Source organism: Jaculus jaculus, chromosome 9 (genome assembly GCF_020740685.1).
Source record: "Jaculus jaculus isolate mJacJac1 chromosome 9, mJacJac1.mat.Y.cur, whole genome shotgun sequence".
Taxonomy (NCBI): domain Eukaryota; kingdom Metazoa; phylum Chordata; class Mammalia; order Rodentia; family Dipodidae; genus Jaculus; species Jaculus jaculus.
Genome location: NC_059110.1, coordinates 104,776,085 through 104,848,173, shown reverse-complemented (window position 1 = coordinate 104,848,173; position 72,089 = coordinate 104,776,085). Strand labels below are relative to the sequence as shown.

The following is a 72,089-nucleotide window of genomic DNA, read 5'->3' as shown; positions in this document are numbered from 1 at the left end:
AGTACAAAAGAAATTTTCACCAAGAAAGACTGCATATAAGGAGCCCGGGATCCTGCTGCTCTGGAGGGTGCACATGCAGAGGGAGTAGGCAAGAGCTCCTGGTTCCTTCCCTCCTCCCAATGCCCTGGTTCTGGTACCCCTGCTGCTGTCTTGGGGACGTTTGCTCTGCCTTCCAGATTGACCTACCTCTCTACCGCCATGAGCCAGAGGGTGCATGGGCCACTGTGGGAGTAGGCCTCTTGCTGCCGGCTCCCCAGGTTCCTGGATCCTGGCTCCCCAACCTCTGATGCTGAAGAATGTGCACAAGTGGAGTGAGTAGGCTAGTCCTCCCAGCTCCCCTCCTCTGAGTTCCCCTCCTCCCAGTTCCCCTCCTCTGAGTTCCCCTCCTCCCAGCTCCCCTTCTCTGAGTTCCCCTCCTCCCAGCTCCCCTCCTCTGAGTTCCCCTTCTCCCAGCTCCCCTCCTCCCAGTTCCACAGGCAACTTTGATTAACTTGCAACCTCCACAGTCTGTGCATCTGTGGTCATAACTCCATCCTACACCAATCCAGTTCACATTTAAAACAGAACACTCACTGAAGATCCTACAAGCACAAATACTTACTTCCTCCTCAATAAAAATAGGACTGTTCCCTGAGAAAGGTAGACTGCAATACCAAAAATAAAAAATAAAAAAAAATAATAATCCAAAACAATGAAAGTCAGAAAACTGAGAGATATCTTCACCGGGGGTGCCTACTCCCATAATTGATCTGAAAACCAACAATTGCATAAATTAAATTGAGCAGAATCATCTCTTAGAGTACTTAGATTTTTTCACTAGCCTTAATTTAATTGAAGAAAACCAGAGAAGGCTCAAAGGGGATACAAATAAAATGAAGGTGAGTCAACAAATTTAGGATCTCAATACCAATTGATTAAGCTTAATGAGGACATGATCAAATGCAAGAATGAATCCCAGGAATCATCAAAAATATCAGACCTCAAACTGAAATTATACCTCATAAAAGAGATGAATATGATACAAACTAATACAACAGAAAACAAAAATAAAATAGAGCTTTAAAAACCCTTTCTGGGGCTGGAGAGATGGCTTGGCGGTTAAACGCTTGCCTGTGAAGCCTAAGGACCCCGGTTTGAGGCTCGGTTCCCCAGGTCCCATGTTAGCCAGATGCACAAGGGGGCGCACGCGTCTGGAGTTTGTTTGCAGAGGCTGGAAGCTCTGGAGCGCCCATTCTCTCTCTCCCTCTATCTGTTCTTCTCTCTGTGTCTGTCACTCTCAAATAAAAAAAAAAAAAATTTTAAAAAAAAAAACCTTTCTGGAACCCCTCACTAACTCATGTGGAGGACAGAACCTCTGTTCTAAAGACAAGACTAAAAAATTTATCAGAAGTCCAAAAACTTTGCTAAGTTCAAAAAATAATGTGGGGCTGGAGAGATGGCTTAGCGGTTAAGCGCCTGCCTATGAAGCCTAAGGATGCCGGTTCAAGGCTCGATTCCCCAGGACCCATATTAGCCAGGTGCACAAGGGGGCACATGCATCTGGAGTTCGTTTGCAGTGGCTGGTGGCCCTGGTGTGCCCATTCTCTCTCTCTCTCTCTCTCTGCCTCTTTCTCTCTCTGTCACTTTCAAATAAATAAATAAAAATAAACAAAAAATTATAAAAAAATAATAATGTGAATAGAATCTGATGGAACTGTGGGATACCCTAAAAAGACCAAACATCTGGATCATGGGTATACTAGAAGGGGTGAAAAACCCAGGCCAGAGTCATACAGAACATATTCAACAAAATTACGGAAGAAAATTTTCCCAGACTCTCAAAATAGAGTCCCATCCAGATACAAGAAGCGCACAGAACACCAAACAGACAAAACCAATGAATAAACACTCCAAGGCACATCATAGTTTAAACTCTTAACAATGAAAACACTGATAGATAACTAAAATCAGTGAGAGAAGCAACTCACTACATAGAAAGGCAGTTCCATCAGAATTACCTCAGATTTCTCAATGGAAATCTTGAAAGCCAGAAGAGCCTGGAATGGAAAACTTCAGGGGGCAGAAAGATTTAAGTCTCAAAGGTCGGGATGTCATGCCCAGAAGCACTACCACGTCCAGTACCTGACTGCTGCTTCCACAGTGTATCATCCACAACCCAAAGAAGAATACCAGTATCCCCACTCAGTAGGGCCCCCTGCGGAATGGAGGCAGGGAGGAGGGAAAAGATGGCACCAATACATGATGTATCCATACAAAATATGTTCTTAATAATAAAAAACAATTATACATGAAATGTAATAGCTTTTATACAATAATCTAGTTACAAATATTGGAGTAAATGAAATATATTTGTCATTAATTTTTCATTCTCTATAACTCATTAACATGTAAGATGGGGAAAAGTAATATTGAGTATTAGGCATCGTCTCTTTGTTTTGCATCATTTATAAACTGTCTGAGGTTATTTAATTATAAATAAAGAGATGGTTTTCAAGTACTTTGTAAATTATGGTCTCGCTTTCAAATGAATGACAGAAAGTTACTGTTTAATATTGTATTAATATTGGTACTAATATTGATGTTCATGCCATTATGTTGTTTTGTTGGATCATTTGCTGAATTAATATTTGTTTCTTGTGGCTGATAATTTGAGATTTGTCTTCAGAATCAGAAAATTACAAAAGGTCTTATCAAACCTATACTTAAGCCAGGACAGATTATCATCAGATGAAATTGCATGTACATGCACAGCTGTTTCTGGATGTAAAAGAACAACTGCGACAAGTGAAATCGGACTACTTCAATCAGTCTATGAGAATGGCCACTCTACCTGGAACAACTGAATCACTAGGACTAATTAAAGAATGAGTGGGATATGTGAACATAAACATTAATGTCTGATATTTTTCACTTCGTCTAGAGCACTGCAGTATCTATTTTTAATTTATTTTATTTTTGAGGGAGCAAGAGAGAGGCAGAGAGAGAACTGGTGCACCAGGCCTGTAGCCACTGCAGTAGAACTCCAGATGTGTGCTCCATCCTGTGCGCATGTGCTACCTTGTGCGCATGTGTCACCCTTGCATCTGGCTTAGTTGGGTTCCGCAGAGCTAAAACCTGGGTCCTTAGGATTTGCAGGCAAGTGCTTTAACTGCTAAGCCATTTCTCTAGCCTTGCAGTGTCTAATTTTATACAAGGTTTGTTGATAGCTTGGACCCAAGATTTTGACCCAACTAGTGACTTCATAATCATTGTTCCAGTACAGACCCCTAATTGTAAATCTGTGGACTGACATTCATGGTTACAAATCCAATGTGGTGAAGGCATGGAGAAAAGGAGTTTAAACATATAAAAGATCCTGTAAATAACTCTGGAGATTTCAGTCTATAGATTTTGGGATTCAGACTTGGAGAAATTGTTGGGAGAAGCCTGGGAGGGCTGAAAAATCTCTGATAAGATGATGGCTGTCGAATAACATAGTGCTGTATAGAATACTTTCTTGAAAGCCCTACTCCAGAACTTATTAGCACAGCAGAAATGTATGACCATCTTTGGGGCCCTCGTGGGAGGGTCCATGTTGTCACTCCCCATGCACCCCATGAATTGCCTTTATGTCCCAAGGGATTTTACCACATAGCTTTGAGATTCTATCAGGATCTCTTTCCTAGTGTTACACAAAGCTCAACCATAATTAGTGCTAGATTCTTACTTGGTGGCTATCTATATCCTCAGAGGAAAAAATTGTGACAGTATTTTACCCAACCCCAACTCCTGGCAAATTTGGTATATGTGAAGGTCAGTTAATATTGATTGTCAACTTTACAGAATGTAGAATCACATTGGAGACAAACTTTCGGGCATGTCTGTGAGGGAGTTTCTAGATTCAGCTAATCGTTGTGGGGAGACCCACCCTATACACTGAATATATGGATTTCTACCTTTCTATGTATTTTGTTAAAATCTATGCTTATCAAGATCACATTGGTTATGTCTCTTTGGAGACCTCTAACACATGATCGCACTGCTGCTTTTCATTGTAATTTTGGTTTATGTGCACCCTAGTCTAGTCCTGGTACGTGTAACTCCTGTTTTGACTCTTACCAGCCAGGCACAAAGCCTAGTCCTTTCATCAATGTCTACAGCAGTCCATTCACCTGCATCACCTCGTGAGGTCAGCACATTTGCAGATGACTCTGGAGAACAAGGTAAAGGACACGTTCTCATGTAATACCAATGGAAATGGAATTATCCCCTTTCATGTCCTCTCCTTTTTCAAGACAACTCCTAGTCTTTCTCTTCACTATTGAACTTTCCCTAGCACATACCATCAAACTTACCCACTGAAACTTACCCAAGAAAACTCCTTTAGTCACTTGTTAGAGAACACAGGGATTTTGTTTGTTGTTTGTTTTGTTTCGTTTTAAGGTAGGGTTTCACTGTAGTTCAGGCTTACCTGGAATTCACTATGTAGTCTCAGGGTGGGTGGCCTTGAACTCACAGCAATCCTCCTACCTCTGCCTCCCAAATGCTGGGATTAAAGGCATGTGCCACCACGCCCGGCCAGAGAACACAGGTATTTTTGTTGATCCATTATCTTACAAAGTTTGTTGGAAGTTCTTTTCTTTATTTCAGAGTTTATATTTTTTGTATGTGCTGAAGATTGAATCTAGTTGCTTGTATAGACTATGCAAGAATTCTACTAATCTATATCTCCAGCATAGATTTAGATTTGTCTCTCTATCATCTATCTATCTATCTATCTATCTATCTATCTATCTATCTATCTATCTATCTATCTATCTATAATCCATCACCATCATCTATCTAATCTATCATGTATCTATATGCCTGTCCACATATCTATTTATCTACCTATCTATCAATATCTATCTATCTATTTATCTATCAATATCCATCTATCTATCAATATCTATCTATCTATCTATCTATCTATCTATCTATCTATCTATCTATCTATCTATCTGTCATCTATCATGTATCTATCATCATTTCTCTCTCCTTCCTTTCACTTCCTTTGTCTCTCTGGCTTCCTTTGCTTTCTCTCTTCTTTCTCCTTTTCTTCCATACTTCCATATACTCTGCAGAGTTGATTGGTGCAGCGTATCCTTGAATGATTTACCTGGATTCCTCTGGTGCCATTGAATACAGACAAGGGTTCCCCATCAAGTTAAGGTTGACTTAACACTTGCAACATTCATGCATGTGTTAGTACCACAAGAAGTTAAATTTGAGCTAAATTTAAGAGGAAGGAGAAATAGACAGGAACATAACCACTGTGCATCATGTCTAACAGGATGCTGACCCCCTGTTCTATTTTCAACCCTCATTTCTTGCACAGTCCTCAATTCAGTCTTTGTAAGGCTTTCCTCACATTTGGCTGAACCCAGAAATCCGGATCTGCACATTGTGAGTTGATGAGTCCAAACATTTAGTGGAAATTAGTTTACTCTTCACTCTAACTGGCTTTCTGTTTAGTTCACATGGCCAGGAAGGCCTGGAGCACTCCAGCCACAGAGGTAATTTGGAACAAGTTAGGGGAAAGCTAGCCTTGAGTTGAATCAGTTGTCATGGTGATATTGAAGGCCATTGAAATACCTGTGCTTGGGCATATTATAGGGAAAAATTATTTATAATGCTTAAAGCAAAACTTTCCATTTTTATACTATTATTACTACTATTATTATCTAAATTATAATTTTCAATGAACCATAAAAACAATACAGACTTGTGGAATCTAAACAACTATAGACTAAAACTAACTCTACCACTTAATAATCTGGAATATAGGCTATAGAAATTAATATATCTGTACCTCAACTGTGTGTGTCTATGTACATACATATATAAAACATGTACCCAGAAAGGAAGAGGAATGCATTTTCTTTTGTTTCTAAATATTTCAGCATATAAAACACTGTTTAGGTGGTTATCATAGCGTTAATTATTTATTTTATGCTTATTTTATAGTTTTCAATGTGACTTCATGTCTATTATCATCATTGTTCCTGCAATCCATTTTTCAAATTTTGTAGGGTAGAAGAAATAGAAGATCTGAAGAGTTTTTTCAAGTTCATCACTCAAGGAACACGTTGTTATCATTGAGTTGAGCTAGAGGTTAGCATCTTGCAAGGCTAATTTAATTTTCCTTGGGCTAAATAGAGACTTGGAAGAGTGGCATTGTCATAGTGGTCACCACTTCCATTGCCCCATACCTGGCACTGGATGAATTCCTTGAGGAGGTGGTGTTCCCTAGAGGCACTGTTCTTTCCTGCATGTGTCTAGTTAGTGGAAATCCCTTGCTTGATGTCTCATAGCCTCTCTGTAATGTCCACCCTGATAATTTCACCCAATAGATGATATTTGACTGAGAAACAAAAATATTTTCCTCAAAACATACTTCTGCTGAGATTACTCAAGTGACCAGAGTTTGGGCAATGAGGGACAAAGCTGTCCTCCCACACTGCCTTCTCTGCTGATCATTTTCTTTTGGTTGTTGATATTTGTTGTTTTTAGTTTGTCTATGCCCTTATTTATTTCTTTTGGAAGAAAATTCTTCTTGGGGAATGTCTGGGACTCGAGTTTTTCATTTGTTGTTGCTCATTAATTTTGGAAAAAATGACTATTTCTATTTTTTTCCTTCTTGAACTTCAGCTATACACATTAGACATTTGATTTTATTCCACCATCCTGCCTATTTTTAAAGTTCTTATTGGAACTCTGTGTTATATTATTACCAGATACACTGTGTTCTGTTCTTGATCTATATCTTTAAAAAATGTAACATTTCCATTTGACATTTCATTTTGATAGTTTCCAATCCTTTGATTATAATTCCTTCCTGTCCATGTATGTGGTCCATCTTTCCCACTATCATTGTCATTTATCATATTAATCATGATTAAAAGGAATGAATCCCAAATTAGCCTCTGGCCACAACATGCACCCAGACACACACTTATAAACACACATAAAATATAAGAGGAGGGCTGGAGAGATGGCTTAGTGGTTAAGTCACTTGTCTGCAAAGTCAAAAGAATGAGGTTCAATTTTCCAGGACCCATATAAGCCAGATGAATAAGGGGTGCATGTGTCTGGAGTTGGTTTGTGGTGGCTGGAGGCCCTGTTGCATTCTCTTTCTCTCTCTCTCTCTTACTCAAATAAATAAAATACATAAAATATTTTAAAAAGTGAAAAGAGACAAGCCATATTCATATGATAAACCAAATAACAGGAACAAACAGATATGATTTCAATGTTGGAAACCATTAGAGATTTTCACCACTGATAATGTCTGTTCCTAGCTTGGGCCTTGTCTTGGCCTGGCAGCCTCTGGGAAATTGAGGCTATGGGTTACAATTTTTTTTTTTTCTTCCAGGAATAGGCTGGACACCATGCTTTTTTGGTCTCTTCCCAACCTCAGGCACAGCATCCATTCAAAGCAGTGTGCAGTCTTCTTTAGATTCAGAATAAGGGGATCCCAGGAACACTTCAAGGTGGAAGGTGAGCCCCAGCATTGGTGCTGACCTTTATTTTGCTACTGTACTATTGTGAAGTCCTTTATAATTTAGAGAGTTATGCTCTGCTTTTCCTGGGTGTCTCTCCATCATGGTGAGTTGACTCTGAAGATGGGTTCTCCTTGGAGCATAGCACCTTCATTTTTAATGGAAAGTCCTCTTTTTCATGGAGAAGGAAGCTTTCTATATATTAAGAAATTCCTGGTGGTCACATAGCCAAGACACATTTCCTAAAGATGGAAATGGTCTTTCCCTTTTCCTGGGTTTGATATTGGCTCTGGGAGATGCTTTAGCTGTGTGATATATCACCCTCTTTTAAAAAACTGAAGAACTTGAGTCTTCCCCCTAAATTCAGCTCCCATTGATTCCTCCTGATAGACTTAAGTATTGAGTGACTGAGCATGGGAATGAGAGAATAAGTGATACTGAAGGGATGCACATCTGCTCCTCTATCTAAGATAGTATTAATTTACAGTTTTGGGTTGTTGCCTGTGTCAACAAGGGTGCCATCCAGTCCTGATGGGAGTAAGGCTTTCATGATCTCTTCAGGGGAACACACAGTATTTCAGGTGTGGTCTCTCCCAGCATGACTCCCAAGAAGTAGCAGCTGGCTTTGTTTGCTTTTACATGATAAGACTTTAAATACCAACTGACTGTGATAATGGAGCCATTGTTAATTCTTATGTGGCAGCCCCTCAGGCAAATCTTTTTAAAATAGTAATTTTTGAGGGAGTGCAAATCAGACATTAAATTGTGCCTTTCATAAAATTTCAATGGAACATCAAGCCAAAGGCAGGACAGATGTTGCCCTTATGAAATGATCAGTGGAACACTTGCTAAAAGTTCACTGATCGGGAATCACTGTAGGTCCCATTCTTGTCAGTATTCAGAATCTCTGGTTGATAAGCTGATGAAACAATTTCTGTGTCAAGAATGGGACCTTGCATGTTTCAGATGTGATCTACTGAGGACTTTGTTTACATTAATATCCAAGTTGCAGTCTACTTAACACACACACACACACACACACACACACACACACACACACACACACAGAATATTCGCAAAAATAAGTATGTTTAAGATTTTTTCCCCCAAAGCAGAGAAATAAAGGAGCCACCACAAGTTGAAACTTCTAAATAATCTGATCTTTTGACTTTTGTTTTCTTTCCAGTAAATTCTCTATGTCATAAAAGCTACTTACTTGTCTAAGGCACATACTGAGTTACAACTCTTGACTAAAAACTTTGACAATTTCTTGTTACCTATGGACCAATGTCAAACTACTGACTGTAACTTTTAGTTGAGGCCTTTTCTACCTTCTTACAGCCCCCACTGCCACATGTGCACATGTGTGCGTGTGCACACACACATACACACACACATACACACACACATACCTAATCTGTACCTATCTGGCTATTGCTCTTGCTAAGCCAGTCTTATGTTAGCATACTTGCTTGCCTTTCTTTGAATATTCTTCCTGGAAAGCTTGTCTCTAAAGCTTGATTCAGAGATAGTTACACTTTAGTATTAAGCAAGCCCCAAGTTATACACCTTCTCTGATACTATCTAGCCTTTTGAAGCAAATGAGAAAAATCTATTTACAGGTCAATTCATGCCATCTTTTTTAGGAGGAGAGAAGAGTATTACATGATACAAACTTGTCATTTTAGAAAATTATTAGAAGGCAATTATATTGAAAAACCTATTGCATGTAAAAGCCACATTGGAAGTTTGATTTTTTTTTAAGAGAGAGAAAAATGGAGTTCTACATTTATATAAATCATCTCACTACATTTTTAATATTGATAGAAGAAAAACTTACCCAAATCATTAGGTAACTTGTTAAAAATGCAGAGAAGCTGAAGTAGTTGCCCTCTAACCTGAGTGATTTCTTCTCTCTATCTGCTGCGATCTTTAACTTTTCTTTCTGCATGTGTAGTATGTGGGGGGGGGGTGTGTTTGTGTGTGTAGCATGCATGTGTATGTGCAGATACACTTACAAGCACCCAGAGACTAGACACCATAAGTTTTCATCTCCTATGATGATGCATCTAGGTATTTTCGTTGAGATGGACCCCCTCTCTAAATGGGAAGCTGCAGTTGTCATGAACCCCAGTAATTCTCCAGTGTCTAATCTCCACAGCACTGAGGTTACAGACATTCATGGCCATACACAGCTGTTTATATGGAGGAATCAAACTCAGACAGTCTTATACTCTCATAGTTCTGACAAGCATTTTTACTTGCTGAGCCATCTACCCAGTCCCATCTTTAACTTTTTATTGCATGTTGCATTACCATTCTATTGTACCATTCTATTTTTTTCTTTTACGTATTTTTTTTTTTTGTGTTTGTTTGTTTGTTTTGTTTTTTTTTGAGGTAGGGTCTCACTTTAGCCCAGGCTGACCTGGAATTCACTCTGTAGTCTCAGAGTGGCCTTGAACTCACAGTGATCCTCCTGCTTCTGCCTGCCCAGTGCTGGGATTAAAGGTGTGCACCACCATGCCTGGCTACCCTTCTATTTTTTACCTGGCCCTCTATTAATCCTGCTTACTATTCTTGCATCTTAAAGCCTATTGAAAACATGAGAACATTTCAGTATTAATCTTTCCTTTTTGAAAACTTATTTTTCTGACAATTTTCATAATGAAGATAATTTACCTTGATCATAATTCCCTACCAATATCTTCATTTGTCCTTTTCCTTACCTATCTCCCTTCACTGAACTCCTTTTATCTGGCATGACACTTTTATTTTGATGACATTGTTTTTCACCCTTTCCAATTATCCTTGTTAAAGTGTTGATAAGTTCATTTTTATGGAAATCACATGGAGGTAGTGATAGCCATTATGAGGTCATAATGTAATGGATACTTTGTGTCAGGAAGATAGTGACCCAAAATGCTCCTCCCCATTCTCTGGCTCTTATGTTCTTGCAGTCTACACTTCTGCAATATTCCAGGAGCCTTGAAGGGGATATTATACATGTTTCAGTTAGTGCTGAACATTTAGCATTTCAGTGAGTTTTGGATCACCATCATCTGAAAGATGCTTCTTTGACCAAAGTTACAATCAGCACTAGTCTGTATGAATAAACATAATATAAATATTTAGAAGGATATTTGATGGTACAACATGTCAATTTAGTCAGCCAATATTAATGGCTTCTCCACTAGATTCTGTGACCTTCAAACCCATATATACCCTTTTTCCTTTTGCCTGGCTGGCACAGTTCTGGAAAGTGCTATGCAGGCTGCTAGGTGAGATATATTATGATTAAATTAGTTTTTGCATAGTGAGCCATTTTGTATGGATTGGTGCTTTGATATTCAAGTGGACTTACACGTTTCCTAAGCTTTTCAAGATGTGATTGGTTACATGGCACTAGACCCTTGAGCATGGCTGCTAAGGAGAGTTCCAGAGGGCTCCAAAGCAATGTTCACATGGACTGGAAGATGGAACTGATTATCCCTCATATCAAACAACTATCATCCAAGAAGAGATCCTTACTTTAAAGTAGGATGTTAAGGAACTGGAGAGCTGGCTTAATGGCTTAATGGTTAAGGTAGTTCCTTAAAAGCCTGATGGCACAGGTCCAAATTACCTTTGTGCAGCCAGATGCACAAGTTGGCATGTACATCTTGAGTTTGTTTGCAATAGCAAGAGGCCCTCACTCTCATTTTCTCTCACCCTGCTTGGAAATAATAAATAAAACTTTTAAAGTAGGCTCTTAAAATATCTTAAGGACTATGCTTGGCATAAGTTATAGTATAATCCCTATCCTTCCCCAATATTTAATAGATATTCTCATCTCTAAACCAAAATGAGCTACAAAAATGCTTTTATTCAACCTAAGCTAAGAAAAAAGTTAACACCTAAAGTATGTAAGGTGGCAACTCAGTCTATCTCAGAATAATCAATTGGGAAATCTCTTGACACAGTGGTAGTACTAGCTCCCACTGGAGTCAAAATGTAAGATGAGAACAATTTCATGGTGTGTTTATATCTTAACTAGGAATATCTTATTAATGTTCTCAGCATGTTAATAGGAGGATATCATAATTGCAAGTGTGATAAAAGATTTCAATGAGTAATTATTTATTTAAAGAATTATTCTCTCTAGAGAAGCATTATTAGCTAAATATTAAATGATTATTTTAAAGAGAAAAATAATGACCAATAGTCAGCTATATAAAGTTTGGTCTCAGAAGTTTGGTCCACTCTCAGCTGGCTGTATTGCAGTGAAGTTAATGTAAGGCTGAGTATCATGATAGAGAGAGTATGGTAGATTAAATAAACTTATTTCATGGTGAACAGGAATTACAGAGAGAGATAAGAAGGGGCTAAAGACAAGGCATGCCTTTCCAAAGCAAGTTCCCTTTAAACTGCTTCCTTCACCCCTAATATTTTGAATTTATTAAGAGATTGACCCATTGATCAGATTAATGCCCACATAATTCATTCACCAAGAAAAGAAGTGGACCTGTCTGGAGAGCAGGATTTCAATATTTGGGTCTTTTTGGAGACATTTTATATGTAAACCATAATAGACTAAAAGGGGGGAATCATAAGTAACTTCTAGGCTTTCACTGGCCAGCTCTGGAGATGGAAAACTTGGGGATGGAACAAGTTGGGGTTACAAATGATTCTTTCACTTTTCACATAATCAATATACTATTGATTCCCAAATGACATATGAAAAAGAACTTGAGTCATTTTAACCTTAAAAGACAGCATATATCATGGTCTCACACAGGATATGCCTAAAATAAATTCATACAATTAGTTTTGCTTATAAATATGTGTATAACTACTATGTGTTAAGTTCAATCAGGTATTCTGATTAAGTTTGCAATTCTTAGGAAGTAGTCACTCCTTGAAAAATCTCATATTTCCATTTACTGCTAAGCATTATGAAGAAGGGTCCCATTAAGTAGATTTCTAAAACACAAATCATTTTATTTCCCATTAAAAGAAAAAAGAGCCTAATTCATGAGCTTCTCAATGGAAGAAATATAAATATTATTAAATTGTGTTTTTTGTTCACCTTTACAAAACATTTATAAGGCTTAAACATGTGGGCAGAAGGAATGACCATTTGTATATCTTGTATTTTCATTAGGTGGTAAGCTTTTGACAATAAGATCAAATATGCCCTATACTTCATTTTCTTTGTTAAATAGTTTTATTCTATTATTTGCTTTTAAAAATATTATTTACTGTTTTTGTAAAAAGGTAATACTGTTAGATTCCCTCTCCTCTTCCACAATTCTGATGAGGATTTTCCTTGGTGGAGTTATTGGCATTCATTGTGGAGGACAGAGAGAAAATGGACACTCCAGGGCCTCTTGCCTCTGCAAATGAACTCCAGACAAATGTGCCACTTTGTGCATCTGGTTTTATGTAAAAACTAGGAAATTGAATCTAGGCCATTAGGCTTTGTAAGCAAATACTGTAACCACTGAGCAATCTCTCCAACCCATCCTACACTTCTTGAAACCTACCAGTAAAAAAAAATTAAAAATAAAATAAATCTACCAATACCTGCCAACATTTGATATAGAAAGAACTAATATTTGGGAATTATATAGGAGACATGCTATTAAGGGTGCTCCCTTGCTTATCTTTTGTTTGATTTTAAGAAAATTAACTTCAATAAATTTACTTTTGCATCTGGTTATTCTAATATCTATATTCACACTGTTTTCATGAATATTAAATATGAAAAAGTTAGCAACATCCTAACAATTCTTAGCATATCTTGAAGTCCTTGGTAGATATTAGTTTCCCTTCCCTCAGCATGGCTCTATGGACAGAGTCAATAAATATTTATTTAATAAATGAGTTTCATTATTTTTAGAATATCAGTTACCATTAATTTCTAACAGGTTTTGCATTTGGGGTCAAAAGGACACTCTATCAACCATTAATAGCTAGGTAGTGTCTCATATCACAAAATCATACTTAATGTTTGTTGCTATTATCAATCAGTAATACAAAGCACAGGCCCATAGAATATAAATGAGTCAGATTAATTTTAATAACTAAAATGTGAACATTGGCATTCGTGGAAATAGGAATAAAATTGTCCCCATGATAAGTTAAACGACTGCTCTTTATAAATTTTAAAAGTGCTAACTCTAAATTTCTACCTGCACCCTTTAAAATGATCTTTCCATCTGCCCATTATTATTTTAATGGACATTTAGGCAGAATTTCACCTAAGCTTGTACTTGGAATAAAACCAGAAGGTTGTTGGGGAGAAAACTTTCTTCTTGAATTACTTATACTAATAATACATAAATCCTAAGTAAGAAATCAGAGAAGCTCAAAAATCTTATCATCTTCAAATATTGTATTTGACACTGCATTTTTAATAATTGTCTCTAAGGCATTGTTTTTCTACATAACCCAAGCTATCCTTGAACTTGCTATGTAGCCTAGGCTGGACACTAACTCCTACTTTAGCCATTCCAGTGTTGGGATTATAGGCATATAACATCACACTGTATTTATTTGTATGATTATTTAACTCTTGAAATAATAATTAATTAGAAACTCTTCTTACTAAATATTATATTACATGGTTGAGAGATGAATTAGCAGTTAAGGCATTTGCCTGCAAAAGTTAAGGACCCAGGTTCAATTGTATGTTTTTTCTAGCTTCCATAAAAGCCATTCTGTCAATTCTTTTTTGTTTGGCTAGGGACTGAACCAAGACCTCATCCTAGACAAGTGTTCTACCTCTAAGTTTCATCTTCTATTCAAAAGCATCACAATTTTCTAATAATATTCCTATCTGCATCTATCTGTGGATTCTTTGGGGAAGGGGATTAAGGAAACTAAAAGATCAGGCTAGACTGTTTACTGTGTAAAAGCACTTGCTGGTCAAGTGTGACTACCTGAGTTTGGAACGCCAGAACCCATGTAAAACCAGACTCAGCAAAGAGCATCTTTAATCCCAGCTATCATATAGCAAGATAGGATGTAGAGAATGGAGAATCTTGGCAGTTTGTGGGCTAGTCACTCTGGAGTTTGCAGCAGCAAAGAATAAGAGACTCAGACTCAAACAAGGTAAGCACTCACACATAAACACATACTGACAAACATACACCCACACATCACATATACAGACTCACAAAGATTATGAAAAAGAATGAGGATTAACTCCACAAATGACATGATTGTGACTGAATATTCCAAATACGTTGTTTTCCAGTTTATCTACAAATACAATACTAGGTATAATCTCAGTGATATTATTTTTGAATTGCTTCATATAGACTGTACAAAAACCTCTCAGATTGTTTAGCCAGAAAATGAGTGAAAGGCACAACACAGCAAAGCAAAATATAAAAAGGCATGAGTCATTAACATTGAAAAAGTTAAAAATATATACTATAAAATTACAACACTAATACCTCATGAAGGTTTTACCCAAACAGAGTAACATATCCCTGGAGGAAAACAAGGAGTTCAGAAACAACCTGAGGTACATTTGAGAGATTTAGACTTAATAAATAGTGAACTGTGAGATCTGTAGGGTAGTGAGGAATACAATAAAGGGAAAATTATTTGTAGGAGATGAAATTAAATTTTAAAACTTAAACCAAAATAAATTTCCAACAAAAAAATAAGCACTAGAAGAAAGCAGCAGTGCATGCTTTTTAAGAATGGAAGTAAAGAAGAATACCATGAAAACAGAATGTTTAAGGGATGAACTTGGTATTGAACCACTGACCTTTTCCTGAAATCAGTAGCCTTTGCATGGTAACTCATAGCTTCTGTTCTTTGTTCCCACTCCTCTTTTCCACAGTAAGTCTATTCAACTGAGTCATCTATTCTATTTTCAGTCTCTGGGCAAACACAAATTAGCCTTACCCAAAGATAGTAAATTAAGGTGGTAAGCCATTTCTATTTACTAAAGGATCACTATTAGGGTTATAGGGGACTATGGAGTTCATACAACTTAAGTGGATATGTATAGTGATGTAATTAAGAAAACAATAATAAATGTATCACTAGAAGTAAAGTCTTTTCCTTTAATTTTTAAATTTTTTCCTTTAGAATTTCATCTTAGGGTAGGCAAAATCTTGAAGGTATCAAAATAGTTACTCAGGATTGCTTATAATAACAAAATAAATCCAATCTTCAGTAAAGTCACTTATGCCCACATTGTTTTTGTATATGAACTATGTGGGCAAGCGATACACAGAATATACTCACAGCATAACTTTTGAAAGCTCTTTTTCCAGTTGAAAACAATAGAATGGATGAGTCATAATTACCTCCAGGACACTCTGTTGTGCTGAAGTAACTATTAACACCCCTTTCAATCTAAATAGACCTCATTTGTACAAAAATTAATAAAACATGACAGAGGTTTCTTAAACATTACAAGTTACAACTATACTTAAGTCTTAAAATGAATATATCTTATAATGATAATTGAAATCATGAAGCTATTCATTTTTTAAACTTTGTTTTCAAATAATTACTTACTTATTTGGAGAGAAAGAGGGAGAGAGGGAGGTAGGCAATGGACACACCAGGGCCTCCTGCAACCTCAAATTCCACATACATGAACCTTTTTGAATATCTGCCTTTATATGGGTATTGAAGAATCAAATTTGGACAGTTAGGTTTTGTAGGCAAATGCCTTTAACTGCTAAGCCATCTCTCCAGCCTGCTATAGTGTCAAATAGTATATATGCTCTTCAAAAATGGGGCATAGATGAAAGAAAAACCAAGTCTTTATGGTAAATAATCTAATTTTATTGGTTTTCTAGTAAATTTTTAGACATTTCCATGCAGAGGATGGTTTACAAGAGACAGGTGATTAATGATCATTTTTGTTGGATTTTAGCAGTTATACATTTGGATGAAGCAACTATAAATAAATTTCTAAACAGGAAACCCGTGTGTTGTTTCAAAGGAAATAGTTTTTCAGAGCAAGTAATAAAACAACCTGTTTCTTTCAATAGAAAATAAGAAGTTAGAATCTCTAAAGGTTAGATGATTAACATTAAGTAATGAATCCTCTGAGCATAGGACAAGACTTGGAAGAGTTTGAGACATAGAGGTTATATCCAACAGGGATTCTCTATTGGTCAGAAGACAATGTTGGGCTGGGGGGGGGGTGAGATTCACATAGTGTTGGTGGCAAGCAGTTGCTTTCTTTAAATACCCATACTTGTCATGACAGAGAATTTAGTAGTGTATTAGAGCCAAAATTGTCTTTTGGGTGGAAAAGTTGTGAGATAAGCAGTTCCAAGGAGGAAGAGAAGGGGGGAAGAGGAGTGTGGTGGCTTGATTCAGGTGTCCCATATAAGCTTAGGTGCTCTGGAAGCTAGGTTCCCCAGGTGATGGCACATGGAAATTAAAGCCTCCTGGAGGCAGTGTATTTTTGGGGGGGGGGCGGCTTACGGGTGTTAGAGCCACTTTACCATGCCAGTGTTAGGCACACTGTCCTGTTACTATGGTCCACATAATGTTGGCCAGGGGTTGATGTCTACCCTCTGCTCATGCCATCATATTCCCTTGTCATTATGGAACTTCCTTCAAGTCTATAAGCCAAAATAAACACCTTTTCCAAAATGCTGCTCTTGGTAAGATGATTTCTACCAGCAATGTGAACCTGACTGCAACAGTAATATTGGTACTGAGAAGGGTATTGCTGCTAGACACCTGATTGTGTGGCTTTAACCTTTTGGAGCTGATTTTCAAGAGGAATGTTGAAAGAATGAAACCTTGACCTAACAGATACCTTGCAGTGCTGTAAGTACAGCTTGATGGATTCTTCAGATCAGAGTTGCTAGACCTGAATGCAGTAAAAACTACAGACTGTGAGGTTTGGCTTATGAGAGTGATAAAGGAACTTTGCCTAGACTGGGCTAGAAGCAGTTTGTGTGAGAGGTTTGCTTTTATGGCCATATCCTGAGAAGTTGTACAACGTTGCATTGCATAGAAACAGACTGGTGTGAGCAGGAGGATATGGCACAGAAATGAAATCTTTGGCCTGAAAATTCTGCCCCTTTAGCTACAATTAGATGAGAGACAACCTTTGAGACTGAGCCAGCTGACCTGCACTGGGGCAACAGGAAGAATGTAGACTCTTTAAAAGAGGCCTGAATGCTCAAGGAGGGTTCTGTTCTTCAAAGTCCACTTTATTCCCCCCTGTATTAACAAATTATCACCCTACCTGCTATTGTGGAGTATAAGAAATACAGGAAAGAGAGGGTCATTGAGTTTGCAATGGGGTCTTGTGTTTTGAAAAAAGCCATGGGCAATGTGAAGCAGGTTTGCTGGTTGCCTTCATGGAGACCCAGTGGAGCTATGAGGTTTAACTATGGGTTGCAGTGGAGATGCCAGGACCATGAAATGGCTGCTATGGCAAGCTGACAGCCCGAATGAAGTTTTCCAGGACTGTGAGTAGCCTATCTGGTGGGGCAGAATTGGAACTCCAGAGACTTGTTGCTAGTTAGAATTATCGGACTTGGAGATATGTCACTGACTAGAGTTGTTGGACTTGAAGCTACAGAGTTTGATGTTTGCCCTGGTTGTTTTAAATCTTTTATTGACTGAATATTCCTTTGCTATGCCCAAGGCCATCTTTTGCAGTGTGAATATTTACTCCGTGCCATTATGGTTTTTGGGGGGGGGTTGTATTATGGCTAAGTGAAAAGACTTTCAACTATGGGGATGTATGAACATCATTGGAATTGATAAAAACTATGGGGACTTTTAAAGTTGGATGAATGCATTACATTTTACATCATTGATGGTTAACAGCTTATGGGGGTCAGGGGTAGAATGTGGTGGTTTGATTGAGTTGTCCCCTGTAAACTTAGGTGTTCTGGATGCTGGATTTCTCATCTAATGGAGATTTGGAAATTACAGACTCCTGGAAGCAGTGTATTGTTGGGAGCGAGCTTACAGGTGTTATAGCTAGTGTTTGGCACATTCTCTTGTTGCTGTTTTCCACCTTATGTTGGCCAGGGGTTGATGTCTACCCTCTGCTCATGCCATCATTTTCCCTTGCTATGATAGAGCTTCCCCTGAAGTCTGCCAGTCAAAATAAACCTTTTTCTTTCCTCAAAAGCTGCTATTGGTCAGATGATTTTTACCAACATTGCGAATCTGTCTGCAATGAGAAGGAAGAGGGAAGGAGGAGAGGAGGGCAGTTGGTGCAAAGCTGGAGTAATGATCTCTTGATGCAGTGTGGGGGATGGGCACAGGGGGAGACTGATGACTCAGCATATATCAGATTTCTGACCTTATGAAAAGACTCATACTGAAGTTCAACTGGTCCTTAGAAATACCAGAGAATACCAGTGTTATATTTAGCAGGAACTATTATTGTTGGATTTTAAAATTTCAAATGTACCAGCACATGTTAAAACCTCAAATGTCAGCTGATACTACATTATATCTAAGTTAGACCATCCATTCCCCATCCTTAATGATAAGTGCAAAGGCCGAGTCTCTCTGTATAATGTCTTCAAGGTCCCAAGGTGGACTTTTCTTTGTTAATTATACATTTAAATATTTTTTAGTATTAATGTCTATTAATTTCACAAGACAGTGGGTTCTGTTGCGACGTTTTTATGGCTGCATATATTGTGAGTTCACTTTTGATTTGAGATCCTGCTTAGGCTCACCATCCAGTGCTCCAGCTCTCCTCACACAGGTCACCTACACATAGCATTCATACCTTTCCTTTTTTTTTTTTTTTAAATTGTTGTTTATTTTATTTATTTATTTGAGAGTGACAGACATAGAGAGAAAGAGGCAGATAGAGAGAGAATGGGCATGCCAGGGCCTCCAGCCACTGCAAACGAACTCCAGACACATGCGCCCCTTGTGTACCTGGCTAACGTGGGTCCTGGGGAATCGAGCCTTGAACCGGGGTCCTTAGGTTTGCAGGCAAGCACTTAACCGCTAAGCCATCTCTCCAGACCAGACCTTTTCTTTTCAGCACATACCCATGTGCTACTCCTCCTACCATGCAGTGCACTTGTTAAAGCATTATGAGTGCCAGGGACTTTTACTGAAGATTGGGGAGAATGAAAACTTTACAACCACTCTAATATTTTCAAAGAATTGTTAGACACTTAGTATTTCCCCTGTCATTATTTTTACAAATTCTGAACTTGTGTCTTGCTATTAGTTTAATCTTTCTGTCTCTGTCTCTGCTCCTCTCTCTGTCTCTCTACCTTTTTTCTTGCCTCTACCTCATTTTTCTCAAGCATAAAAGCAAATGCTTTCTGTATTCTTACATACAGGATGTCTGCTTCTTCAAGTCCTTTCCCACAAGCTTAGTTCTGATTCTTTTGTGAATTTAAGCTTTAAAGTGCAGTCTAATTAAATTCTTATACAATGTGTCTTCTTTCTCCATTACCTTTTGGGTGAGGTGGATATTTTATTTTAGGTTTTCAATTGTATTTCTCAATGTTGCTTCCAATTCACAGATATTTTGCATTTCTTATAGCAGGCAGTTAAATAATTCATACTCTTTTATATTAAAAAGCTCATTATAATGAAGAGTTATTGAAGAGAGAAGAACATTTTCATTTAATCTTGAGCAGTTTTTCAAGTTTGGAGTAAGTCTAAGCATTCTGATTATATTTTAAACCTCAAAGCAATATTAGTCCTCCAGCTATATTAAGCACTATTCTAGGCATCAGGGAAAGTTTTGGTCAGTAACTAAAATGTTGAATTCCAGACAACTGACTAAGTTCCTTATATTCTCATGCTTGCCTTTTGACTTACATAGTAGTTTGACTTAGAAAAAGTAGAAAGAAGTTAACACTCAGATAAAAATACTTATTAACATGAAAGTAAATTATATGCAGAATCAACATCATAGTTAAAAATGAGTTTTTTATGTTATAGATTTTTTAACTTTCTGCCACATTTATTTATTCTAATCATACATAAACATATTTAGGGGTAATGAATATATACACATGTGCATAGAGAAGCAAGTAAAATTTAGGAACAATAATCAGTTGGGCCATATCATGTAATTGTGTGTTCTTTCAACCTCTGTTCTCTGACATGGATATTCTTGTATAGAAAGTCGACTGTCTCTTTGGCTATCCAGACATGGCACACTCCTTTAGTCTTGCAGCTCTGTCAAATTTTCCATGACTAGGTTTTGTGCTGTGTTGATAGCGATCTTTCACCTCTTCCAACAGTTTCTCCTCACAATGTTGCCTTATGACATTAGCTGACATTTCTCTAGACAGGAATTTATTTAAGAGTAAAACATCAGTAACAAATATAAACTTGCAAAATTCTCAGGATTTGGGGGAGCATCTGACATCAGGAGATGGAAGTGGCAAAGAAATGTTTCTGTGGTGTCCTCTTGCTATGAGCATGGTTACGTGACCTGCACCAGTATAGCTCTGTCACTCCAATGTGACCTCCAAAACTTTCGTATGTGTGCTTCTCTGATATCACTGTGCATATATTTTTGTTAGTTAGGAACTAATCTGCTTAAAATAAATAAATTTGTTGAATATGCAGTAATCACTCACCAGTTGGAAGGTAGGTGCCATTGGTTTCATTTTTATCCACTGATCTCTATCTTTACCCCAGATTGCATTGGTTTCCTTTAACAATTACTCTCCTGAGCCTTTTATCATGAACTCCTTACAGTTTCTTCATGCTTGTCACACATGAGAGTTGAAAAGAGTATTTGGTTAGGAAGGTGACGGCAGTGTCTGGCTGAACTACAGACATATTTCCATGTCACAGTGTGCTGGTGTGCCTTGCAATCTTCCTAGTTTGCTAAGTCACCACTTGTCGACCATTAATTTCCATCTGATGTGAACGGAGACCAGTCTGATTTTGACAGGTGGTGCATTTTTTCTTCTTCTCTCTGCTAGTCAGTTCTGTTAGCTCACTTGCTTGGGAAATGGTAGAGCATTGTGCTTCATTTAACAATAGGATATAAGGTCACTAGGTGTTCAAATTTGAGTTTCCCAGGCTCTAAGATGGAGATCAGCGAACAAGATGAGGACGAAGTATGCACCACAGAGTTCCCAGTGAGCAGAAGAGAGCAGATCAGGCAAAGGCAGCTGTGCTGATGTAGAGTGCAGGGCTCAGCTAGTATCTGGGAGTTCAAAGTTCAAAGTTTTCTTGAGTTGAAATAAGACGACCAGAACTTTTGATGCCTACATAGATCAGTCATCTGATATGGACTTTCCCTGGGAGCAGGATTGCCTTGGTCCAGTTTTCTTTACTGGAAGGAAGTCCTCCAAAATAGATAGAAGCTAACGGTTAACCTCTGATAGTATTCACTGCAGCTAGGAAAAAAAAAATCCCCCTTCCTGAAAATGCAGTTTGCGCATCACAGTATGTACTGCACACTTTTAAAATACCTCCGTGTAAAACCAGGCTTCTGCACATCAGTTGCTTACTTACTTAAAACAAACAAACAAACAAACAATAGTAACAACAAACCCCCAGGACTTTCTGTTCTAAACAATGTCGTATCCAAAATCTACAAAGGCATGATTCTCAAAATATGTCCACAGATTCAGATGCCCAGAACTTCCGGATCCGTGTTTGAAAGTCTCCTAGAAGATGGGCTGGGAAGACGTCCAAAGGACCCACGTGACCTGTGGACAGAAAGGGTGGGAGGGGGTCTGATGGGACAGGAGGAAGGGCAAGACAAGTCAGGGAGAATCAGTGAAAAAAATTTGTGTGAAAATGCAAGAAAAACCTAAAACTCTTCATGCTAGATGAAAAAGTAAATCAATAATAAATAAACACTGAGCTAACTCATCAGAATAAGTTGAAAAAGCAAAAAAGTCAAAATCATACGCATAGTCTCAATTCTATTTTAAATAGATGTGATGTTGCATATATATATATATACACATATGTAAAATATGATGGTTTTATTCAGGTGTCACCCCCAAATTTAGGTGTTCTAGATGCTAGGTTCCCAACTGATGGAGATTTGGGAATTAACGGCTCCTGGAGGCGTTATTGTTGGGGGCGGGCTTATGGGTGTTACAGCCAATTTCCCCTTGCCACTGTTTGGCACATTCTTCTGTTGCTGTTTTCTACCTGATGTTGGTCAAGAGGTGATGTCCACTCTCTTCTCATGCCATTTTTTTCCTTGCCATTATGGAGATTCCCCTCAAGTCTGTAAGCCAAAATATACTCTTTTTTTCTCCCCCAAAGCTGCTCTTGATCATGTGATTTCTGCCAGCAATGTGAACCTGACTGCAGCATAGATGTATGTGTGTATATATAAAAATATATACATATATAAATATACATACATATATATTAGTTTACACATACATATAAATATTCATACTAATATAAGATACATATTTTCAAAAGAATTTTCAACATGAATCCTACCTTAATATTTTCCATTGTCTAGCCAGTCTTCTTGCCAAATTGCAAAATAGTGTCATTGTCCAATATACACTCTTCATATTTATGAATATCAGAGTCCTACATTATATTACAATGGACAATTAATCTATCTCTGAATCTATATTCTCTATAACTTTGCAAATTTTGTTATCCTGAAGGAGAATTTCCTGTTCCTTATTCTTTTGAATTTAACAATTCTTGACTATATCTTCTTTTCCGCATGCAGTTTTAGACCATCTTGTCAGTCTATTAAAAGAAAACTCCCATGGGATTATGATAGGAATTCATTAAATTTGTACACTTAAAGGAATTGAAATCTTTACCAAATTGATAGCTTCCAATCCAAACCAAGTGTATCTTTTATCATTTATATAATTTCTTTTTAAGTTTTAAATTTATTTTCAAGCAGAAAGGGACAGATGGGGGGAGAGAGAGAAAAAAGAGATAGGTAGATAGATGGATAATGGGGGCACCAATGCATCTAGACACTACAAACAGATCCCAGAGGCATGGACAACTTTGTGGATCTGGATTTATGTGGGTCCTGGGGAAACAAACCTGGGTCCTTATGCTTTGCAGGCAAGCACCGTAAGTGGTGAGCCATCTCTCCAGCTATATTTAATATATTTTAATATCTTTCAGTAAAGACCGTATTCATTTTGTTCATGAGACCTTTGATTATTTTCAATAGGTTTACTTGTAGTTATTGATAATATGAACAGTTTTTTTAAAAAAAATTAGTATATTTTCTTAGAGGCTATTTCTACTGCATAAAATGTAATTAATTTTTGTATCTTTGTTGTAACAATCTTGCTTATATATTTGAGAATTTTCCTATAGATTGTAATCAACACAGAGGACAATCTTAGTATGTAGATGTTTCCTTTCTAGTTATTTTACTTTATTTTCTAGTAGTAGGGGGAATGTATACTGGTTACAGAAGTGCTTTACCACTCTGCTACATCATTAATTCTTCTTTTACTTCATACTGATTTTCTATTTTATTTTCATTTTGATTGTCAGTAATACTGTTTCTGATTTTAAAGTTATTGCTTCTACAATTTCACTTGAAGCATGATGATATCTGTACTCTACTGATACAAAACATTTTTGGTTAAAAATCCCATTTATATAAATTTGTTATGAATTTTATCTCCTGAGAATTAAATTTTATATAATATTTTTATATAATTTATATATTTTTATATAATATTTTTATATAACATATTGTATAATTTTTTATATAATTTATATAATTTTTATATAATATTTTTTAATCCATTGGGAATATTTCATAATTTTTATTTTTCATAATGATTGAGTTATATAATAGTAATGGATTTTTCTTGAGCTAGTCATTCTAATATTCACTGACCAAATCCTACTGTTCATGCTCTCTAGAAAGGAAAATAACTGCCCCACCACTAAGGCAAACCATTCTAGAAGAGGCTGTGGTTTAGAAGAAATTACCACAGAGATAGATTGAACTGTAGACATACCCGGTTACTGGAGCTTACTCAGTTTCTAATCTATCCATAACAATAAATATATGGAATTATGAGTGACATTTTTTTTCTATAAGAGTAAGTACCTATTTGAAGGTAGAAATATATTCTAACACATCAAAATTATAAATTTGAGCCAGGCATGGTGGTACATGCCTTTCATGCCAGCACTCAGGAGGCAGAGGTAGGAATGATTGCCGTAAGTTTGAGGCCACCCAGAGAGTACATAGTGAATTCTAAGTCAGCCTGGACTAGAATGAGACCCTACCTTGGAAAAGCAAAAAAAAAATAAAAATAAAAAATAATAATAATAATAATAATATAAATAAAGCTGAGAGGCATCACGGAAGCCACAAAATCCGAGGAGATGACTCAGTGGATAAATTCACTTGCCTGCAAGCCTGCTAGCCCAAGTTCAACTCCCCAGCAACCACGAGAGATATCAAGTGTCACAGGCAGTTGTAATCCCAGCATTCCTAAGGCAATGTGAGGGGGAACCAGGAGAAGCTGGAATTTTGTGGACTAACTAGTCGGGTGTACATGAAGTGAAGAAGTAAAAACACAATGACAAGGGAGACCACATCCCAAGCAGGTGGCAGGAGTGGACAAGCACTATGAGGCATCCTCTGACCTTCACGCATACACACTGAGGTTCTATCGTGCCTACATAGATACATCATGTGCCTCCATATGTACATGCAGAGAAACAGACACAGTAAAAAAGGAATACCACATGCTTGAGAGCATGATACAATGGTTTCATTCATTATCATGTGTCCACGATAATCTTTCATTCTTTTTGTCCCTTCTTCCACATATTCTCTGAGCCATGGCAGGCTTGTTGGCAGTCTGATTTTGGGTTGAGCTCTCTTTAGCCTCTGGATTTCTGCCTTAATGGGTTTTAACTGATCACCTTGTCTGTCACCATCACTGTGAAGCTGTCTGTCTCTCTAGCAGTAAAAGAAGTATTCATATCTCTGCTTCACCTGCAATTTCTTCTGTGCTCTGGCAAATGTTGTAGAGGTAGTATGTCTTGGGGTGGGCAATTGGCTACCTTTTTGTCCTATCACTGGATATTGGCTCTCCTCTGCAAAATAAAAGAGATTCTCCAACCAAGAGTGTGAGCAACCTGGGGATATGTAAAGATATTTGAGTGACTTTTTGGTGTGCAAACCCACTCTTCTCCAGAGAGCAGTGGGGGCTTCTCTATGAAGTCAGAGTTTCCTGACCATGGGCTTCTGGCTTGGTTTCCAGTACCAGACATGAATTCTTTCCCACTGAGCAGGCCTCATGACAATGAGAGAATAGCTGGTTGTGGGCAGAGGCTGTGAGCCACTAATGCACAAGTGTTACTTCCTTTTACACATTTATTTTAGTTTTGACAAGTTTATATATGTATATAATGTGTATTTTTTTTATTTCACCATTTGTACTCTGATAACCTCCTCCTATTCCTAGTTTCCCTTTATGTTCCAGCATGATATTCTTTTTTTTAAATTTTTTAATTTGTTTTATTTATTTATTTGAGAGCGACAGACAGAAAGAGGCAGATAGAGATAGAGAAAGAGAGAATGGGCTCGCCAGCCACTGCAAACAAACTCCCGACGCATGCGCCCCCTTGTGCATCTGGCTAATGTGGATCCTGGGGAATGGAGCCTAGAACTGGGGTCCTTAGGCTTCACAGACAAGTGCTTAACCACTAAGCCATCTCTCCAGCCCCCAGCATGATATTCTAATGTCCTGTGACTACAACCTGTGGTGTCTTCAGCAATAGGGTCATACCTTTTTAGCTCTAGCAGGTCATCAAATATTTTGGTTGTAGGTTTTTGGGTCTTTATCAGTCTGCTGTGAGGTCAACCCAATTCTGGGCCTGGAAGTTACCTGCCAGGTTCATGGTTTTAAGGTTAATCTTTTCTACCTTCTTTTTAGATGCACCCTCTCCACCTTTGTTGCTGGTTCTGCTGTGAGGTCAACCCAATTCTGGGCCTGGAAGTTACCTGCCAGGTTCATGGTTTTAAGGTTAATCTTTTCTACCTTCTTTTTAGATGCACCCTCTCCACCTTTGTTGCTGGTTATAGCATTCAACCATAAACTTTTACCTTCTTTTTATAACTTTTGGCCCAATGTACATATTTATTACTTGAATCTTCAGCATAACAATCTTGTTCATTACTTTTAGAATTTTCCTATACTTTACTCAATATGAAAAGAGTCTACTTGATATGTGTGGATTATGAACAGTTGTTTTTCTACCCTAATTCTTTCACTTTTTTGTGTGGCATTGGGAATTGACCTTGGACAAATAACTTACTCTTTATTTTGTTATGATCATGAAAAAGTAATTTTTAAAATGTTATGCCTGGTTATATTCATAAAGCATGCAAACTCCCACACACGTGCACTCCCTGCTTTCTATTTCTGTTGCTGTTCTGCTCCCTATTAACATCAGAATTATGATCAGCTTTATTTTATGCACTGTCCTTGAAGGTATGAGCTCTGATGTCTCCTATGGTCAGGCAAAGTCTGTTTTGAACGGGCATCACTAAGAAACAGATTTTTCCACTTACAATTGTATACATGTAATGTTTGGAAGGAATTTCTAGATAGTGCCTTCTGGCTTCATAAAATGAAACCATGCTTTTCTTGCAATCCTCATATGCTGCCAGTAGTGAGGTCTGAGGAATAACTTCAGATTGTGTGCCAGCTCTGCTCCTGTATATTCAAATCATGGCACAGTGTATCTTTACAGTGGGCATAGTAGTATTTCTGGAAGCTATTCCTATACTGACAATGACTGGGATGTACATATGCAAACAAATAATTCTAAACTATATCACCATATCTCACCACATGCAAAGTAAATATATCCCTAGGTAAATTTTCTGCTAAACAGATTCAAATTTTCTCATGACTATGTCACAATCAGCTGAGGTTTGGGAAAGTATGGCAGAGAGGAATTAATCTTAAGGTTTATAGCAAATCTATCTTGCTTAACACAATTTACAAAAGCATATTACCATGTCATTCCTGGGTCCCCTCACCCTAGGCCTTGGGAAGAATATGCACTAGGTAAAGTCCATGAAGCCCAAGTTATATTACATTAATGTTTAACCTGTATCTGGCTACTTTTAGGCATTTAACATAAAACAATTGAAAATATAATATATGGCATTGACAAGCTTGTGTGACTCATTTCACAATGTGTTCTTTTTGCATCCTTGTGAAGGGAAGACACACACTCAACTTTCCACAGAACATTTACCTCCAGATTGCTAATTAAAATAAAATGCCCATAAATCTTCTCTTTTGTAGAAAACTTGAACACTGAGGCAAAGGCAAAGAAAATTAACTTTAAGAAAATGTCTGATAATTAAACTTTCATTTTTGATCCTACTGTAAAAAGTTGCTTTCTTTCCCTATAGTAAGAAGTCACTCTTATCTTTTCCCTATGCTTTCATAGCTCCAACTAATATTTGGTATTAAAGAAATACACATGGCTAAATTTTCTTAGCTATAATGACTCTGCTTACAGAAAAAAAAAATAGACATTTGCTGAGTGCTTTGATCTCTGAGCCATTAATCAGTGTGTTTTTCTTACAGGATTCATTGTAAATAGTGAATAGTCTTGAATTTACCTTCTGCCAGAAAATGTTTCTGCACACTGTTAATCCAAAACATCAGCTTCATGTTATTGCCTCCCCAAGAGTATATTTAGATCTTTGAAATTTATCAGGAAACTCAAGAAATGGAGAAATTCTATGTAACTGTTGTATAAATAGTATTTATCTTCCTTTCCTCAAACATTTTTGCTTTTTCCCTCCTAGGCTAGCTCTATTAAAAAACCCAAAATATGTATATCCTTTGCAATATTTCTTAATGTGGTTCAGGGTTCTGCTAGATTTCTATACATCAAAGTATTGATTTCTGATAGATTCACCACTTTTGATTTGCTTTTCATTGGCTTTCCTACCAGGATCCCTGAAGCATCACCCACATACTTATCAAGATGCAAACAAAGAATGATTATTTGAGAAAAATTCTCAGAACAAGGAAATAAATGTTGGTTTTATGTAGCCTTGAAAGATTTAAAATGAAACAGTTCTAATTTATAAAACAAATGATAAACCATGAAAAGAGCTTTAACAGAGAGTAGGAAAAAGAACTTGAGAAATATATTGAGAGAACCATAGAGAGAACCATATTTTTTTCTTAAATCAGGGGAAATTTAAAGCTGCCATAGATGAATTGGCTTCAATTTAAAATTTTTCAGGATGGTTATGGCCAATAAACCTATTAAAAAACTTCAGAATTGGGAAATATGAGCAATTAAGTGGTGAAAGGAACCGTCATTTCTCATATTGAACCGAAAGATTGAATTCTAGTACATACAAAGAGCACTGTCCCCGTCGTCAGCCTGCGGTCCTACAAAACACTTGGTTCTTTTATTAAACACTTCCACACTTTGCCCTACTGGAATAAAAATCAGCGCACTTGCGCAACACATGGAGCTTGGTTGCTTGTTGTTGGCAGAACCTTCACATGTTCCTGGAAACCATTTTCACCTGTGCAGTGGGTTCAAGTTTGAACACCAAGTACAGAAGTACCTGGAAAATGGGGCTTATTTGTTGTATATATCAAAGGAAAAAGGGCCTGGATGTCATTAAGGTATTGCTATTCTTTTTTTTTTTTTTAAATCAAGTTGTGTTATTGGAAAGATCATTTTTCCACTGAAAACATAACCTGGCTAAGCCATCAGGATGGTCTCTGGATTTTTGGCTTGGGTTTACTCAACAAAGCCTACTCTAAAATCTTAACACCATCCTTCATGGAGACAGACTCACATGAGTGACTACATGGGGGTTAATAGTATGGGTATTGCCATCTTTAGAGTTCTTGATAATAGCTATTCTTACTGGGGTTAAGTGATGTCTCATTATGGCTTCCATCAGTTGATCAGGAATATGAACATATTTTCATATACCTATTGGCCATCATGTCTTCTTTTGGGAAATATCTATTGGATTATATTGTCCACAAAGAATCTTATTCTTTTCACTGCCATGCTCATTATAGCACTATTAAAAATAGTTAGGAGGGCTGGAGAGATGGCTTAGCAGTTAAGTGATTGCCTGTGAAGCCTGAGGACCCCAGTTTGAGGCTCAATTCCCCAGGAACCACATTAGCCAGATGCACATGCATCTGGAGTTTGTTTGCAGTGGCTGGAGGCCCTGCTGAGCCCATTCTCTCTCCCTCTCTCGATCTTCCTCTTTTTTTCTCTGTCTGTCACTCTCAAATAATAAATAAAAATAAACAAAAAATTTAAAAAATAGTAAGGAAATGGATATAAGAGATCATTACATGAAATGAAATAATCCCTGCAAGGAAAGAAAGTGTTTGGTGACTTCACTCATCCTTGGAAGGTAAAAGTGTTGATCTCATGAAGTTGATGGTGGTTACTGGAGGTTGGAAATACTTGAGAGATGAGAAGGTTGGAAAGAGGTGGATCTATGGGGCTAAGTTACAGTTGCCAAGAGTGAAAAGTTCTTGTGTGCAATACCAAAGTATCAAAAAATAACAATAATGTGCTCTATATTTCAGAAAGCTACAAAAAAGAATACTGACAGTTCCCACCATTAAGAAATTGAGTCTGTACTCTACTTCAAATAGAACTATTACAGGCCAGAGGCATAGAGAACATATTCAACAAAATTATTGAAGAAAAAAATCCCAATTTCTCAAAAGAGAGACCCATCCAGATATAAGGAACTCATAGAACATCAGGCAGGACCAAAGAAGAAACTCTCTGAGGCACAACATAGTTAAAACTCTTAAAAATACAAACAAAGAGATGATACTAAAAGCAGCAAAAGAGAAACAACTCACTACATACAAATGCAATTCCATCAGAATTACCTCAGATTTCTCAATAGAAACCCTGAAATACAGAAGTGCCTGGAATGGAACACTTTAAAGTCTAAAATCTGTGGCTTCCAACCCAAATTATGGTACCCAGTGAAAGTACCCCTTATTATATGTTGTGAAAGGAAAAATTTTCATTGAAAAAGGCAACTCTATGTCTACATGAACACAAATCCAAAACTAAAAGGTATACTTTAGGGAATACCCCACACAGAAAAATCAAACAACCAATCTCAAGAGCCAACAGAAAGATCACAATAACCAAAACTAGAGATTCAAAAAAGTACAAAATGTAAGAAAGTACCAAGCTCCATAAAGTACCCCATCATGGCAGTGATTAACTCAAACTTCACACATACAACCATAAGTGTTAATGGACGTAACTCACCCATCAAGCAATTTAACAGTACAGATCAGAAAAATGGACCATTCTATCTACTATCTTCAAGAAACCCAGCTCACCACTAAAGAAAAATACCTTCTCATGGTGAGTGGATGGAAAATGATGTTCCAAGCACATGGAAAGAAAAACAAGCAGAGGTTACTATATTAATATCTGACAAAACAGACTTCAAATAAACGTGATCAAAAAGGATAAAGAAGGACACTTTTGGCTCATCAAAGGAACAATCCAACATGAGGATGAGATTATAAATCTATATGTGCCAAACACAGGTGCACCACAGTCTATAAAAGAAAACCTACTTGACGACAAAACAAAAGTAAAAATCAGCACCATCATATTTGGGGACTTCAATACTCCACTATCATCAATAGACAGATCATCCAAATGGAAAATCAACAGAAAAGTAAGACCAGCAGAGAAACACTATAGATCAACTAGACTGAACAGACATCTACAGAGCATCGCACTTCAGTTCTGCAGAACACACATTTTTCTCAGAAGCCCATAGAACCTTCCACAACACATCACATATTAGGACATAAATCATGCCTCCATAAATTCAGGAAAATTGAAGTAACTACCTGCATCATATCAGATCATATTATTTTAAAAGTATGAATATAATAACAAGGGACACATCCAGAACTCTCCTAGCTCCTGTAGACTGAACAACACACTTTTAAACAATGAATACACCATGAAAGAAATAAAATAAGAAATCGTAAAATTCCTAGAATTGAATTATAGTGAAAATACAACCTACCAAAACTTATGAGACACAATGAAGGCAGTCTGAAGTAGAATATTCATAGCACTAAATGTCTTCATAACAAAGATGGAGAGATCCCAAGTTAGTAACCTCACTGTCTACCTAAAGGCGTTGGAAAACAAGAAGAATCCAACCAACCCTAAGAGCTCCATATGGAAAGAAAAAGTCAAGATCAGAGCAGAAATTAATGAATTGGAAACTAAGAGAACAATTTAAAAATTTGATGAAATGAAAAGAGGGTTCGTCGAAAAAATAAACAAGATCGATCTACCTCTGACAATTTGAAGAAGCCAAAAAAAACAAGAAAAAAAGAGAGAGGGCGGGGGAGAGAGAGAGAAGTCTCAAACTAACAAAATCAGAAATGACAAAGGAGATGTCACAATAGATATCAATGAAATTGGAAGGGTATCAGAACATACTTCCAAAACCTTTACTCCACAAAAGTGGAAAATCTGGAAGAAATGGATTAATTCCTACATAGATAGCACCTAGGAAAACTAATCTCAGAGCAAATTAATCTCCTAAACAAACCTATCATATCCACTGAGATTGAAAAGGTAATCAAAAACTTCCCTCAAAAGAAAAGCCCAGGAATTCCTCAAGCAAATTCACAGAAGAGGAGGCAGAAAGACTTTTAGGTCACAAGTTGGGACATTATGCACAGAGATATTGCCTCTTCCCCATAACTGATGGCTACCCCCACAATGCATGACCCACATTCCCCAATGAGGAGGGTGCCTTAGGAGGGGGGAGGTCAGGGAGGTAGCTAATGATGGAATCAACATGGCTGTATATGCACTGTGTACATAACTAATAAAAAAAGAAATTAAAAAAAAAAAAGTCCAGGACTCTATGGCTTCTCAGCTGCATTATTTCAAACCTTTATTGAAAAACTGAATCCAATTTTTCTCAAAGTATTCCACATAATCAGGGAGCAGAGAATCCTCCCCATCCCCTTTTATGAAGCTAGCATCACCCTAGTACTAAACCAGACTGAGATACAACAATAAAAGAAAATTATAGGCCTATATCCATAATGAATTTAGATGCAAAGATCCTGAACAAAATCCTCACAACCCAAATTCTGCAATATATCAAAAGCATTGTCCACCTTGATCAGACAGGCTTCATCCCAGGGATTCAGGACTGATTCAACATATCGAAATCGGTCAATGTAATACACCACATAAATAAACTTAATCACAAGAACCACATGATTATCACAATTGATGCAGACAAGGCCTTTGACAAAATACAACACCAATTCATGATTAAAACACTGGAGAGAATAGGCATGGAGGCTTTATATCTTAACACAATAAAGGTTATATATCAAGCACATAAAGCCCAAATATTATTTAATGGGGAATGACTCAAGTATTTTCTATTGTTATTGGGAACAAGATGATGTGCCCATTCTCACCATAGCTCTTCAACATAGTATTAGAAGCCCTTGGGCTGGACAGATGGCTTAGCGGTTATGAAGCCTAAGGACCCCGGCTCAAGGCTTGGTTCCCCAGGTCCCACGTTAGCCAGATGTACAAGGGGGCACACGCATCTGTAGTTCGTTTGCAGTGGCTGGAAGCCCTGGGGCACCCATCCTCTCTCTCTCCCTCTATCTGTCTTTCTCCCTGTGTCTGTTACTCTCAAATAAATAAATAAATAATGAACAAAAAAATATTAAAAAAAAGAAGTCCTAGCCCAAGTAATAATACAGGAGAAACTAAAAAAGGGATACAATTTGGAAAGGAAAAAGTCAAGTTAGTCCTATTTGCAGATGACATGATCCTATACATAAGTGACCTGCAAGTCTTCATCTCAAAACTTTTTAAGATGATTAATTCCTTCAGTAAGTGGCAAGATACAAAATCAATGCACAAATAGCAGAAGCCTTCATGTCTGCAAAGTACAAATATACAGAGAAAGAAATTAATGAGGCTGTTCGAGTTTCAATAGCCCCCAAAATAAGCAAATAAACGTCTTGGAATAACTCTAACAAGGATGTGAAAGACCTATGTAATGAAAACATTAAAAAAAAAAAAAGCCTTTCTGAGACTGGACTGTGGGTGAAGCAGAACTTCTTTCCACTCCTGTTCCTGACTCACCACTGTGCTGTTTGTTCTTGCCAAGGAACAACATGGTCAGGAAGCCATGGCCTTTAAGGATACCAGAAATACACCTGTGGAACTGGAGGTGGCTATCTACAGGATACGAATCACCCTCACCAGCCACAAAATGAAGTCCCTGGAGAAGCGGAGTGCTGACTTGATCAGAGGAACCAAGGACAAATACCTTAATGTGTAAGGACCAGTCCACATGCCCACCAAGACACTGAGAATAACTACAAGGAGAACATCTTGTGGTAAAGGTTCCAAGACATAGGATGGTTTCCAGATGAGAATCCACAGGCAACTCATTCATTTACAGTCCCTCTGAGATTATGAAGCAGGTTATTTCCTTCAGCACTGAGCCAGAAGCAGAGGTTTAAGTCACCATTGCAGATGCCTAAGTCACTCAGTAAAAATAAAACAAAACAAAACACTCAAGAAAGAAATCGATGAGGACTTGAGAAGATGCAAAGACCTTCCATGCTCTTGGATAGGTAGAATTAATGTTGTGAAAATGGCAATTATACAAAAGCAATGTACAGATTTAATGCAATGTCAATAAAAGGTCTGGCATCATTCTTCACAGAGACAGGAAAAATAATCTCAAAATTCATGTGGAATGGGAACAGACCTTGGATATTCCAAATATATCCTCAGCAAAAGAAACACTTGCAGAGGTATCACCATACGCAATTTAAAGCTATATTACAAATCCATAGTAAAAATACAGAAAACAAAAACAAACAAGCAATCAAAAACCCTGCATGGTACTGGCATAAAAATAGAAATTCAGACTAATGGAACAGAATTGATGACTTGGACCTGAGGTCAAGTAACTAAAGCTACTTTGTCGTTGACAAAGTTGCCAATAACATAGACTGGGGGAAAACACAGCATCTTCAACAAATGGTACTGGTACAAATTGGATAGCCAAATGTAGTTAAATGAAACTAGACCCACTTATCTCACCATAAACAAAAATCAAGTCCAAATGGATTTAAAACCCCAATACATCACATGAAAATGAATTAAAACTCTTCTCCTACTGCAAGAAAGAAAAAAAAAAATAGGAGGAAGTCTCTACAATATAGGGGTGGGGGAAGCCTTCCTAAACAAAATCCAAATTGCCCAAGAAATTAAACAACCACTCAAGCAATGGTATCTCATGAAGCCAAAAAGCTTGCCCACAGATAAATATACTATAAGCAGAGCCAAAAGATCACTCACTGAATAGGAGAAATTGTTCCCCAGCTATACAACTGACAGAAGTCTAATATCTAGAATCTACAAAGAACACAAAAAAAACTAAACAATAATAAAATGAAGCAACCCACTCCAAAAATGGGCAGAGAACTGAATAGGGAATTCTCAGAGGGAGAAATACAAATGGCTAACACACACATAAGAAAATGTTCAACATCTCTAACCATTACAAAACAACTATGAGATTCTCCCTTACACCAGGAAGGATGGCAATCATTAAAAAAAAAAAAAAATCTAACAGTGACAAATATTGTAAAGGATGTGGGGAAAGATGATCCTTCATCCACTGTTGGTGGGAATGTAAACTTGTACAACCACTGTGAAAATCAATATGGCAATTCTTGAAAAGGCTGAATATAGAACTACCAACAGACCCAGCTTTTCCTTTCCTAGGCATTTAGCCTAAATGCTCCATGCTTCACTACAGAGATACTTGCTCAAACCTGTTTATAAATTCTCAATTCATTATAGCTAAGAACTGGAATCAACACAGCTCCCCAACATTGGATGCATGGATCATTAACTTGTGGTAAGAAAAAAATGATACAATGAGGTCTGTAGAAAAATGGACAGGCTTGCAACAGATCACACTCAGCAAATTCACAAAATCACAGAAAGACAAATGCCACATAGTTTCACTTGTCTGTGGTTCTTAAACTGGACTAGCTTGAGTTGCTGACATACCTGATAAGTTACTCAAGGCCCAGACAGTCAGCACTGAGGGGTCCCAGGGGAGGGGAAGATGAGGGAGGGGAAAAACAAACAAAATCTAAGTCCAAATTGAACTGGTACCATAGAAACCTTTATTCTTGGAGATAGACTAAAAGATATAACCCTCAAAAGGAATAAGGGGGGAGCACTTGAAAAGAAGTGCCCTGGAGAAGGTGAGTGTAAGACTAAGCTTGAAAAAGTATATATGTCTCTGGCCTGTAACTCACAATACCAGAAATTGGTCGCTATTCACAATGAGATATTGATGGGAGAGACCCACAAGATACCCACACAAGACAGGTTTCTGTCAAAGCACCTGATTAACCGCCTGAGGCAAAAGGGAAGACTGTTGCTGAAGGCACCATATGCTGCTAACACAGAACACAGAGAGACTGGCTGGAATCCTGACACAGCCAGTCCCCAGGCCCTTAGCCTGTCTTTTGCTGGAAAGGGCTACATGAGCTACTGAGAGAACGTGACCAACAATGATCTGAGCAATCAGAGGTCTAAGCTACTCAGAAGCAAACATCTTGACAGGATGTACACACCAGTGCAATAGCGGCACACAGCCTTGGTGGATAACCAGTAGCTTTCTGATTGGCTAAGGGATCTGCTCAGTGTAAAGGAACTCATATCTGGAACTAGGAACCAGATCAGCATCCTATGGAGACAAATATTATGCTCTTCAGTGTCAAACTCCTGCTCGTCTTTGTGTAAAAGAGAGGTTACATACATCAAATTCTCCCTAAATTAATAGTGATTACCCCATTTAAACGATGCTGAATTCACTCTCCATTGGAGAATCATTTGTATTTCAGAAGGAGGAGAGCAAGGAGATAAACTGCAGCCACAGTTGAAACCACAGAAATTGGAGAGACAAGCAAGAGTGCTGCTTCCATGCTGAACCTGATAATCAGTGCCAGGGTGAAGGAGACAGACCCTGAGGATACTCACACTTACCAAAGCAGAGATCCAGAGGCTCCTAAGAGCTCACCACTGAAGTAGACTTAAAATTCACCCACCATGGCTAAGGGAATTTTATGGAAGAGGTGGGCAAAAAGATACTAAGAGCCACAGGTTGAGAGCTACTGCCCAGAGGCATTCCCTCCGTCCCTCCCCCAAATGCTGACTACTGCTCCCACAGCATGCAACCCACAACTCCATAGGGAATACCTGCAACCCCACTGAGGAGGGTCCCAGAAGAAGGGGGACAGGTATGAGGGATAAAAGGACATCAAAACATGTATTCATATAAAATATGTTATTTTTAATAATACAAATAATAAATAAGTCTAACAACAACCAAAAAGATTTCAACAAAAAAATGGCAAGTCTGTGAGGTAATGCATTTGTCAACAAGCTAGATGTAACCATTATACAGTGTACTGCAAGATATGCTATACATGTTAAATGCACATAATTATATCTGTCAACTAAAAAAATAAATTGGAGAAAATGTTCCTCAAAAAAGAAAAAAAAAAAAAAAAGACACGGCTTTGAGAAGTTCTACAAGCCTGCAGCCACCTTGGCTATTCATCAGCTCTCAACTTTGCAGAGATCTACTGCTTTGGTTCAGCAGTGTTGACGGAAGGGAATTTGCTCCTTGGGACTCTCTTCTGATTGCTATTTGGCACTTTGTTATAGCTATTGCCCTTGTAAGAAAACTTTGAACCACTTGGGCTGCCTTTCCTTCGTTTCTATGATAGGACCTGCGTTGTTCATTGAGATATAGCAAATCTCTAAGCGATGTCATCTATCCTAGTCTTGTTTGACTTCAGAAGAAAACCTGGTGACGGAAATCCCTGTCTTTCTATCCACAAAGTGTGACTATCAGTCTTTCCCCTCGCTGTTTCTGACAACATGACAGAGACAGATATTTTCCTTCTTGCTTTCAGTGAAGGCAACTGGCACCGGGACTATTAGATGAGTGGAGAGCACCACACTAAAAGAGCAAGCATAGAGCCTCAGCCAGTTCCAAGAGGAATATAGGTGCTGCCTATGACTTTGGTTTGGAGGGACCACTTTCTGTTTTAATACTATCCTTGAAAACTAGAAAAACTGAAACATTAATCACTCAAACATTCTTTCTTACAGCCCACTTTCCTTATTTGACATTAGAAAAAGCATTAAAAAAGACAGAAAATATGTACAGATGTTCAATATTTTGGCAGGAAAGAGCCACAGTTGAGTTCTGAAATGATCAGTCAATATTTTCTCAAAGTATATAGTGATGTGCTAGCTAATTTAACCTTCAAAGTCTTCATAATACATACTATTAGTAAAATCATGATGGCCAGTTCTATTTTATCTATCTTTTGAATGTATTGCAATTTTCTTCACTATGACCTATAATTTCAATGTCAGGAGCTAAGTTGTCAATATAATTAGAGACCCATAGTAATAAGAATTAGGATAGATATTCTGTATCAAGAAAACTTGGATCTGCTTTCATATAAGAGGATAGCAATGAGAAGGAGGCATGCCTAAAGTTTGTAAGGTAGAGTTTTATCATAATGTACCAGCATAATGTGACCTGAGATAGAAGTAAGTCTTTATACATTTGAATACATTGGAAGTTTCTAGAAAGTGAAGAATAGATACACACACACACATGCACACATGCACGCGCACGTATTAAAAAATGTGGGGAATCCTAGACTGATGAGTGAGGATTCCTAAGAAATGCTGCTCTTCCTTATTCTGTTCAGGTGAAATGCTGTGTGCATGCCTAGATACACTATAGGAATTCTGCATAGAGATCTCAAGTACTTGGTTGTTAGTGTGGGCCTGGGAGTGATATTCAGTGGCCATCAAGAAGTATCCAGATGAAACACAAGCCTAGAGATTAGATCTATTTTTTATTTTTTAATATTTTATTATATACCTTTGCAAACATACTCCAGATGCATGCCTTACATATTTGGATCTGGCTTTATGTGGGTACTGTGAAATAGAACCTGGGTCTTTTTTGGTTTTGCAGACAACTGCCTTAACTGCTATGTCATCTCTCCAGCCCTAGATCAGGTTTATTTAAAGTAGCACATTCCTGACTGACAGACCCTTGCAGATAACAAGGATATTGTAGAAGGGAATGACATACAGCCTCTGGTAAGGGTGGATGTGGAAAGTTTTACCCCACTTGTCTCTTGTCACTCTCTGATATACAAAATGAATTAAATTAATTTAATTAAATTAAAATGTGCACCTCTCTCCAATTCTAGGTTTCAAACCTTTCAGAATCAACGTAGAATTCATGGATGGTGACTCTACTGAGGCCTTAGCTCATATTGTTATTCAAAAGAACATTAGAAAATTGGTAGACTCTTGTTTTCATCAGATAAACCAAGAGGAGACATTTTCTATTTTATCTCATTCTTGTTTGCAGATTATATAATCCTCTATTTAAAAGACCTGAAGGACTCTACCAAAAGATTTAAATCTTTTGGCAATTTTAGCAAAGTAACAAAATACAAAATGAACATGTAAAAAAAAATTGAATAGTTTTTTATTTATTTTTTTTTTAAATTTTATTTATTTATATTAGAGCAACCAGTAGAGAGAGAAAAAGGCAGATAGATAGATAGAGAATGGGCACACCAGGGCCTCCAGCCACTGCAAAGGAACTCCAGATGCGTGTGCCCCTTGTGCATCTGGCTAACATGAGTCCTGGGGAATCGAGCCTCGAACCGGGGTCCTTAGGCCTGTCAGGCAAGCACTTAACTGCTACGCCATCTCTCCAGCCCTTGAGTAGTTACTTTTAACACCATTAGCAGACATAGTGCAATTAAAGTAAAAACAACAACAACAACAAAAAAAAAAAAAACAAAAAACAACCAGTTCCCATTCACAATAGCCAAAATGGAAAGAAAAAAGACATAAATGTAACAAAAATGTTATAGGCCTTTATAATGAGAAATATGAAGCACCTAAGAAACAAAGTTTTGAGGACACTAGAAATGGAAATGGGAAGTATGGCCATGTTATAAGATTGGTTGAATTAGTTGTCAGTTTGCTGCATTACCTAAACTGATCCATAAATTAAATGCTATTCCCATAAAAATTCCAATGATATTCTTCACAGAAATAGAAAAATGTTCTAAAAATCCATACAGAAATACAAAAGGCTCAATAACCAAAGCAACCTAGAGCAACAAGAACAAAGCTAGAGGTAATACCATACTTGACTCCAAACTATACAACAGAACCATGGTAACAAAAACAGTACCTCTAGGCACAAAAATAGACTCACAGAGTAATGGAATAGAATAGAATATACAGAAATAGGCACAAACAACTGTAGATATCTGATTCTTGGTATAGATGTCAAAAATATACATTGAGGGCTGGAGAGATTGCTTAGCCATTAAGACGCTTGCCTGTGAACCCCAGATTCAATTCCTCAGCACCCACATAAGCCAGATGCCCAAGGTGGTGTATGCATCTGGAGTTCATTTGCAGTGGCAAGAGGCCCTGGCATGCCCATTCTCTCTCTTTCCGCCTCTTTCCCTGTCTGTCTCTCATAAATAAATAAATCAATGAAATATTAAAAAGACACATTGCAAAAAGTAGCCTCTTTACTCATGGTGTAATACCACATGTAGAAGACAAACTAAGTCCCTATCTATTGCCCTGTGTTATAAATCAATGAAAGAAAGTGGATCAAAGACCTTAGTGGAAGACTTGAAGCGGCTAGAGTAACACAGAGGAGACACATTAAGGTTTAGGCATGGGCAATGACTTGGATCAAAGTTCTTAGTGCATGTCTTGGCATTTTCAAATTGCTTGCAAATGCAGAGGAAATGCAGTGACTTTCTGAATCAGATTAGAATAGCTCAGGACTGAAGAGTGAGAGCAAAGGGGGCTGTAAAGTCCTACACAAACTGAAGAACTGACAGAGTGGAGAGCCAGCCCACAGAATTGTTAGCTCATCTTTGCCAGCATCTCCTCAGGTAGTGGATCATATTCAGAATACGTAAAGAACTCAAAATACTAAATACCAGAAGATAGGACAGAGACTTTTCAGATGAAGAGGTACTACAAGTGATAAATCATGAAAAGTGTACAATGTCTTTAGCCATTGGTGAAATGTAAATCAAAATAGCCATGAGATCCATTGTCATGCCAGCAGAATGTCTATCATCAGGGAAACAAACAAGAAATATTGGCGACTGAGTGGAGGGGCTCTTGTTCATTGCTTGTGGGAATGCAAATTGCTCTAATCACTATGGAAATCTCAAGCTTGAAGTTTCCTAACATGAATAAATAAAAGTAAAATTCCACATGATTCAGCTATAGCACTCGTGGCAATATACCAAAAGTAACAATATCAGTTTACATAGAGATATATGCATACTTATCCACTACTGCTTTATTCAAACTAGCCATCTTATGCCTTGGTGCCATTAATAGAATAAATTTAATTTTAAAATATGGTATAGATATGCAAGGAATTTCATTCACTCATAAATAAATAATTCTGTTCTTTCAAAATAAATTTAATAAAACCTGAGAGTATTGTGTTAAGCAAAATAAGACAGTGTCACAAAAAAAGGAATCACATATCAAAAGTGTGCAATGACAGGAGGAAAAGATCTAAGGTAAAAGAAGGTCTTTAAGGGATATAGGAGGGGGAAAGGGAGAGAGAAGAATAATTATATTTGTGATTTGAAATATATTAAGTTATTTTACTTTGTATAGCTAATACCTTTTCAAATATTTTATCTATTTGAGAGAGAGTGAGGGAGAGAGATAAGGATGAAGAGAAAGAGAGAGAAAAAATGGGTGCCCTTCAGGGCCTTCAGCCACTACAAAGGAACTCCAGACACATAGATTCCACCTTGTGCATCTGACTTATGTGGGTATTGGGGAATCAAACCTGAGTCCCTAGGGCTTGCAGGTAAGAGCCCTAATTGCTAAGCCATCTCTCCATTCCTAATGCTTGTTATTAAAAGTAGCACAAAGGGCTGGAGAGATGGCTTAGCGGTTAAGCACTTGCCTGTGATGCCTAAGGACCCCAGTTCGAGGCTCCATTCCCCAGGACCCACGTTAGCCAGATGCACAAGGGGGCGCATGCGTCTGGAGTTCGTTTGCAGTGGCTGGAAGCCCTGGCGCGCCCATTCTCTCTCTCCCTCTCTGTCTCTCTCTGTCTCTCTCTCTGCCTCTATCTCTCTCTGTCACTTTCAAATAAATAAATAAAAATAAAAACCAAAATAAATAAATAAATAAATACATAAAAAAAGTAGCACAAAGATGCATAAGCAGGAAAAAATAAAAAGAAAGAAAGAGAGAGAGAAAAAAAAAGGATTCTGAATTCAATCAGTGTCTGGGACACAGTTTGGTGGCCACTAGAGGGCACTATTGTGTCATTGCCTTTGTAACCACTCCCTGCTTCAGAGAGCAGACACATATAGCTGGCTCACAGGGTTTCCCAAGCAAATGATCTATCCTGGACTCACCCACTGAAGTCCTTATTTGTTGTTTGTGGTAGAAGGGGCTGCATGGTGAGGGGCCATGCAAACCTCAATCATGCGTCACTTGTTCACATGGCTAGGCAGGTGTTCTAGGTGACAATAGCCAACACATTCGCCCAGGGTTATGATGTGCTGTGAGCTTGTTGACTGGAAAAAAAAAAATAAAATAAAAGAAAGACAAATCTCATAGTCAAGAATATCTTCAGTTATCAGTGGCGTCAGATGGGTCTTGGTGAGCCTTAGAGATGGGGCTGTGGGAGACACATCCCCAGTGATAGAAGGCAAGGAGACAAGTTGTTCTACTATGTCCTGGGTGTAAAGACCCAGGTTCTGCAGCTGGAGGACTTGGAACATAGGCCCCCCAGGGTCTGTGACCCAGGTCATCATGGCTGGGAAAGGCCTTATATGGTGGCAGAAGATGGGAAAGCTGAGCATCTTGTGTGACATGTACTCAAAAATTAATGTGCCAGTTGCACATCGTGGTACGTATGTCCAGAGTTTTGTTTGCAGTAGCTAATGGCCCTGGTATGGCCATTCTCTCTCTCTCTCTCTCTCTCTCTCTCTCTCTCTCTTTTATATCACTCTCTCAAATAGATAAAATATTAAAAAAATTAATGTTCCAAGTGGAAATAAGCAAAATAGAAAACAAAAGACAAATACATGCACAGCGTCACTAAAAAGTCAGAAATCCCCACTGGTAGACAGTCTGAAACTACTTTATGGTGATACTGATGGCCCATATGCAAAATTCAATACTTGGCCCCTTGTAATGGGTAACAGTATAAACAGACACACAAAAAAATGTTGTATAAAATTATTGTTAGGGTATTTATAGAAGATGCATATGTTTCATGTGAAACATAAATTTGGTTTTCCACTTGGGGCCCTACTATAGTACTTTACTATGTATGTGAAAATATTCCAAGATCTATTTAGAAAAGTCTAAGGTTTGAAACTTTTCTGGCCCCATGCATTTGGAACAAGGAATACTCTGCAGTAAATCAAAACTGTGACGTCCAGCAATGGAATTTCAGAAGGACCTGAAGACTACTCTGAGCCACAGCACTGGAAAGTGCGACTGAACAGTGAAACTCTCTTGACATCTAGAATGTTTCATATTGTATTAGGAGTTCTTTAGAAATTACCAAATTAACGGGGAACAATAATTCTATTTTTTTTCCTCCACTTTAATTTCTTCATAGTCTATTGGCATTAGAAGCATTCTGAAGAACAATGCCAACCTCTCCAAGAAGAAGCAAGTGGCCTGTATAACTGACGGGGCTCAGGAAGTTCAGCCACAGACACAGCCTCATCATTCCACGAACGCAATGTCTTCCCTGGAGAAAGCACTAAGGAGTGCTCTTTCCAGCTGTTTGGAGGTGAGGCCTGTGCTTTAGCGATGGTGACCTTGGTCTGCTGGAACAAGAGGCTTGTGACTTTCATATCAATCCTTTGCCCTCACCAATTGAGGACTAGCAGGTTTTCTTGGCGCTGTCACTATTGCTGTAACTCCTGGCCTTTTTGTTGGTGACTGGATTTATGTTGTCGGAGGTCGACACCATTAGTCATTCTGAGCGGTGTAGGAGCGTGTGGAGGGGAAGCGGGAAAGGCCGCACTCACTCCCTACAGTCACCAGGCTCCTCTTTGAGATTTCTTTGTCTCTTAATGCCTGTGACTTTGAGGTTGGGGAGATGGCATCTTTATCAAGTGAGTTAGTACGTGTTCCACTTCTGTTTCTGGGAGGATTTGTAGAATTGATCCTTTATTTCTTGTTGAGATTTATTTCAGAGCTGCTCACTTACTGTTTACATCACTATTGCTTCAGAGGAAATGTCTTTTCTAAAAGGCAAAAACTTTCAGAGAAAGACTGAGATGCTCTCACTTCCCCTCCATCACCCACCCAGGAAAAAAAAAAACTTAACTTTCATCTGCCTGAAGTTCAAGTGGTCTTTTCTTGTCTTCCTGCAGGACAGATGCTCATCAGATAGACCTGGATTCTTGTTCTATCCATACTACTTATGATTTTCTGTTTATATTTGTCTTAATTTATTTCACTATTAATGGAGAGAAAAAAATATAAATACTATGTAATATTTGGTTGCTAAAGCCATCTCTAATTCCTACAAAGTTCTATGTGTTCCTAGCTTGATCAAACCATACAGAAATAATAGTCATTATTTTTAATGTGACCATCTCACTAATAATCACAGAACATCAGATCACTATCATGTATCCGAACATCTTTGGTTCTGATATAAAAAATAATTTCAAGGGCTGGAGAGATGGCTGACCAGTTATGGTGCTTGCCTGTGAAGCCCGAGGAGTCATGTTCAACTCCCCAGATCCCACATAAGGCAGACGCACAAAATGACACATGTGCAATGTTGCACGTGAGCCCAAGGTAGCACATGCATCTGGGGTTCGGTTACGGTGGCTAGAGGCCCTGATATGCCAATCCTCTCGTGTTCTGACTCAAAAACAAAAAAAGAAAAAGGCCAGTGTCTTGGACTTGCCTCGAAAATTTATATATATAATTTGTACACACACAGTTTGACAAGTCTTGTAGGAAAGCCATTCACCCTTGCATAATGGCTTAATAGGGTGTCATCAAGTACTACCTTTCCAGACCACTTCTGTTTGGGGTCATGTGAACTAAAACACAGGCAAGGCTGGTCCTTCTGGAGCTGTGTTCATCAAGCAGCAGAGTTTGTGATGTAACATCAGCAGAGGATGAGCCTCTGCTAAACACCAAGTGATCTAAAGGCGAACAGTCATCAATGAAGAAAACCAGACAGAACGAGGGTACAAAAGAGATGGGTATACAGCAAGTTCATATATTAAAGTCCTCCATAAATTTTTTAAAAAGACAGTAGATACAATTATTTTAATGTTACAAGATGTTAACTTTTTTATATCTTGAGCTGAGTTCCTTGGCTTACACGTAAAGAATTACAAAATCAGACAAAAGACAAGCGGTTTTACTGAAGAAAGAGAAAGAACAAAGGCGTTCTCCATCAGCAGAGGGGGTCTGAACAAGCTGCTCATTGAAAAGTAAGAGAAGCAAAGATAACATGCACTCTGTAGCAGACAAGTTCTTTAAAATGGGAGTCTTATTTGGGGTTTTATAAGTTGGAAAACAAAGGAAATAGTTTGATTGGGCTATGGGAGATCTGTCTCATCTGTCTAGGGCCCTCAGTTGGGTCTGCGGAGTTGTTCTCCACTTTCTCCTTTCAGATGTCACACTGATCAGGAAGAAGTGGGTCAGCTTTATTGCCTGAAATAATCTCTGTTCCCAGATGTTTTCTACTATGGAAAGAAGGTATGGCTATGTTTATCCCACGGGATGGCCACAGACTGTACCATTAAACTTGAACAGTTTGGTTGTGTCCTATAACACGGGAGATGTCCGTGTAATTTCTACATATAGCTATAATGTCCATCCCCATCCTCTCTAGAACCATCTTTTCCTAGTACAAGCAGAGACTCTCACAGAAAAGCATGCTCAATGTCCCTTCATCTTTTCAAAGTGCCCATTCTTCCATTCTTCACTAAAAATAAGGCCTACATGGAATTTCTTAATATGACACTTTTCTATAGCCTCAGCAGCATCCTTTTACCTCAAAGTACATTTTATCTGTCATTAACCATGCTTTCAGCATATAGTCGTAAAAACTGCTTTCAAGTCCGTCAACGGATGTATGATAGTTCCCGTGACCTGCATCCATGTTCGCTTGGCTCAGTTGCTTCAGGGTGTGGTGAGGCAGGAACCTGTGGTGCAACAGAGCTGCCCACTTTATGACTGCTAGGAAGAGAGGGAGAGAGAGAGAGAGAGAGAGAAAGGGGAAGGGATGGGTACAATGTATGTGTTTCCAGGACACATGTCCATGACTTCCTTTCTTCAATTATGCCCCACCTCCCACATCTGACCTTTCAAAAAGATTTAATTTTCTTAAAAGTATTTGTAGGTTTATAGAAAAAAAAATGGACAGAAGAAAATTCAGATATCCCATATATTTCTTTCCTATCCCCAACACAGTGTTGCATATATTTAATACTTTTTGGGATGAGTGTGGTCCGCTTGATAAAACTGACAAACAAATGTGAATGCAAATTTATTTATTATTTTTATTTCCCACTTGTATGTGTGAGTGCATGTGTGTGGGAGGTGGTGATGCTGGTGCATGCAGATTATGTGCCTATGGGTCACCCCGTGTGCTCTTCTGTGGTAGCTGGAGCAGGACATTGGATATATAGCTCCATAAGTCTTCCATCTAGTCTTTGTGAGCAAGAATCTCTCTTTGTTTTAACTGTTTCCAGAGCCTTTGGAGCCCATAAATTCTTGGGTCTCTGTTCCCCTGTGGGAATGGGGTTGCAGGCATGTGTTGCCACACTCAGCTGTTTTTTGTGGGATCTGGAGATTTGCACTTGGGCAGTGCCAGTCTCCCAGAGGCCCTTATGCCATGCTCACAAAGGAAGCCTCCCAGCCATCTCTCCAGCTTGGGGTGTAAAATTATTAACTAAAGTCTAGTTCATATTAGTGTTACCTTTCTATATCCTACAGCTCTCTAGGCTTCAACAAATGCATAATGTTATCTGCTGAACTTTACAGCATCATGCAGAATCTCCCCTTCCCTAAGCAGACTCTGTAACCCATTTACTGGCACCCCCTCGTGGCTCCAAACTCTTGGCAGCTAAGATCATTTTGCCATCTCTATGGTTTCACCCTTTCCAGAATGTCATATAGTTAAAATTATCTTGTAAGTCATTTTCAGTATTATCTTTTCCCCCCACCAAGGTAGGGTCTTATTCTAGCACAGGCTAATGTGGCATTTACTCTGTAGTCGCAGGCTACCTCAAACTCACAGTAATTCTCCTATCTATGCCTTCCAAGTGCTGGGATTTACGGTGTGTGCCACCATGCCTAGCCTTCAATGTTATCTATCACATAGCAATTTGCATTTATGTTTCCTTCATACTTTTTCATGGCTTGAAAGCTCATTTGTTATCACTGAAGAACATACCATTGTACTATTACAATCTGTTTATTCTGTCTGCTAAGGCACTATTGGATGCTTCTAAGATTGTGAACTTATGAACAAAGTTTGTGTAAGCATCTGTGGACACACATTTTGTGCGTGTTTGACAAGACTGGATCTTCCAATATGGCTACATCATTTCCTACTGCTGTAGAGAGTTTGTTGTCATCCATCATCTTGTCCATATATGCTATTGTTTTATTCTGGCTTTTAGCATTCTAATAACGATGTGGTAGCAGGTCATCTGTTTATACTTGCAGTCCCCTGAGATACCAAGTAGGGCATCTTTTCATATGTTTATTTGACATCTATATGTCTTTTCTGTTGAAGCATGAGTTTAAGTGTTATATGGTATTATTTGCTGCAACACCCTTTTTGGTTTTTTTGAGGTAGGGTCTCACTCTAGCTGATGCTGAACTGGAATTCACTGTGTAGTCTTAGGCTGGCCTCAAACTCATGAATATCATCCTTCCTCTGCCTCCCAAGTGCTGGGATTAAAGGTGTGTATCACCATGTCTGAAACTTTTGCCAATTTTTAACTGTGATGTCTTTATTTTATTTTTATTTTTTTGAATTGTTGAGTTTAAGTCTCTTTGTATATTTTAGACATAAGCTGTTTGCTGGATAAATATTTTCAAATATTTTTCCAGGCAGTGCCTCTGCCTTTACTACTCATGTAGCCCAGGCTAAAAGTCTTAACTTCACTCAGTCCCCTTTTCTTCTATGAGAATTATACTATCTTACTTACAGTACTCTCTTAAGAGATGGGTGTGCTCAATATGTGGCATACCTGAGTCCACTGACTCAAAACGAACCCTATGATTTTCCCTGGTCTCCCACCCCCATACATTCCCATCTTCATTTCACATATACTTATTTCTATTTTGTATTATTTTATTTGTACATGTATATACACGTGTATGTGGATGATTTGTGTGGATAGGCATGTGTTTGCTATGGTATATATGGGGAGGTCAGAGGACAACCTTCTGGATGTTTCTCAAGTGTTTCCAATATTGATTGAGTCAGGGTCTCTTTTGAAGCTGTGCTTGTGAGCTTCAGGATCTCCTGGCTCTGTTTACCAATGCCATGGGTGCACTGGCATTACTTACAGATGCACATGCCATGTTGCAACTCTCTTCCCAGGGTGAGAAAGAGGACTTGTTCGAGTGGGTCCTGGGGAATGGAGCCTGGAACAGGAGTCCTTAGGCTTCACATGCAAGCGCATAACCGCTAATCCATCTCTCCAGCCCTGAAATTTTAATAGAAGTTGCATGACAGAGGGGAGGGAGCTCTGACGGTGTTGAAAAGGGTACAAAAGGAGTCAGAGTTGTAAGAAATGGAGTCGGGGAGAGCTTTAGCTGTATGTTTGAGTTATATGAACATAGAAATAGACTGATGAGAGCCTGAACTGAGATGAGAGTGAGGAAATGAGGAGGAGAAGAAACCAAACAACATTCCAAGGGAGAATTCAGTACTTGAAATTCACCTCATATCATCCCACAGTGGCTTCTCTAGTTCACAAAGGAGGAATCTGATAAAATGGAGTAGAAGAGGAGATACTGGGGCTCTGAAATCTGTGTTCTTATCACTTTAGCTTCTTAAACCTCTCTACAGTTTCCAGCCACTCCCTACAAATAAATTTACGTGCTGTGGTGGAGCTACTTCCTCCTGGTATGAAATAAATCAGAGTTCTGTGTTGGTGCTGACGTATACAGGAAGTAGGTTATTGACTGAGGTTGAGGGAGTCTTCAGTTGGACTGCTAGCTATAAGGTGAATGGAGGACGCTGGAGGTAGAAATGTCCTGGAGGTGTGCTGCCAAGGGTCACACATATCCTGTCAGTAATCCCACTAATCCTGTTGCTGTATGAACCTGGACTTGGGTGTGGAGTCTTACCTTCGATCAGTTGGTGACTCTGTGTAGAGTAGATAGACATTTTATGTGTCTCTCTAGGAAAAAGTCTTGAGATAGTTCCCATGTAATCCAGTCACTATATTCAAATCTCGCCCACTTCATGAGCAACCGATAAGCTTACTAACATGAAAGCTACAAGGAACCTGAGAGATTTTTTTCCTTCATCTTTTCAAGGTATAATCTGAGGCCTTAGGGTAAAAGTCTGTGATCTATCCAGCAGCCCCCAAATAAGCCAGGCTCTATCATCTATCCATACTACACCAACTAAAGATACTCATAGAAGTGAAAAGCGGAGAGATGACAGTTACTCAATGTGTGGAGGAAGGACTGATCAAGGGGGCATGAGACCCTAAGTCTGTATTTGGGGTACTGACATGAAATTTAGGTTTCAATGGAGGAAATGCTGGGGAAGAGGATCATGAAGAGCCCTGGTCTCAGTGCTGTCTCTGTGACCTTTGTTATAGCTCTGATCCTGTGAGGGTGGTCCAGGGAAGTCTTTACCCCTGGAGGGAACCAGGTTCTCATCCAGGCTGCAGCCTTACTCTCGTGGATGATTGCCTTCACCAGGGGTGGGCAAGTCCTATTGTGTTCCGCTGTTTCAGAGATACAAATGATTTAAGAGGAAAGGCCAAGGGCAAGAACTTAGCTCTGTGTTTTCAAAGAAAGACAGACACACAACAGACACCCTAGGAAGGTGGAGAAATTGGGCTTTTATCTTTCAGTTATGTTGCAGGCCCCAGTGAAGAATCAGTGCTTTTGAATCAAACAGCTCCTAAGTGCTTATACGGATAGTAGAGACAAGAAGATACTTGGGAACATGGTCCAGTAGTTAAAGGAATTTGCTTACAAAGCCTGCCACCTCATGTTTGATTCCCTGCCCATGTAAAGCCAGATATACAAAGTGGCATGTAGGTCTGGAGTTAGTTATCTCTCTCTCTCTCTCTCTCTCTCTCTCTCTCTCTCTCACACACACATACACACACACACACACACACACACACACACACACACACACACAGACAATGGGAACAGGTCACATAACCTATAGTAGAGTGATGATCAGGGAGAATGTGTCATCTGTATTTCCCGAATGAAATGGGCGAAATACTTTCAGGGACAAGTTTGGTACCCTAAATCTATGACTTCCAAGGTTACTCTGTTCTAGGTATAACTTTAGACTGATTCTTTGCAAACCTAAGTGACCCTTAGGAAAGTCTAGACTCCAAATACATGGGACCACACAGGGAAGACTGTTTATTTTAAGACTTACTAAAAGATGTGGCTCTTTTCCTAAGGGAAGACAGGGAAGGAGAAGTAGAAAACTACTCAGGGAAGCCATGCAGTGAGTTTCCTTATAACATCAGAGTCCTGAGAACATCTTGACCCATTGGTGTTGTGATGAAAAGAATATGACTGATTAGAGAAGCCACGAGGGACCCAGGTCTCATGAAGAGGAGTAAGTGCTAAACTTAACCAAGAAGATAAACAGCTCAAGGACTCTTTCGAAGCCACAGGCAGTGTGTTTCCTACAACTTCATTCTAGCCTGACTTTGGTTTCTGCATTGTTTGGGGCCTGTTTTATTAGACCCATGGATCCCTCAGACAGGTATACAGCAACATGGTGAAATAAAATGAGAAAAAAAAAAATACTTGCTACACAATGGAGAAAGTGAAGAAAAAGATTGCCTTTTGTGGGGAGGCTCTGGAAATCTCAGGTTCATATATCTATGCCTGCTTCTTAATGTCTGCCTCTGTTCCCACAAGTGTAGATGATGACAAGCAGTCAATGAAAGGAGAGGACAAGGATATGTGGAGATCCTCTCTGGTACACGAAATAGTATGTGTGCGCAAGTCAGGAGGGTAGGTGGGGGTGTCTCTTGACTATGGAAACACAGAATTTATGTACGTGGTTCCTGGAATTAGAGACCTGGCTTGGCGTTTTGACCTATGACCTTGCACAAATTCTTAACCTCCTCACTTCATTTTTTTCATCTTTCTTTCTTAAAATTATGTGTATATGTATGATATATGTGTGTGAGTGTGCACACATGTGCACACACGCATGTGTATGCTGTGGCACACATGTGGAGAACTCAGGGTGTCTGTTCTTCCCTTCCAGATTGCTTGAGGCAGGGTCTTTGTTGTTTTAGGCAACCGCTTGGAACGCCCCAGTTCAGCTGTCTGGCAAGCTTTCTGATTCCCCTGGTTTTGCCTCCCATTGCCGTAGGGATCACAGAAGCATGTGCGTACCGGGGAACTGAACTTGTGCAGGTAGGTTTGGAAGCAGGCACCTTTAACTACTGAGTCATCTGCCCAGCTCCTCTCTGTTCATTTCTAATATGAAAGCAAGAGTCATAATCTATGTCGTCTGCTATTTTTTTTTATTTTGACGGATGTACACTTTATTGGAAAATTTAAATACTCTTCAGACAGAACACAACATGTCCAATCAAGGGTCTTGTGGGGCCTACACAGAACTGTAGCTCTTAGGACTCGAAGAAAGAAAGGAACAGTACAGATGAGTGCTTTGTTTGACAAGAGGACCCTCACGATGCATGCTCTTCAGCCAGTTTGTCAGCTTTTGCCACAGCTTCTTCAATGGGTCCCACCATATGCAAGGCCTGTTCTGGGAGACGGTCATATTCACCAGCCAAAATCTGCTGGAATCCTTTAATGGTCTCCTTCAGGGACACCAGCTTTCCCATGTGACCTGTGAAGACCTCAGCAACCTGGAATGGCTGGGACAAGAAGCGCTGTATTTTCCTTGCCCGGGACACAGTCAATTTATCTTCCTCAGAAAGTTCATCCATACCCAGTATGGCAATGATGTCCTGAAGGGATTTGTAGTCCTGCAGAATCTTTTGCACCCCTCTGGCAACATCGTAATGCTCACTGCCCACAATGTTGGGATCCATGATGCCAGAGGTGGAGTCCAGAGGATCCACAGCTGGATAAATGCCCAACTCTGCAATAGCACGGGATAGCCCGGTAGTGGCATCCAAATGGGCAAAGGTGTTTGCTGGGGCAGGGTCAGTCAAGTCATCAGCAGGCACACAGATAGCCTGCACGGAAGTGATAGATCCCTTCTTGGTGGTGGTGATCCATTCCTGCATGGTGCCCATGTCAGTGGCCAGAGTTGGCTGGTAACCTACAGCAGAAGGGATTCTACCCCATAAGGCAGACACCTCTGAGCCAGCCTGGGTGAAGCGGAAGATATTGTCAATAAACAGCAGTACATCTTGACCTTCTTGGTCTCTGAAGTATTCAGCAACAGTCAGTCCAGTCAGAGCTACCCGGGCACAAGCACAAGGTGGTTCATTCATCTGACCATACACCAGTGCTACCTTAGATGTAGCATCTTTTAAGTTGATAACACCTGATTCAATCGTTTCATGGTATAAGTCATTGCCCTCACGGTCCTCTCACCGACACCAGCAAACACAGAATAACCACCATGGGCTTTGGCGACATTGTTGATCAACTCCGTGATCAGTACTGTCTTGCTGACTCCAGCACCACCAAAGAGCCCAATTTTGCCACCCTTGGCATACGGAGCTAGCAGATCCACAACCTTGATACCAGTGACCAGAATTTCCTGCTCAACACTCATCTCTATGAACTCAGGAGCCTCAGCATGAATAGCAGCATTTGATAGGACCTCTCTCGTCAATAGGTTCCCCAATGACATTCATGATTCTGCCGAAGGTCTCAGGACCAACAGGAATTTTGATTGATGCTCCGGAATCTAGTACTTTCTGGCCTCTAACCAAGCCTTCTGTACCATCCATAGCAATAGTTCTTACCGTGCTCTCACCCAAATGTTGGGCCACCTCCAAAACCAGCCTGGTCTCCCTGCCTTGCACTTCCAAGGCATTTAGGATCGGTGGCAATCCCTCTCCAAACTGGACGTCCACCACGGCGCCGATGACCTCCACAATGCGGCCGGGGGCGACGTTTGAGCCGCACAGTCTCTGGCAGGATGCACTGCTGCCGGGCGGCTCGCTGAAGGGCTCAGTCCCCGCAAGGCCCCGGAGGCCGGGGCAGAGGCCACGCGGCCCACAAGACTCAACATGGTGGAGACTCTCGTCTGCTATTTTAATAGTTCAGTGGGATAATTTACATGACCTACCGAATGCTGAGGTGGAGGCTATGATTTCACCAGGGACTTTCATTATCTCTAGGAAGCATCCACAGGGACAGCTGGGGCTGTGGGGTCACAGCACTGATAACAGATGTACTTGCCGGAGGGAAATAGACCAAGAGTTTAGCCTCCAGAGTTTTGGATTTCTGTCTTAGCTCTAACGTTTTTTTTTTGGTTAAGTTTAACTGGAAAAGTCTCCAAGTGCCTCTATATTTCAGTTTCTTTCTCTCAGAGGTGGAAAAAAAATAACAAAATCCCCACAGACACTAGATTAGAGAGAATCCATTGTACACTGAACTTTACATACGAATGCTGTCTTGTTATTTATAGCAAATCTAGTCAGTCCTATCCTTTGTTTTTGAACTCTGATGTCAATCTCATTGTGCTGCTGGGAACTCACCATCGGTGAGGTGATAGCTGACTGTAGTGTCTGATTTACTTGCTTGGAGGAACTGCACTCAAACTTTGGCCAGGTTTATTCTCATACTGTGCATTCTCCAAAGTGTGTGTGTGTGTGTGTGTGCGTGCGTGTGTGTGTAAGAGAGAGAGAGAGACATCTTAAGTTCCCTTTTCTAACCTCTGTAACTCCTTCTATTGGAGCATCTGAGGGTCCTAGGGATATGGTCTCACTGATTGTGAAGCAATCTTGTGTCCCAAAGTATCAGCTTCGGTCACTTAGAGAAACAGAATGATGGGAGGCTGTGCTGTGATTGTGGTGGTGTGGCCTCAGTTCTCCTCCACTGGTTGATCCAGTCTGCTCAAATAGATGTGTGTGTGTGAGAGAGAGAGAGAGTCCCTGGAAGGAGACTAAAAGTAGAGACATCCTTTTAGCCTGAGGGAAGAACTGTACTTGTAGATTGAAAATCTACTGCTCAAGTCACATCTTGCCGTCCAAGTTGTAGCTGTCTGCAGAGGTCCTCAGACCATCCTCAGAGGCAGTTCTGCCCTGAACCACCCGTCACTGAGCCTGCATCAGGGGACTCAAAGAGCCGGTACAGCACAGATTTTGAGCACACATATATTCTAATATTTAAGAGTCCTTTCAAAGCAGATGCTGCTGGAGGTTAGTACCCATTCGTGTCTTGTTAATGCTTATATCTGTATTAATTTCCACCTTGATAATAACTGGGAATTCTTTTTTGAGCCTTACCCTAGAGATGGTTGTAACTTATACATGAGAAGAGACCTCTTACATTTAGGTGCCAAATTGTTTTGTACAATTTAACCAACCATGTCATTTATTGTCTTTCTTTCTTTTTTTTTTTTCAGAAAAAAACATAATAGATCAAATTTATTATGTAAGTTAAATCTCTGAACCATGTGTTTTTCAGCTGCTCCTTGGGTGGGGACAGCAGCCATCCTGGGATAATCCCCTGATCTGGATTGTTATTCCAATAAACTGCTCCATGCACATTCACACTCGGGATCCTTTAATTCCAGTGTCAATAAAGCCTCCATTAAGGCAGAGTGACTGTTTCCAAAATTTCAATCTATCTTCAAATGACAAAAAATTGTCAGAGAATGTGCTGTAGGGAATTCTGAAAGTGGTTTTATGAAAGTAGAATCAAGTTTTAGCTTTAAAAGTTGAGCCAACTCTATTGGAATAAATTTATATACTGGTATAATGTGCAGCTACTTTGAAAGGGGGAGTGATCATTTCCTACACATATTTCATGTTTACTATGAAAACATTTTGCCTCAGCACTAACCCCATAGATTTCTCTTTTATTATCTCTCTCCCTCTCTCTCTCTCATCTCTCTCCTTGAAAGGCAAATCTATATGTGCTTATTTAAGGTATATCTGATAGTCTTGTGTTTGGGGATTGGACAAGGGGCGGCTGAAGGAGCCTTAATTAATTCTGCATGGCAGACCAGAGGATATGGGATATGGTACGTTCCCAGGACATTCAGGACAGACATTTTTTTTTTTTTTTTGTCTCCATGTATTCTTCAACTCACTCTTTGTGATGTTGGGGTAGCCTTCTCCCTCTGTGACATCATTGATCAACTTGCTCATCATTCATAACAGAAAGAGAAGCCAGATAAAGAACTCCAAGATGATTATCCACAAAGGACATGGCTTTGTTCTTCTTAATGGTGGGGGAAAAAGTCCCAGCATATGAATGTCTCACATTTTTTATCTGCTTCTCTTTTGCCACACACCTGGGTTCCTTGCATAACTTAACTATTGTGAATAGTACTGTAATACACATTGATGTGCAAGTATCTCGGTAATATGAGGAAAGTGTTTATCTAATACATGAGACTGTCAAGAACATTTTATAGTCAAACTACATATAATACTTCCAGAGAGAAGGTGAAATAAAGAGAGAGAGAGAGAGAGAGAGAGAGAGAGAGAGAGAGAGAGAGGGAGGAGGCTGGGGATATTGATATATATGAATCTATTTTAAAATATCTGTTCTTCCTATTGTCTCTTCATTTAGTTTTTTACTGAATTTTATTGAATAGGAAAGGAATTTCTTCAATAAATGTCATTCAAACATCAGTTTTGAGAGAAGAGGTAGTTCCACTCTGTGGCCTCACAGTCAAGGAAATATCTTCATTTGTAGGCCTCTTTCCATCTTTCAAAACCTAACTTCTACCTCAGAGCCCAAACACTGCTTTCTTTATATAATTCTTCTATTGATCATACCCCAGGTAATAAAAGAAAATGAAATCACTCCAGATTTTATAAGTATCTGTTGAACATCAAAGTACAATAAACAGCAGGAATCTCAGGTTGTCTTAGAAAACTTATCTCTACTCAATGCCAACTTTTAAAAATGCCTTCAAATCTCTTCTATTCAGAGTAACTGCATGTTGCTATAGGATAACAAGGAAATTTTGTTACCATTTTTATTAAACAAGGTCTCTCTATGAAGCCCACTCTGGCTTTGAAAGCACAATATTTTTGCCGCAGCTTCCCAAGTGTTGAGATTAAAGGTGTGCACTACCAGGCCCACATCACGCTATTTTATTTTTAATACTTCATTCTACTGTTTTAATTCCACGTTTGCCTTAACAAAGCCAGGCACCTGAATGTCTCCTTTAAATTTTCATCTCTAGTGTCTTAACACATGCCACTCAGAGCACAAATTCTTTGCTCTTTGAAACCCATGTCTATTTGGAGACTTTTATATTGATCTGTACATGAGGACTACATTCCCCTTCCAATCATCAAAACAAGCATGAACTTAACTTCTAGTGTAAAAATAAGATTCACTTTCCTTTTGTCCAATAATTTTCCTTGTCCCTACCCCAACTAATGTTACCTTGCTGGGGTCAGGGGTCACTGAGTTAAAATTATTTTCCATCTTTCGATTATACAACAATTCTTTCCTTTCTTTCTAGACATTGGAATGTTGTGAGAAAGGTGTTCATTTCTTTATATTATATACTATGGCCATTTTCTATGTGGTTTAATTAAAGTCTTCCCAGGTTCAAGAAAGTGTGACTCCTTCATGACCACAGGGTGTCTATATCCTGTAGTCCATGGGCGATGATCTCACAGACTTTCATGTGCATTGGAAAATGCAGTCAGGTCACCAGAAACCACACTTCACTAAAATCAATGTGATGAAAGATAAAGAAAGTTGAATAGTAGATAAAGAACACAGGAGATATATGGAACTACAATATGATACCAATATCCCATAAATGAAAGAAACCACAGTGTTTCTTGAGATTTGAACAAAAAAATTCACAAATAGAAGAACACAGGTGGGATACTCAAGGCTATAAAGAAACAAAGTTTCCTTTCTTTCTTTCTTTCTTTCTTTTTTTTAATTTAAAAGAGGAAGGGAGAGAGAGACAGAGAGAGAGAAAGAAAGAGAGAGAATGGGTGCTCCAGGACCTCCAGCTGCTGCAAACAAACCCCAGATGCATGTACCACCATATGCATCTGGCTTACATGGGTGCCAGGGAATTGAGCCTAGGTCCTTCGGCTTCCTAAGCAAATGCCTGAACTGCTAAGCCATCTCTCCAGCCCAAAGTCTGCTTTCTATAGAGATTGTTCTCTCTGAGTCAAATTATGCTTTGATATCTCTTTTGCTTTTTCTAATATAATGTGGCATAACTTTCAGGATTCTGAAGGTGGGGCCAGGTATGGGAATGGGGTCCACCAGGGCCTTTAGCTTCTGCAAATGAACTCCAGACACATGCGCCACCTTGTGCATCTGACTAATGTGGGCCATGGGAAATTGACCCCGGGTCCTTTGGCTTTGCAGGCAAGTGCCTTAACTGCTAAACCATCTCTCCAGCCCTTTGTTTTACTTTTAAAGATTTAAAAAATTTTTTTCATTAGCATACAAAGAATTGCATTTCCTTATGACATTTTTCCAATAAATTTGTGTTGTTTCCTTTCCTTCCTCTTCTTTCCCATTGCCTTTCCATCCTTGTACTCTCTCCTCCCCTTAGCCTCCTCTCAACGTCACCTATGTCCTTTTGCCCTCCTCTCCAGCGAGCTTTTTCATAGATGTAGTAGATCCAAACTTAGCTCTTCATGCTTAAGCAGCAAGCACCTTCACCAGGAAGCCCTCCCTTTTTAATTCTCCCCACATGATTCCAATACTAAAACAGGTCTGCAAACATCTGAGCTAACTTGTGATATACCAAATTCCTTATTCATGAGTGTGCAGCAGAGCATGCTCACTTCATGTTGCCTGCAGCATCTCTGGCGCCTCATACAATGCTCATGGTACAAAAGTAGTAGTTGTTGAGTAAAACTGCTCTGTGTATTGCAAAGACAGGTGAACTAAGTCTTTAAAAGATTTAAAAAAAATGTCTTAGAGCATATAGCTAGTAAGTGGGGATTGAAATGTGAATCTAAGTTATTTTAAGAGGTCACAATTTCGGGCTGGAGAGATGGCTTAGCAGTTAAGCGCTTGCCTGTGAAGCCTAAGGACCCCGGTTCGAGGCTTGGTTCCCCAGGTCCCACATTAGCCAGATGCATAAGGGGGCACATGCGTCTGGAGTTCGTTTGCAGTGGCTGGAAGCCCTGGCTCGCCCATTCTCTCTCTCTCTCTCTCTCTCTCCCTCTATCTGTCTTTCTTTCTGTGTCTGTCACTCTCAAATAAATAAATAAAAAATGAACAAAAAATATTTTTAAAAAAAGAGATCACAATTTCAACTTTCCCACTATGGCTTATTTTACATGGTAACTCCAATTTCCATTTTAGAATCACGTTTGATGTACTTATCTCTCTTGTATATGTGCATATGGTGCAATCATGGTGTACTCATAAGATTGTGATTGACTGAAATATGGGTAATATTAAGTTTCAGCATCTACCAATGAAAACTGAAATAAGCCAGGCGTGGTGGCGCACGCCTTCAATCCCAGCACTCGGGAGGCAGAGGTAGGAGGATCACCATGAGTTCAAGGCCAACCTGAGACTACAGAGTGAATTCCAGGTCAGCCTGAGCCAGAGTGAGACCCTACCTCGAAAAACCAAAAAAAAAAAAAAAAAAAAAAAGAAAACTGAAATAGTTCCATGTTGCTGAAAAACATCTGCCATGCTATAGCTCAGTAAAACAACAAGAACAACCAGCACTGCAGCTTCACACTCCCCTCCCCCACACACATACACATGTTCTGGAATAAAGACTACCATTGTTTCAAAAGGTGAAGTTTTATTACTAGTCAACCTTAAAGTGTCAGGCCAAATGACATGATATTTTGGTGACTTTAAATTCTTTTTGAACCTCATTTATGGTGATGTTTCATTTTAAAATTCAAAATTAGTTTTCGAGGTTGATTCAAATAGTATGAAAATGTTTCTCTTCTTGGGCTGGAGAGATGGCTTAGTGGTTACGCGCTTGCCTGTGAAGCCTAGGGACCCCGGTTCAAAGCTCGATTCCCCAGGACCCATGTTAGCCAGATGCACAAGGGGGCGCACTCATCTGGAGTTCATTTGCAGTGGCTAGAAGCCCTGGCACACCCCATTCTCTCTCTCTGTCTCTTTCTCTGTGTCACTCTCAAATAAATAAAAGCAAACAAAAAAATTTTTAAAAATTCTCTTCTTCCTATCATGACAATGTAGCAATAACATCATTAATATACACATGTACATTCATGGCCCTAGTTCCTCACTCTGTCTGTATCCTACATCTTTGGTTATGTAACTAATAGTCTGCCTATCCAAGTGATGGGATATTGGCTTCTGGTATTTACTTGAATTTGATTACAGTTTTATTAATTGCAGTAGATAGTGTGATTGATGTATCCAAGGGGTTTAAAAGTACTTATATGATCATTTTGGTCTGGCTTATCTGTTGCTGTTTTGAGAAAGGAATCCATGAGCTGTGTGTGTGTGTGTGTGTGTGTGTATGTGTGTGTGTGTGTGCCCACACGCATGTGTGCTTGTGTGTAGGCCAGAGTAATACCTCAGGAATACTATCCGCTTCCTCTGAGACATGGTTTCTCATTGGTCTAAAGATCACCAATTAGGCTAGACTGACTGGCCAGTAAACCTTAGGGATCCCCCTATCTCTGCCTGCTTAGCAATAGAATTATAGACAATTTGGCAGATACACTTACTGTCTATTGAACAGCCACACACTCCTGCATATTTCTCAGCAACTTTGAATTGAAATGAATTTTATGTGAATTCTTTGGCCAGGGAAATATAGGTGAAATGGTTTACCATGTTGGGGAGAAATCATTTAAAATTGGTGCTCCTACTTAAAAAAGAATGTTATCACGGCAGCCTAACATGTTCCAAACTGTATGTGTCAGAGAGTCACTTTGGACAGGACAACTTCACTAGAGACCTCTTCTTTCAACTTGCATCATGCTTTGCATTAGCAGGCAATAAATCTTTATTGTGTTAAGCTATAGCTATTGAAGGGCTAAAGTTATAGCAACTCAGCCTAGCCTGTGTTCACTAATGTGCTAGATGGGATGTATTAATCTCTTGGTTAGTTACATTGAGTTTTGCAGCCCCGGTGAGTTTGTTAAACAGATGAGGCTATCCCCATCTTTATTGACCATTATGCTTAAAACACATTAATACAAGACATGTCCTATCTCCAAGGCATTTCCAGTCAATTAGATTTATAGTCATTGAAGATTATGGTGGACTTTGCTCAGTCCCAAGTAGACTTTAGCATTGATCAGAAAGCTGATTTCTTTTGGTTGACTTGTGCTGTTCATGCATTGATGCATGCTGACTGCTGTATGTCCACCCCAAATTGCAAATAAAATTCATAGAATTCATTTTCTTAGACAACCTTTAAATAAGGCCATATGGCTTGAAGAGACAATCTTATAAATCTTATAAAGATTGTAAAAGACTGTAAAAGTTGGATATTTAGTTGATTAGGGACATATTTCAAGCAATTTTGTATTTCTCTGATTTGGATATACAGGACCCCCAAAACGGGGACCCCACGCTCTGCCAGGATATGGCAACACCCCAAATCACTCACAAGAAGCGGTCTTGATGCAAACTGCAAGAGGATTTTATTCCAAGCGCGCTGGGGCCCACAGTCATACACCACGCAGGTGTAGAGGATTGCAGAGCCCTGAATGCAGGAACGGGACAGTTTTTATAGGATTTCTAACAAAGCCTGTGCATTAGACCAATCATTTTTTAACATCAGGAGCCCGTGGGGTGCGAGCCAGTCAGTTTGTGCCACTCCATAGTTTCTAAGCCAATTAGTTTAAATTGCTCAAGCCCCCCGTGGATCAATCAGTTTCCTATGACCTCGGTGGTCAGCATTTGCGCGGGTCCTTGGGTGGGGGTAGCAAAATGTGGTCTAAGGCAGGCTGCTACGGCTTACGGTGTGGGCTATTAAGGCTTATGGTGCAGGCTATTTACAGAAACCAAATAAGCGGTTTACTTCATTACTCATTTCCCATCCTTGAGGGCTATCTCACGCCCTTTTTACCTAGTTTTATATTAGGAGCAGGCTCTGATATAATGAGAAGAGGGATTCTCTGCTTACTTCCAACAGAGAGTAAAGCCTGGAATTTGAGGTATGAAGGGGCCTGCTTAAGCTCCCTTTGGAGCGTGATAGTATTTCTGGGCTTCTGGATTCTTGGGCCTTTCAGATACTGATACAATGAATTCCTTTGCAGCCGTGTGTGTGTGTGTGTGTGTGTGTACACACACACACACACATATATATATATATATATATACACATATATATATATATATGTGTGTGTGTGTGTGTGTGTGTGTATATATATGTGTGTGTGTGTTTATTTCAATGAAGTTTATGGATATATAAACTTTGTTGAAATAAACTTATTAAAGTATTCATCTTTTTGCAGTATGGCTTGTGTCTTGAGGGGAAAGACTATGCCTTGTTTATCTTTGTGTTTTGATGGATATCTTGCTCATATTAGAAATGAGGTAAACATTTGATTTAACAAGTTAAATTGGAGAAGGTTAGTACTTAGAATGGGACGCATGTTTAATGAGCCATGACCTTTTTTTTTTGACTTGAATGAATTGATGTCAATGAAATGTTGAGCAGCAGCAGCTCAGATTCTTCCATTCACTATGGTTAATGCTCTTCCTACATTTAATATTTTTTCACATTTTCTGGACAATAAAAATGGAAAAAAAATTTGGATTCTCTAACTTCAATTTGTGTTGTTTCTGAAAATTAACACAATTGATTTTAATGGTGAGGTCAATACAAGCTCAAGACTCATAATTACTCTTCAAAAGATGTAATTATTAATGCATAAATGCTAAGTTTATACATATGGATTTATGTATGCTTATTTGTACATAGAATATAAACTCATATGTATTTTAAAATAAAATAATTATGTTTGTATGTTTATAATTCTTTGGAAAAATTACATGACACCTTTGGTGTTTGGAAGGATTTGCAAATTAATGTGATTTATTGCTAGTGCAGCTGGAATTTCTATGATCATATTTTTTCTCATGTAACTGGAGAGATATTTTTCACCTTCATTTATCTACTGAATGGACATTACTTTGTTGACATGTACATCATAATTAGTAATTCAGTATGTCTCCTTTATCTAGAATCAATTAATTATAGCCTTCAGTAATGTGTTTCACTGCACTATGGGGCAATCCTCCTGTTTGATGAATAGTTATTTAAAAAACAGATAACTTCTAGGTTTTTGTATATTCTGTATTTAGAGATGTCTGCAACAAACATTATACTTTACATGAATGCTAACAATACTTATTATTACACAGCACATGAAGCCATATGTATAATATTGTGGTATAAACTCCTAGAGAGAGTTTGACCCAATCTACTTGAGGACGATTGACATAAGATTGGCTTTATTCAAGCCTTTTTCTTCAAGCCAGTCAGGTACCAACACCATATCACTAGATGTGAGAGAGAGAGAAGAGTTTAGGATTGGGTTTATACAAGCCTGCTTCTTCAAGCCAAAAATCCCGCACTTTCTATAGTTTCTACCAATCCCAATAGTCCGTTCACTTAGGAATTTGTCAATGGATTAATCTATTGGTCAGGTGGGAGACTTCATGGCCTGCTCATTTCCTAAGAGCCCTACCAGTAAGTCGTGCATGAGGGACCAACCATTAAACTATTCAAAACCTGAATCTTTGGGTAGCATGTTATATTTATTCTTTTTATTTTTTTCCAAATGGTACTCTGTTTCTTTTTTTCTTTTTCTTCCAAATTCTCTCACTGTCATGAGACTCTGTGTTGCTTCAGGCCCTAAGGTAGTGGATGCAGCAGCCCTTGGATTGAAACTGCTGTATCCATGAGTCAAAACACATTTTAAAATATTTTATTTATTTATTTATTTATTTGCAAAGACACAGAGAATGAGAATGGGTGTGCCAAGGCCTCTAGCTGCTGCACAGGAACTCCAGATGCATGTGCCCCTTTGTGCATCTGGATTTATATGGGTTCTGGTGAATCAAAACTAGGTTGTTAGGCTTGCAGGCAAGTACCTTAACTGCCATCTCTCCAGCCCTCAAAATACATTTCCTTCTTTGGTTTATGAGATCTTTTGTCACCATGGCAATGATTCAACTCACCCTCCTTTCTCTGTTCCTTGCAGGTAACTGCAAGCAGGTCCCTGAGACATGTGTGCTTTGAGTGACATGAAAATCTATACTCTCATTTACACAAAAGGCACGATTTACCCATTTCTAAATAAAAGCAAAGATTAAGAAAAAAAATCATTTTAACTGTGGTAGTTGGTGACTGCTTTTGGTTCTTCCCTTGATGATTGTTTATGTGGAATTCTACAGTTCCACATGTTCCTAGAGAGGATATACCTCATGAAACACATTGTTTTCTGAGATAAGTATAGGAGCATACCGGTATCCCAAATCTTTGAACAAGTGTGTTGAGCTCTTGTTTTCACAAGGTCTCTGTGGTGGAAATTGTTATGAAAAATAGTAAATGAAGCAAGAGGCAAGTCTCTGCTAAACAGAAGAGACAGGCTTTGTTTATTTGTGGAAAGCTAGAGTAAGGTTCAGACTAGGTAGGTCAGAAGCTACTTCCCTTACAGACCAGGGAATACTTAAGGAGCAGTAGAAGTCATTGGAATTCTTTGATTGCAGGGCCATCCACCTTGCCTTAAGGTTTGGGCTACTTCATGAAAATGATAATCAGGTGGTTTGGGACATTCCAGGAAAATGATAATTGGGGTAGGTGGACTGGGTCACTCTTGAGAAATAGTTACAATGAAATGGTAGTCAGAGTCCAAATATGGAGACATTCTTGTTCTAACAAAAACCCACCCTCTCAGTATGGCTGACTTCAATGGGTCAATGCTGTATCACTATATGTGGCACTTGGAAGAGAAGCTTAAGACTGGCTTTCTATGATCCTGCTTTTTCAGGCTACTGACAATAGGCAAAGCCTTGGCACCTTTGATTCTTTTGGACATAAAGATTGGCCCACATACTAGATATCCAGAGACACAGAGGCTCCCAAGACCTCATCACCGAAGCAGACCTAAAATGAACCCAACATCCGCTCAGGGAAATATGAGGAAGAGGGGGTTGGAAAGAATGTCAGAGCCACATGTTGGGTCATGACACACATAGACATTGCCTCCTACTCATAACTGAGGGCTAACCCCACAATACAAGACCCATGTTCCCCAACGAGGAGGGTCCCTGCGGAGGGAAGCAGTTAGAGAGGAGGCTAACAGTGGTGCCAACTTGACTGTATCCACTGAGTACAAAACTAATAAAAAAAAATGTTTAGAAAAAAAAAAAGATTGGCCCACATATTCACCTGTGTCTGTGATTAAAAACACAATCGCACAAGTGGTAAGTTTCAGTGAAACTATTTTCTTTTCTCATGTATCAGGAGGCCCTGGGTTGAAGAGGATGTTCTTGCTGGCAGAGGTATGAGGCAGTGCACGGCAGCTCACACTGCAAAAGGCACGAACACACGCAGTGTGGGAGTTCTGTTCTCCTTCCTCCTCACTTTACAGGCACTCATATTCAGTTATGGAGGGTGTAATCCGATATCCTTCGCTGTGTTGCCATGTTTGCTGTCATGAAAAGGGAGAGTATGTGAAAACTAGCTACAGGATACGCAAGAGCCAAGAGGGGAAGAACCAGAGTGTTGTTGACAATGTGAAGCCTTGTATCCAGTTTTATCTGGCCAGATTCAGTCTTCTGGGACTTTCTCATTACATAATCATATGAATTCATTTTTATATAAACTAATTTAAGCTGGGTTTCTGTCATTCGCAAGCAAAAGAATCCTTAGGATGTTTGAGAATAGAGGATTTATGTTTTTGCATTCTGAGAATGGAAAATTTAGAAAATCTTCGGGGACCTAGATAAGGATGATTAGAGTTTCTTTAAATAGAGAATGTGCATAAGAAAAGCTAGAAATTCCCTTGGGAAGCAAAACAAGTGAGGGGATCAAAGAACAAAGAGGGGAGTGGACTCAGCCAAAAGACTCAAGGAAAGAAGTCACCAGCTAGAAACTTTGTGCTGCTTGACAGGGGTCCCTCTTTCTCTTTTCTTTTAATTTAAATAAGCCCACAAATTGTTTTCATTGTGCTTTGTCTTTTATAAATTATTTATTTATTTGAGAAAAGTAGTGAGAGAGAGAGCAAGAGCGAGCAAGCATGCCAGAGCCTCTAGCTGCTGCAAATGATCTCTAAATGCATGCGCCGCCACCTTGTGCATCTAGGTTACATGAGTACTAGGGAATTGAACCAGGGTCCTTAGGCCTTGCACGTAAGCACCTTAGCTGCTAAGCCATCTCTCCAGTCCTCATTGTTTTTCATTATGTTTTGTTGCTTTTCCTCTCCACCTCTTCCTCCCCTCTGTGCAGCCGCCTTTCTGCCTCCATGTCACACGTGTCTCACTGCCCTCCACCCCTTCCTCACACCCCTTTTTCCTTCTGGTGATGACCTTTCCAGTTTCATGACTAGTACTCTCTCTCTCTCTCTCTCACATACACACACATATATATGTGTATGTATATATATATATATAATATATATGGAGAGAGAGAGAGAGAGAGAGAGAGAGAGAGAGAGGTAGAGAGAGAGAGAGGGTTAACAGCTAGCATCTGCATATAAGAGAACAGGTCCTGTTTGTCTTCCTGAATCTGGGATACTTTGCTAAATATAAAAATTTCCAACACCTTCCATTTCCATGCAAATTCCACAATGCAATTTTTCTTTACCACTGAATAAAATCCCATGGTGTATATGCACCACACTCTTACTTTCCATTCATCTGTTGAAGGGTGTCTAGGCTTGTTTCATTTCCTTGCTATTAGGAACAATGCAGAATTTAAACCTGGATGTTGGGTTGGAGAGGAGGTTTAGTGGATGAGATGTTTGGAAGCAAAGCCAAAGGAACCAGATCTGATTTCCCAGTAACCACATAAAACCAGATTCACAAGGTGATGCATGCATCTGGACTTCATTTGTGGTGGCTAGAGGCTCTGGCATGTGCTTTCTCTCTCTCTTTGTTTCTTTCTATCTCATAAATCAATGAATAGAATATTAAATAGCCTGGACATTCACTTATCTCTGCGATAGTCTACAGAGTACTCTGGATTCATGCTCAGAAGTAGTGTAGCTGGGTTTACTCTTTATTTAATCTACTGTTCTTGCATAGAGGCTTTCTGGGATGTTGTTGCAGTTGCCTCTTCATTTCTGGGGCAAAACACATGACCAGAAGCAGTTTATGGAATGAAACCCATTTTCCCTTCTCTAGTCTAGTAAGAAATACTCATAAAAATATAAGCAAACAAAGAAGCAATTAAACTTATTGCTATAGACTGCATTCTTTTTTTTTTTTAAACTTTTATTTATTTATTTGAGAGTGACAGAGAGAGAGAGAGAATGGGCACATCAGGGCCTCCAGCCACTGCAAACGAACTCCAGACGCATGTGCCCCCTTGTGCATCTGGCTAAGGTGGGACCTGGGGAACCAAGCCTCGAACCGGGGTCCTTAGGCTTCACAGGCAAGCGCTTAACCGCTGAGCCATCTCTCCAGCCCTAGACTGCATTCTTGGGACTACCCTTTATATTCATATGTTGAAATCCTAACCTACAATATAACAACATTTAGGAGACTAGGGTTTTTTTTTTTTTTTTTTTTTTTAATAAGGATAGAACCATTGTCAACAGAAAATGCTCTTATGAAAGAGGCTTTAAAAAGCTACCTTAACTCTGGCTGGGTGTGGTGGCACATGCCTTTAATCCCAGCACTTGGGAGGCAGAGGCAGGAGGATTGCCTTGAGTTTGAAGCCACCCTGAGACTACATAGTAAATTCCAGGTCAGCCTGGGGTAGTGTGAGACCTTACTTGGAAAAGTAACCCCCCCCCAAAAAAAAAATAGCTTCCTTAATTCCCTATCACGTAAATTTACTGTGGGAGATGAGACCTCACTAGATACTAAAACTGTCTTACTTTGAACCTCATAGATTCCAGATATGTGTGACAGAATTTTCTGTTTCTTATTATCTACCCAGTTTATGATATTTTCATTACATCAGCCAGAATGGATTAAGATAACCAGGTTGGCATGGCTACCATATGATGATATTTAGGCCAGTTCCTCCCATCCAGGAGACTTTCAGGGAAGAAATGAATCTAGCTGTGTGAGGACAAATGACAAGAGAAGTACATGGGAGGTCACTTGGGACCTCAATTGGAAAGGTCTAAATATGTCAAGAAGAGGTAAGTCTGATCCAGACTTACATAATATGTTTAGCCCTCACTGAGAGTTCCGTTTGGATGCTGGATACATCTAAGTTTTGCAGCTATGGGAGAGATTAAACTTCAGTTTCTTCTCCCATAAAATCAGGATAATAACTGTACTGTTTTTTTAGGTTGCTGGTTGCCTGGGATAGCCCTTGTCATTTCTTAAGGGAATGAGTGACAAAAATAGATGTTGTTTCTTTAAGATACTACAGCGTTAGAAAGCCCTGGTCCACAAAATGCCATCTTTCCTGATTATGTTTGGCCATGTAGGCAGTAAGGCTTCACCAGCTCATGAAAAACAATGGTGATTTCAAAGAGGCCAGAGGCAAGGAAAAGTGCCAGTGTAAGACCTGAGACTAGATAATCATATATATCAGTGGATGAAAAGACTCTTAGCCCTGGAAGAAAAAAACAGTAGTTTGGTAATGGGACTGAAGTAGGACCCTTAGGAATGAGAGTTAGAAAGGCAAGTACTAAATTTCAAGTTTAACTGGGTAGTGGAGAAGAAACAAGAACTGAAAGGGAAAAAATGGCCAGTAATAGTTATGACAGAAAAAAAAAATACTGATCTGTGTAACCATTTTTCTGCCTTTCCTCCACCTTTCACCCCTTGAAGGACACCTCCATACTCTGGGTTGCTCTAGTCTAGATTACATACAGCCCAGGGCAAAGTAATTTTGGCCTAAAGCCTGATGCAGAAGGGGACGGGAAGAAAGAACCAGCAGCCAAGGAGATTTCTAATATCCTTTCTGAAACTTTGGCCTGAGCACTTTGGCTGTGGTTAGATGTCTAATAACTAGCTTGTACTTGAGTATATGATATTAACACAAACCTTTATGTCCAGCACCTATATTTTTATGAGTTCCATTGTAAATCAATGTCATCTTGTGATAGGGAATGACAGATCAATGTTCTCATTTAATCTCCACAGCAAAGAAGAGGACCACATTTGGACTAGTGGGATCCAGGTGATTCCTTATAGGTTTGGTGGTCTGTGAAGATGTGAATTTTGTGCTTCCTAATTTGGAAACAGTGGCTTAAGAGGAGTAAATCAGGTTTATTGACAATAGATGTATAATCTTTATAAGATGCTGAATCTGTTTAATATGTCAACTATAGCTAATCCTCTAAAGGAAAATCCAGACAGAGGAAAAGACAGCAGTGTTTGGAGTGGAGAGGTTTGTACTCGGTGAGGCCAATCTAAGGAGAAAGAAGGAATCCAACCACAGCAGCAGTTTGTCAATACCCTTGTGAGTGCCAACAACTTCACATTTTATTCATAGTTCTCAAGACCAAACCAAACCTCTGATTTTATCATAATGACATTTTTTTTTTAATCTGGCTGGTAACACCAGGACTTGGCCAAACATATAATTACACTAACCTACATGCTGAGATGAAGCTCAGGCTTAGTCATGCATCTCATGATCAGTTCTTAGAGCTCCCAATTTTGACCCCATATTTCAGATTTAATTTATCCATAAGAGAGTCATGAGCTGTAATTTTAATTTAATTAATTAATTTATTTATCTGAGATTGAGAGAAAGAAGCAGAGAGAGAGAAAGAGAGAGAAAGAGAGAGCAAGGAAGGGCACACCAGGACCTCTAGCTGCTGCAAGTGAACTCCAGATGCATATGCCACCTTGTGCATCTGGCTTATGTGGGTCCTGAAGAATTGAACCTGGGTCCTTTGGCTTTGCAGGCAAAAGCCTTAACAACTAAGCAATCTCTCCTGTCCATGAGCTGTACTTTTTTTTTTTTCTCTCAGAGTTTTAATTGTGAATTTGATGCATGAAACATAGTGTAATTTGATCATAAACCCCTCCCGTGACCCTCATTAGTCCATGCCTCACTACTCTAATCCCCATGAATCTTCTCTTCCTTCCATGTAATCCATCTTATATTTTGATGTCTCATTCTTTTTTTTTTATAATTTTTTTATTCTTTCCTCCTTCATCTATGTCAAAATGTCAATGGGCTCAGTATTGTACAATTCTTGTGGAGGTAGTGAAATCCATTGTGAGTTTATGGGTGTACCTGTTGTTTCTTGTCCAGAAGATAGTGTTGTTAGGTACATAAAATTCCTAGTCAGTGGTATTAAAAGAGGAAGAAATCTTAGCTCTCATAATAGTCAATTCCTTCACTGTCATGCTCATTGCCTAATTTTTGTAGCAGACTTTTAATAAAACAAGCATGGCTAGACCAACTAATCATGGACAGTTGCCCCATTTCTATATTGTATAGCAGCCAGGTGCCTCTCAATAGATTAGTATGTGAGTCGCTCCCCTGGGCTAATCAACACACCATAGATTGTGGCCTTGGTTTAGAATGAATAGAATATAGTTGTTTCCTCCCAAAAGAGGTAACTGTGTCCTGAGAAAGCTGAAAATCAGAATTAAGGTGTTAATAATTAAAATATATGAAACATGAAGAGTGAAAGGCATATTGTGTCTCTAAAACACAGTTTCATTATAAAACAAATTTCTAGGATGAACATCTTGTAATTATCTAATAAAAACTTGAATTATAGCCATAATTTCAAATCTTCGCCTTCTTTATTTAGTAAGCAATTAAAAAATAATAAAGAGAAGGGCAACAGTGAGATATCAGGGTGGTACTGGGGGGTGTGGGTATAAGGAGCACAGAAGCAAGGGAAAAAGATACTCTGAGAATATCGCATGGAAGCCTGACTGTCAGAATCACACTGAAATATATATAAATGCAATGGTAGGTTTATGTAACAGAGCCTGGTGAGTCATCTTGAGTGGCTTGCTAAGTTACTAAAAGAGTAACTCAAGTTACTCTTTTTTTAGGTAAGAAAATTGAGGCAATGAATATTTTAATGTGTACTCTGACACTACCTGGGAGTTAATTTCAACAGTGGCTAACACAGGTGGCTTCGCTGTAAATCTCAGTGTTGTTGCAGCTAGACAGTTAGGATCTGTCTGTACCTGCTTGTCAAGACATTCGGCATGTCCTTAAGGATGTGTCCAGATCACTGGCTCTGTGCTCTACACGTGCCCGACCAAGACCATCATCACGGGGAGGGGACAGGTCACTACTGTCATTGTTTCTTTCATTGATTTATTTATTTTCCTCACTAGACTGTGATCACACTGAGTGTAGGGGAGCTGCGTTTCATCCTGAACAGCTCCCATTTCTAACACAGTGTCTGTCACATGGCAGAGAAGCAGTAAATAATTATTGAGAGGGGAGAATTGTTGAAACTCAAACCCATCTACTGAGGATCTCAGCTACAGTTCTGTAGCTATTTGCTTGTGCCTATTATCCCCAATGGTACAAGGTCCACAAGACTATTTGAGCCAAGATAGATGTTTGTGCGGATTCCTCACTGACCTGGCAAGTGTTATGAGTGGACAACGCTGATATTCACTCTGGCTCACACCCAGGAATTCCTGTTTGCTTAGCCTTCAGGGATAAATCTTCTTGTACACAGAAATGTATCACGTCGATGCCCCTGATGGGCAGGCTGCCTGCAGTGCCATTGAGTCATCAATGTTTCTACTTGATCTATTGACAATGGAGCCTTGGAAGTAAACAGAGTTGCCAACTCCAAATAGCTGGATTCAAGTCTGGCAAACAGAAAAAGATTTGCACAAAGCTAAGAACTGGCACGAAACTTGAGGTTTGAAGTCAGTTTCTGCACTTGGTTGAAAGAAGAAAAAGAAAGCAGCCTGCATTCTAAAACCAGGGCAGGAAATTAGACCTTGAATGCAGTTGAATGCATGTTTAAGGAGCACAGGTCCATGCTACACACAAGCAGTTTTATATGAGAACGAGAGGAAAGTGTAGTCTAAGTTTTACTTTCAGTCATTGGCCCTCTCAAATATAAAATTTCTATATCTTTAACATTAGAGTGATAGCAGAATCAGTGGATAGCAAAGGAGATGTGGATTACTGCCACTGGAGATACATAAGCCTGGTGTCATTCATCCATGGATCTAGAAAACCCTGCCTGAGAAACCTTACGACACATCTCAGCCACATCCAGCTTAGCTTCCCATCTGTTCAGTGGTAATGATCTGAGGAAGGCTTAGCCAGAAACAACACAGCCACACAGACAGATTTCAGACATTAACAATGTAGGAGGGGAGCAAGCATAAGAATAGATACAACGTGTGTGTGTGTGTGTGTGTGTGTGTGTGTAGGTAACATAAGATGAAAAAATACCTCTTAAATGGACCAAAGGATGAGAGTAGGGAGAGAGTGGGAAAAATAGTAATATGAGCAAATTGGAAGGACTGTCTGTCATGGACCATGGCTAGTTTTGGTCTGGAACTGCATAATATGATTTAGTCAGTTTTGTGGCTACATCAGTTACTTTCTCATTGCTGAACAACTTATGGAAGGAAAGGATTTACATTGGCTTACAGTTCTGAGGAGAAGTTTCATCATGGCGGGAACAGGTAACATGGTTATGTCAGTAAAGAAATAGCAATGAGAGAGAATGCCAGCTAGGGATGGACCTAAAAACTCAAACGTGCCTTCAGAGACACACTTCCTCCAGCAAGAATCCACCACATAAATGTTCCACAACCTTCCTCAATACTACTGATGCAGGACTTTGCATGCTTATTTGAGTAAGCAAAGAACTGTAAACACAGATTCTGAGAAGGGTCAATGATCAATTATAAGGCTTATTTTAGAGAGCGGTAGGAACCAGAGGGAAGGCTAGCTGAAAGGCCCAAGCCAAAAAGGAATTCTCCCATCCTGTG

At 39.0% G+C, this 72,089-nt stretch overlaps 2 pseudogenes; one reads left to right on the top strand and one right to left on the bottom strand.

The window, feature by feature from the left end:
* The first annotated feature begins 33,690 nt into the window (after window positions 1-33,690).
* LOC105945098 lies at window positions 33,691-34,048 on the top strand (annotated as a pseudogene).
* Window positions 34,049-51,427: 17,379 nt separating this feature from the next.
* On the bottom strand, window positions 51,428-53,115 carry LOC101605311 (annotated as a pseudogene).
* Between the last annotated feature and the right edge of the window lie 18,974 nt (window positions 53,116-72,089).